The 71635-nt window shown below is 31.2% G+C and overlaps 9 protein-coding genes across 14 annotated transcripts in view; 5 read left to right on the top strand and 4 right to left on the bottom strand.

Annotated features, from left to right (window-relative positions):
- Window positions 1-159, top strand: part of LOC123197857 (exosome complex component RRP43) — a 4238-nt gene extending 4079 nt beyond the window's left edge. For 3 of the 5 annotated variants that reach the window (XM_044612318.1, XM_044612319.1, XM_044612320.1), the window contains exon 10: window positions 3-159. In XM_044612318.1, the coding sequence (XP_044468253.1) occupies window positions 3-112 (110 nt within the window). In that variant the 3' untranslated portion in view covers window positions 113-159. The other 2 variants (XM_044612322.1, XM_044612321.1) reach the window with 1 other exon arrangement.
- Window positions 160-828: 669 nt separating this feature from the next.
- LOC123197855 (magnesium-chelatase subunit ChlH, chloroplastic) lies at window positions 829-6595 on the top strand. Its single transcript, XM_044612316.1, has 5 exons — window positions 829-2433; window positions 2728-2810; window positions 3357-5159; window positions 5411-5887; window positions 5980-6595. Exons 1-5 carry the CDS (start codon window positions 1026-1028, stop codon window positions 6355-6357), a joined length of 4149 nt encoding a protein of 1382 aa, XP_044468251.1. The 5' UTR covers window positions 829-1025; the 3' UTR covers window positions 6358-6595.
- Window positions 6596-6689: 94 nt separating this feature from the next.
- On the bottom strand, window positions 6690-11571 carry LOC123197856 (probable glycosyltransferase STELLO1). The gene is made up of 3 exons (XM_044612317.1): window positions 9620-11571; window positions 7753-7879; window positions 6690-7462 (listed from the first exon to the last, which is right to left on the bottom strand). Exons 1-3 carry the CDS (start codon window positions 11290-11292, stop codon window positions 6995-6997), a joined length of 2268 nt encoding a protein of 755 aa, XP_044468252.1. The 5' UTR covers window positions 11293-11571; the 3' UTR covers window positions 6690-6994.
- Window positions 11572-23806: 12235 nt separating this feature from the next.
- LOC123197557 (cycloartenol-C-24-methyltransferase-like) lies at window positions 23807-27558 on the bottom strand. Its single transcript, XM_044611874.1, has 13 exons — window positions 27438-27558; window positions 27194-27260; window positions 26730-26803; window positions 26524-26608; window positions 26355-26410; window positions 25942-25996; window positions 25774-25821; window positions 25518-25601; window positions 25282-25398; window positions 25112-25195; window positions 24867-24992; window positions 24491-24588; window positions 23807-24300 (listed from the first exon to the last, which is right to left on the bottom strand). The coding sequence occupies exons 1-13, from the start codon at window positions 27518-27520 to the stop codon at window positions 24246-24248; spliced, it is 1032 nt and encodes a 343-aa protein (XP_044467809.1). The 5' UTR covers window positions 27521-27558; the 3' UTR covers window positions 23807-24245.
- Window positions 27559-32762: 5204 nt separating this feature from the next.
- On the top strand, window positions 32763-35295 carry LOC123197816. The gene is made up of 3 exons (XM_044612230.1): window positions 32763-34001; window positions 34094-34388; window positions 34488-35295. The coding sequence occupies exons 1-3, from the start codon at window positions 32880-32882 to the stop codon at window positions 34868-34870; spliced, it is 1800 nt and encodes a 599-aa protein (XP_044468165.1). The 5' UTR covers window positions 32763-32879; the 3' UTR covers window positions 34871-35295.
- LOC123197818 (transcription initiation factor TFIID subunit 7-like) lies at window positions 34962-36319 on the top strand. The gene is given in 5 exon segments (XM_044612234.1): window positions 34962-35010; window positions 35371-35504; window positions 35577-35696; window positions 36031-36076; window positions 36079-36319. Coding segments are annotated over 5 exon segments (381 nt in total). The 3' UTR covers window positions 36111-36319.
- Window positions 36320-41133: 4814 nt separating this feature from the next.
- LOC123197817 (transcription initiation factor TFIID subunit 7-like) lies at window positions 41134-45456 on the top strand. Of its 2 annotated transcripts, XM_044612233.1 has the most exons (7): window positions 41134-41326; window positions 42268-42297; window positions 42753-42898; window positions 43889-44022; window positions 44095-44214; window positions 44566-44635; window positions 45110-45456. In XM_044612233.1, the coding sequence occupies exons 3-7, from the start codon at window positions 42784-42786 to the stop codon at window positions 45274-45276; spliced, it is 606 nt and encodes a 201-aa protein (XP_044468168.1). In that variant the 5' UTR covers window positions 41134-41326; window positions 42268-42297; window positions 42753-42783; the 3' UTR covers window positions 45277-45456. The 2 variants fall into 2 exon arrangements, with proteins under 2 accessions (XP_044468168.1, XP_044468166.1); XM_044612231.1 differs by lacking the exon at window positions 42268-42297 and having other exon boundaries at window positions 41135-41326.
- Window positions 45457-62627: 17171 nt separating this feature from the next.
- LOC123198243 (agamous-like MADS-box protein AGL62) lies at window positions 62628-63395 on the bottom strand. Its single transcript, XM_044612913.1, has 2 exons — window positions 63020-63395; window positions 62628-62800 (listed from the first exon to the last, which is right to left on the bottom strand). The coding sequence occupies exons 1-2, from the start codon at window positions 63299-63301 to the stop codon at window positions 62633-62635; spliced, it is 450 nt and encodes a 149-aa protein (XP_044468848.1). The 5' UTR covers window positions 63302-63395; the 3' UTR covers window positions 62628-62632.
- A 7271-nt stretch (window positions 63396-70666) lies between these two features.
- Window positions 70667-71635, bottom strand: part of LOC123197140 — a 2354-nt gene continuing 1385 nt past the window's right edge. The window contains exons 3-4 of the mRNA XM_044611296.1: window positions 71054-71120; window positions 70667-70875 (exon numbers count right to left, since the gene is read on the bottom strand). Coding sequence (XP_044467231.1) covers window positions 70867-70875; window positions 71054-71120 — 76 coding nt within the window. The 3' untranslated portion in view covers window positions 70667-70866. The remainder of the gene's footprint in view (window positions 70876-71053; window positions 71121-71635) is intronic.

Below are 71635 nucleotides of genomic sequence, written 5' to 3'. Positions count from 1 at the left end.
AGATGCAAATTTGTATGTGAAAAAACAATGGATGAGCGCGAAGTGTCTCAAGTGGAGCTTCGAATTCAAGCACCGAGGCTTATTTCTGCTTTTTGTTTTTTTATACTATTAATATCTGCCTATAATGAATTATGCCTATAATGAATTATTTTTATGAAATGCCTTTGTTGGTAACCCTTACCAAATCTATCACACAAGCGTTGGCCACCCGGGAAAAAATTTGGTCTCCTAAATATAAGGAATTAATCCCCTTCAAAATTCCTTTTGGGCAGAGGCAGAGGCTGAGGCATAGAGGCATTCATCATATATCAAATGTTAAGCCCATAGATTAAATTAAAACTTGTTTTGTATTTGGTGTAGACATTCAGTGGGCGGCTTCTGTTTAATTTCATCTTCTTGTTCAATCGTAGCTTTTGTACCATTGCCGTCACAGAAAAAATATCAATTCCTTTTCACTGAGAGACAAACTCCGTAAAAAGTATCTATTACTCAGCTAAAAGGCGCCCGGGACCATGTCACCAGAAATCTTTCTTCTAGTCCCTCTCATCATCCAAATTCGATCTAATTTACCCTTATGGCACTCTAGGAAATCCAACTCAGCCAATGAGGATTTAGGAAATTCCATCATCAACATACCTTTGAGATTGATGAATACACTCAAATTTCTCTCTCTCTCTCCCTCAACTTCAGAAAAAGAAGTCCAATCATAATTTACAACTCTCTGACTACGCATTCGCCACGTGTACCTTCCCACCACCACTAACCATAACAACCAACTGTTTCACTTCTCAAAAATCCCCTTCCTTCAGAAAAACAATATAAAACCATAGCGGTTACCTTTGAGAAAAGAAGAGTAAGAGGCAGCTCTCAAGCACAAGCTGCAACTCATTCATAGAGAAGCTTTGATTTTTCTTATCAAAGAGTTTCTCTTTCTCTATTTTCTTTTCCTAAATCCTCTCTCTCTAATTTAGAAACAGAGAGGAACTGCGTACTCTGCTTTAAATTGTTGTAAGTTTTGTCCAACAATGGCTTACCTAGTATCTTCACCATTCACTTTACCGTCTTTAAAGCCAGGCCAACTTACTTCAATCTCGCAAAAGCACATTTTTCTCCACTCATTTCTTCCTAAGAAAGCAACAAACCAATCCAGTTCTAAGTATTCCATTAAAGTAAAACGTGCCTCTGTTGGCAATGGTCTCTTTACACAGACAACACCAGAGGTCCGGAGAATTGTACCTGAAAAGAGAGATAATCTTCCTACTGTAAAAATTGTCTATGTAGTTCTTGAAGCCCAGTACCAATCCTCTATCACTGCTGCTGTTCAAGCTTTGAATAAAAATTCCAACTTTGCTTCATTTGAAGTTGTTGGGTATTTGGTCGAGGAGCTTCGTGATGAAAATACTTATAAAACCTTCTGTAAAGATCTTGAAGATGCAAATATCTTTATAGGGTCTTTGATTTTCATTGAGGAGCTTGCATTGAAAGTTAAGGCTGCAGTGGAGAAAGAGAGGGACAGGCTTGATGCAGTTTTGGTCTTCCCTTCAATGCCGGAGGTAATGAGGCTTAATAAGTTGGGTTCTTTTAGTATGTCACAGTTGGGTCAGTCGAAAAGCCCATTTTTTCAGTTGTTTAAAAGAAAGAAACAAGGTGCAGGTTTTGCTGATAGTATGTTGAAGTTAGTGAGAACATTGCCTAAGGTTTTAAAGTATTTGCCTAGTGATAAGGCTCAAGATGCTAGGCTTTATATATTGAGTTTACAGTTTTGGCTTGGGGGATCACCTGATAACTTACAGAATTTCTTGAAAATGATTTCTGGTTCTTATGTACCTGCCTTGAAAGGGCAAAGGATTAAGTATTCAGACCCAGTTCTGTTCTTGGACAGTGGTATTTGGCATCCTTTGGCTCCTTGTATGTATGATGATGTGAAAGAGTATTTGAATTGGTATGGTACTAGAAGGGATGCTAGTGAGAAGCTTAAGGGGCCTGATGCACCAATCATAGGGCTGGTTTTGCAAAGGAGTCACATTGTCACTGGTGACGAGAGTCACTATGTGGCTGTGATTATGGAGTTAGAGGCAAGAGGAGCTAAAGTAATTCCAATTTTTGCTGGTGGGCTTGATTTTTCGGGACCAGTTGAGAAGTTCTTCATCGATTCAGTTACAAAGAAACCAATGGTAAATTCAGTTGTGTCGCTGACTGGTTTTGCTCTTGTTGGGGGTCCAGCAAGACAGGATCATCCCAGGGCTGTTGAGGCGCTGATGAAGCTTGATGTTCCTTACATTGTTGCATTGCCATTAGTGTTTCAAACAACGGAGGAATGGCTGAATAGTACTTTGGGGCTGCACCCTATTCAGGTAGCTTTGCAAGTTGCTCTCCCAGAGCTTGATGGAGGGATGGAGCCCATTGTTTTTGCTGGTCGGGATCCCAGAACTGGTAAGTGAAGCTTCTTTAATGTGTTTGACCTATGATTTTATTAAATCTGATTATTGTCATTATTTTATAAATTTTAGGATTCATTGAAGTATCAGTTAGAAATACCTTAGAGGAAGAGAATACTAATTTTACGGTATTAAAAAACTAAAAATAAATGCTATTTAAGTGAGTCTTTACCATTTCAAAGCTTTTGCACAGGGCCAGAAATTGTGTAGTTTCTGTTCATTGTCAGACTTAAACTGGTTTATATGCTGCCATTCCTTGAGGTTAATGAATACTCTGATGTGATTGCAGGGAAATCACATGCCCTTCACAAGAGGGTGGAGCAGCTCTGCACCAGGGCAATTAAATGGGCTGAGCTGAAAAGAAAATCAAAGGTGTTCGTTTATTTTGCAAGTGTACAAAACTATTGGCTTTCCTATTTTTCCCTAGTTGGTTTTTAACAAACCAAATTTATTTACAATTTTACTGTCAAACAATAGAGAGAAAAGTAGACACTAAAAGTTCCAGCTTACAAGGGCTTCCTTGCATAGTTAGGTTTAAGTAATCTGCTTACCCATAATGCTTGATAGACTAATGTTTGATTCACCTAATATTTTATTATTCAACAATCTAAATGAAAAAAAAAAGAGAGAGAGAGATTCAAGCAACCCAATTTTCCATACTTTGTAATTTCCAGCTTAATAAAATTTTTTTGGACATTTTGTTATTGTGATCTTATGGGTCTTCTCTTCTCTTTTATTTCACTCATATAGATTGCATCAGAGTTCATAGAGCAAATGAAATATACATATACTCCTTGAAATTTTAAGTTCTGATGTCTCAATTATTTTCATGCTATGTGATCGGCTGTAAGGAGAACTTGAATAGATTAACTTTTTAATTTCAGAATGCTAATGAGAAGAATGTGAATTTTAATGCAGGCAGAGAAGAAATTAGCAATCACAGTCTTCAGTTTCCCTCCAGACAAAGGAAATGTTGGATCAGCTGCTTACCTCAATGTCTTTTCCTCAATTTTTTCGGTCCTAAAAGAACTCAAAAGGGATGGTTACAATGTCGAGGGACTTCCGGAGACATCAGAAGCCTTGATTGAAGAAGTTATTCATGATAAAGAAGCTCAATTCAGCAGTCCAAATCTAAACATTGCTTACAAAATGGGTGTCCGAGAATATCAAAGCCTAACTCCCTATGCCACAGCATTAGAGGAGAACTGGGGAAAACCTCCTGGGAATTTGAATTCTGATGGGGAGAATCTCTTGGTATACGGAAAGCAGTATGGTAATGTATTCATTGGGGTCCAACCCACCTTTGGTTATGAGGGTGATCCAATGAGGCTGCTTTTCTCCAAATCTGCTAGTCCGCATCACGGATTTGCAGCTTACTACTCCTTTGTTGAGAAGATTTTCAAAGCTGATTCAGTTCTTCACTTTGGTACCCATGGTTCACTTGAATTCATGCCAGGAAAGCAGGTGGGAATGAGTGATGTGTGTTACCCAGATAGTCTAATTGGGAATATACCCAACGTGTATTACTATGCAGCTAATAACCCATCCGAAGCAACTATAGCCAAACGCCGTAGTTATGCCAATACCATAAGTTATTTGACACCACCGGCTGAAAATGCAGGGCTGTACAAGGGCCTTAAGCAGTTGAGTGAGCTTATTTCCTCATACCAGTCTCTTAAAGACACAGGCCGTGGGCCACAGATTGTGAGCTCCATTATCAGTACGGCTAGGCAATGCAATCTCGACAAAGATGTAGAACTTCCTGATGAGGGAGTAGAAATCTCAGCCAAGGAACGTGATCTTGTGATTGGAAAAGTATACTCCAAAATAATGGAGATCGAGTCTCGACTTCTGCCTTGTGGACTGCACATAATCGGTGAGCCTCCATCTGCCTTAGAAGCTGTTGCAACACTGGTAAACATTGCTGCTCTGGACCGTCCTGAGGATGAGATTACATCACTCCCTTCTATACTAGCTGAGACTGTTGGAAGAAATATAGAGGACATCTATAGAGGAAGTGACAAGGGCATATTAAAGGATGTAGAGCTTCTGCGGCAAATTACTGAGGCATCACGTGGGGCAATAGCTGCTTTTGTTGAAAGAACAACTAATAAGAAGGGTCAAGTTGTTGATGTGGCTGATAGGCTTAGCTCTATTATCGGATTTGGCATTAATGAACCATGGGTTCAGTATTTGTCAAACACAAAATTTTACAGGGCAGATAGAGATAAACTGAGGACATTGTTTCAATTCCTAGGAGAGTGTTTAAAGTTGGTTGTAGCTGATAATGAGTTGGGCAGCTTGAAACAAGCTTTGGAGGGAAAATATGTGGAGCCAGGTCCTGGTGGTGACCCTATCAGAAACCCAAAAGTGTTGCCAACAGGAAAGAATATTCATGCACTTGACCCACAGGCCATTCCCACAACAGCAGCACTGCAAAGTGCAAAAGTTGTTGTGGACAGGTTGGTGGAAAGACAGAAGGTTGATAATGGAGGCAAGTATCCTGAGACAGTTGCACTCGTGTTGTGGGGAACTGACAATATTAAAACTTATGGTGAATCACTAGCCCAGGTTTTGTGGATGATTGGGGTTAGGCCTGTGGCTGACACATTTGGCAGAGTCAACAGGGTTGAGCCAGTTAGTCTTGAAGAACTTGGAAGGCCCAGGATTGATGTTGTTGTTAATTGCTCTGGAGTTTTCAGAGATCTCTTCATCAATCAGGTTTCTATACATATGTTCCCTTTTTTCTTTTCTTTATTACATTATGCCAAGACATGAAATGTTGTTTCATTTCTGAGCTGACATGTGGTTAGTCAAGTTTTTGAAATGAGAACCACGGATTATTTAGTTGATTATTCGAAAAAGCTTTATGGTCACATGCTCTCTCATCTTCTATTTTACTTCTTTTAGTGCAATCAAGTTTTGGCTTTTCGTTTTTATGATTACTGTTTCTTTGAAAATTTTGTTCACAGATGAATCTCCTTGATCGGGCAGTGAAGATGGTTGCCGAACTAGATGAACCACCAGAACAGAATTATGTCAGGAAGCATGCACTAGAACAAGCGAAAGCCCTGGGTATTGAAGTTCGAGAAGCTGCAACTCGAATCTTCTCAAATGCTTCAGGCTCCTACTCCTCAAATATAAACCTTGCTGTCGAGAATTCCTCATGGAATGACGAGAAACAACTCCAAGACATGTACTTGAGCAGGAAGTCTTTTGCCTTTGACTGTGATGCTCCTGGTGCAGGCATGACTGAGAAAAGAAAAGTTTTTGAGATGGCTCTGACCACAGCAGATGCCACATTCCAAAATCTTGACTCCTCAGAAATCTCACTCACTGATGTCAGCCATTACTTCGATTCAGATCCAACAAATTTGGTCCAGAGCTTGAGGAACGATGGAAAGAAACCTAGTGCATACATTGCTGATACTACCACAGCTAATGCTCAGGTAAACGTTGTATATATTTATTTGCATACTAAAAAATGTATGCACATGACATTAGTCTTTCTGGTAATGAATGCCAAATTCTTACTGTACAGGTGCGTACTCTTGCTGAAACCATGCGGCTCGATGCACGAACCAAATTGTTGAACCCCAAGTGGTATGAGGGAATGATGTCAAGTGGGTATGAGGGTGTTCGAGAAATTGAGAAGCGCCTTACCAATACGGTTGGGTGGAGTGCAACTTCAGGCCAAGTTGACAACTGGGTTTATGAAGAGGCTAACGCTACCTTTATACAAGACGAGGAGATGCTGAAAAGGCTCATAAAAACGAATCCAAATTCGTTCAGGAAGTTGGTGCAGACATTCCTGGAGGCTAATGGTCGCGGGTACTGGGAAACTTCAGAGGAAAATATTGAGAAGTTGAGGCAGCTCTACTCAGAAGTTGAAGACAAGATTGAAGGAATCGATCGATGAACAATAAATGAAGTGTTAAAGTAGTTCCCAGATTGTAAACATCAATTGACACTGATGATTAATCCAAGCCCGCCGACCCCAACACCACCCCCCCTCTCTCTCCTGTAAGATGATTGAATGTAATGTCAAGGTTGGAATGTGAATTTGTTCATTACGGAATATCAGTTTGAAGGTACAGAATAAAGTCATGTTATTGATGTTCCCCCATAACCTCACGAATACATCATTATTTTTACCATGATCAATTCTCATATTTTACTGAAGTTAAAATAGTATTCAACGTGCTTCCTATCTTCAGTCATGGAAGAGAAACAAATACATATAAAAGTCCCTGAGCAAAGAATCTTAAAAATTCCAATAAAAAATGTGATTGCCAATACCAGTTTTTTTTATCTGCCACAAATTTATGAGCCAGGATAAACATAATTCCTCTTGGAGGGAATAGCCTATCAGAAAATGAATCATACAAGCTAATCTACAAATGAAGTTACAAAAAGAGAGAGAACCAAAAAGCACCCCCTAATGAAAAAAATTAAAAAAGAAAAAGAAAATAGAATTTGGCATTAAAGTTACAAAGTGGTTCATGTTTTTTCTCCCCTATTTGTGGTTCTTTTATGCATCAAAGTTGTTCTTACCATCAAACTAACTCCAACAGGAGAGGGTCACCTTCTGCCATTATTCTTATCAGTTTTATGAAATCCTGTTCACTTGAAATGTTCCATGGGTGAACCGCGGGTGCTTCAGCAGAATAGAAGGTTGAATTAGAAGAAGGTGGTTTCCTCTTATAGATCATTGTACTAAACACGGAGTCAAAATTTTGCGGTGAATCCATTGCTGTGAAGAACATGGGTATGGCAACCTTGTAATGCAAATCTAAATTGCCGACAAGATTAACTAGATCTTTGAAGTCAGAAGCAAGGTGCTGAGGGATGTAGAATATCTCAGAACTACATATAGTAAGGCCTTGGTCACTTTGCATAGCTTCCTTGTAGTTGACTTGGAAGTGAACTGGCATCGTTCTAACTACTTCTTTTACCATCTCTGCTTGTTTCAAAAACCACTCCGAGTTTCCACTGGTTGACACAGTCGTCCAAGATTTTGACAACTACAATTTCATTCAGTTTGTCAGACCAGTTAGATGATCATTAATTATCATGATTATCATAATATGATGTTATAATGATAATTCTAAATTTTGCTTAGACTAAAATAAAGTTTGGTACAAGAAATGAAAGGGATGCAAAACTTAACAAGGCCTTTACAACCATGAAATAGTGATAATCAACAAAAGAAAAACACCATGGAAAGAATAAACAAACAAAAACGAACTTTAAAATGATGATGCTATGTGTATATGAGAAAGAAAGCACCAAGAGGATATTTAGTGAATAATACCTTATCAGTGATCCAGAGCTTATTTTTGTCTGCTTGCAACAAATTCCAGTAATTAAGAATGGTATCATCCTGAAGGAATAAAAAGCCTTCTGCAGTGCTATACCGATCAAAGATCTTGGGCAAATACCTAAAACAATATTTTAAAAAATATAATTAGTCAATGCAAGATGTTGCTTATCTAACTCTACTTTGTAATAGATATTACACAGTGTTAGAATTGAGGACACTTATCCTTATTCTATAGGATAGATTTTATTATAAAAAGTGCAAATAGGTTTCAAAGAAGAGGAAGAGAAGAAAATTATTAGGGTTTTGTATTGTGGGCAGCCTCTTTTGGCTGATTGTGAGGGGTTTCCAGCACTTTGAACGGCCGGAAAATAGGAGGTCCCGGATTCCTCAAGCTGTCCAATTTATCGTTTTAACCCTTCCAATCAATGAAATCATTTTTATATTACTTTCTTTTGTGTTTTATTTTCTGTTTGGTTGAGTAAAGGACTGGAATCCTATCACATAGCCATGTAAGATATGTAACTGTTTTTTATGTCAGACTACCACCAGCAAATTGCCATCATATTGACAGCATAACAACTAAAGGTTGCTTCTAAGACAACCTTACTCAAAAGAATTTAAAAAGTTGTCAAAAACATTAACAAAGCAGACTTTTTAACCAAAAAAATAAAAAGAAAAGACAAACGAAATAAATAAAGAAACTGCAGGAAAAAAAACACTCTTCCATAAAAGAAACATAGAAAAACTAAATCACAATTCAATTGGCATGCCAAACACTTGATGAATCTGAAACATATTGGACACCCAAACTGGAAGTTAATGTTTATCTCTAAAAGAAAATGCATGAAATTATGCCGGTTACTATACTCTTTGGTCAGGAGATGTCCATACAACTATAATTTAGTAACTATTTCAAAATATCTGGTACTTCACAAGCAAAACTACATTCGCTCAGCGGAAATGACCATCTAATAGAATAAAATTTTAAAACACCAGCATACCTAACCTTTCTCCACATGGATATTTCTGAAAGTGTGTATGTCCAACATCCATCACAACACGATCCTATACTTCTCCATAGATTATAGATCAATATCCTCCACTAAACACTAATTATTTTTTCAAATATATGTGGAGCCTAAATACCTAAAATCTTATCATGACATACTTCATTGAAAAGCAAAAACAGAATCACCAACAAAATTTTTAGTTGGTTTCATATACAGATACAGCAGTAAAATTTTTGTAAGTCATTTACTCTTGGGCATGTATCTCCAAACACGACTCAAGTTCAACGACAATACACATCTAAGGCCATAGAGACAGCATATGGAAAAAGTGGTCACCTTCAACTCAGTAGTCAGTAAAGATTGGTATAAATCCACATAGCTCTAACAGATCATGCTTGGTGCAGACCAAGTTAACTCATCTCTCTCACGTCTGCTATACAAGATTTATTTCCTAACTGATACCTTGAGTTACAATGTTGATAAACAAGATTCTAAAGACAAAAAGGGCCAAATTTTGACAAAAGGTTAATCCACGTGACAAACTGATACCTATGAGACGATACAAACTAGCAGACTTGATGGCCAACCACCATTGAAGTTTATAACCTAAACAATAACTTTCACAGGCCTATGTGTAGCACTTGTAAACTGATTATCAGAAAAATCCATTATTAGGATGACAAAGTTAGTAAGTCATAGCTCTTCCTATCCTAAACCAAGTAGCTAACGGTAAAAATGATAGGGTCCTCAATAAAAAAAAAAAAATCTAAAAGGAACAATAAAAGGGATTTCCAAGCCAAATGCATAAATTGAAAACAAAAAGTAAAAATGAAGTAAACTGTACATACTTGTATACTTGGTCCAGGTGGCCTGCTTGAACAGCAAGATCTTCATTCTTCTGCTCTGACAAAATAATCACAGTTTTGAATATCCTTCCATAAAGCAGCCTCCACTCTAAAGCAGTACGCTCTACAGGCCCATTGCAGAACATAATGAGCACAACTTTCCCAAAATTCTTCCTCCACCGAATCAAATTACCAATCTCATAATCTACAGTCCCAGTTTCCTCAACTCCCAGATGGATGGAGGGCAACTTGCGAGGGACAAACTCCTTCCTATCTCCATGACCAATATTTGCCCGTGGCCGATCCAGTTCTAATGACATTAGCCTCGGCTGCTGGTATCCAACAGCAAGCAAGTCTTGAAGCCAAGCAGCAGTAAACCTCAAATCCTGCTCAGTCCAAAACCCTTCTTCTGCCATAGCATGACTCAGTTCTAAAATTTTCTCAAACAACCTATGCTTGTTTGACCTCCATGAAATCATGAACTTAATCATACGACCCACGTTCACATGAAGATCTTTCTCCTCTGAGAAAGGATAAGCCTCAATTTTATCATATCGATGAACTGTAGGTGGATAAACCACAACATAACCACCAATCTCCCACAATAGCCTTTGTCCCCAATAACCCCTCAGCACATCTGATGCCATTGTACTAACTGAAACGGGAAGCATCAATGCCCAAAATGCCGAAGAATGATAAATCGTATTAAATGAATTCACTGGCACCATCATCCCTTGCGGCAATGCAACTTTTGGGGCATGATCATCAAACCGTATATCAAAAGCTTCCAAACCAGATTTCCTAGTAAAATAAAAAACTGAATCAACATCCGGCAACCCATTTGAAATCCCTTGTTGTATATACTGTTTTCCACCAAAAACCTCTGTATAAAACTCTTCATGACCAATTTCACCCACATTTTCCAATGGCAATCCCCTAGGCCAAACGGACCGTTGCCCAAAATGCACGTATGGGTTAACAACAGTCCTATTAGGGTTGTCATGACTATATTGCAATAAAGTTTCTTGCCTAGCACCTTCACCAACTAACTCTACATCAAAATGTTTACCTAAATCATCCCCAATAACATCCCCTCTATCGTCAGCATCAAAGATCTTTTTAGCACCATGTTGTAAAGCAAACAAATACCCACAAGTTTTTCTAACATAAGAATCATAAGGCAAGAAATCCAAAACACGAAAACCCAAATTCGCTTGCATATCCAAAGACAAAAAAATAGCACCTTTCAAGATCCAATCTTTAGGAGTTCTCGAATTCCCTATTGCCAGAACCTGCCATCCCTTGATCTTCACCAACTTTCTCAACGAATCAGTCGGATACCTATCCACGGAAACAATAATCCACTTCTCTGATTGAAACTTACTGTACACAGACGATGTATCAGTGATGCGTTGGATTGAATTCCAATTGATTTCAGGTAACTTAATTGCATTTGGAGAGTGTTCTTTGGACGTAGTTTGAAGAAGATTAGCTCCATCACTGTAATTCCGAAGGTAAAAAAGTCCAACTATGGTGCTAATCAAAAGAATAATAACAACAATTTTGTACAAATTCTCAGATACCCATGTGGAGAAATCAAGAGATTTCGATTCACTAAAACGAGGAAGAGTCGATCTGATCTGGGATTTAGGGACAGAACGATCTTGGACCAACATTGAATCAGAACTCAGAAGAATCCAACTTTGCTCTCTGAGTTTGACTAGAAACTTAAACAAAACACAAACGCATTGACGGAAACACTAAAAGATTGACTCTATTTCACTACAAATGAAGCGAGTGTTGCAGTGTTGTGATTGAGTCTGAATGTAAATGAAAAATGAAATGGTGCATGCAATTTTGTGGTTGCCGACAGAAGAGATTGAGATTGAGATTGAGATTTCTTAAAGCTTCAATGTAATGTCATAACTGCTACTAGTTTGGTGGGGTGGAGGTCACTGGGTCGCTGTCTTTTTTGTTTTCTTTATTTTATTTTATAAATCTCAAAATCAATTTGTTTATTTATTTTATTATTGTTAGATCGATTGAGTAACAATGAATATTGTATGATCTGTCACGTTGTTAAGATGTCAAATTTATATATATTATAATATTAAATCCCGTTTTTTATTATTATTATTATTATTATAAAAATTATTTAATTAAATAATAATAATAATATATTATTATTATTGAGATTATAAAAATATGAAAATTTATATATTTTGAATAATTTATAATATGATGTGAGAAAATAACTTTATTTACTTGATATTATAATTGTTTGCACAAGCCATGGTACTAAAATAAAAGAAATATATAAAATATTGCATTTAATTATTTTGTTGAAAATATTTATGATTAATTGGCAATTGGAAGGTTGCTTGTTTTTTACCAGAGGATGGGGCGATGGAAACAGGTGATCTGTAAAGTGGGGACCACATTTTTTTAATTATAAAAAAAATATTGACCGTTGGATTGACGACCAAATTGGCATGGGGATGTGTGACATTTAAGACCAACTGAGAACCGACATGCCAAGCTGCTTGAAACCGAACTTGTTAAATTTGATGGGCTTTCAAGTTGCCAGTGGAACCAGCTTCAAGTACAAGTAAAAAAAAAAAAAAAGATTATTTTTTGTATACTTTTTAATCTTTTATATAATTTAATTTTGTAATATTTTTTTATTCAAAAATTATTTTATGCGAAAGTGTGTTTGCATACCTTATAATAAAAAAAAAAAGGTTGATGTTTTAAAATTGAATTGATAATTAAAATAGTTATCTTATTAGTTTATGTTTCGATTTGTTCAATCAGTTCTTAAATTATAATATGTTTATTAAATACTATTAAATATTTATCATATTTTTTAAATACAAATAATACATATTTAAACATAATGATCTAATGTCACTCATATAGTTTTTTCTTATTAAAAACACATATATAAATAATTAACTTATTTCAACTTACTAAAATCAATTCAATTCAATTATTCTTTCTAATTAATATTTGTTTATTTTTAATAACTCTTCTATTTCTAATTAATATTTATTTATTTTCAATGACAATTATATAACTTTCAACTAATTAGTCAATCATACTCTTTTAATATTATCTACTATCACTTTGATTTTTTTAAATATATATAAGACAAAAATCAGTCTTTTTCAGATGAACCAAACCAAATCAAACGAGGAACTGATTTACGGTCGAACTGGTTGAACCAGGTGGTCTTATCTGATTCAGTTTTAATAACACTGATCTCAATGTAGGGAAAGAGTAAATTACATTTTTCCATTTTTGATTTGGTGTACAAACTCTTTTCACCCTTAGAAAAAAATACATTTTCACCTAAAATCAAATTCTGTTTTAAAAAAAATTAATAGTATAAGCATAAAATAGTAATTTTACTATATATTAATTAAGAAATATTAAAACATAAATACTTTAAAATCAGACTCACATGTTTTAAACATGACAATTTAACATTTAAAAAGTTTGAGAACTCACAAATCAAACATTGAAATCTTTTAGAAACCTTAGCTTTTGATGTTGCTCATTTACCACCACCATGATCTCACTGCTATTAGCCCCCAACATAATCTCTTTCTACATGATAAGAAACTATTGTTGATGATATCTTTTAATCAATAAATCAATCGTTTCATCGATTAATTCAATTATAAAATTTATTGATTTTACAACGAATCTATCAAATTTATCATTGAATCAATTAATAATTAATTCATCAATAAAACAAAAAAATCAATAAATTGATCAAAAGAAAAAACAAGGAGCAAAGGAAGGTACAAAAAATAGAGCATAGTGAAATTGATGATGGTCTAGACTAGAAAGAGAGGGAGAAAAAGATGAGAACCTAAAAAAAAAAGAAAAAATAAATAAGTTTTTATGTAATTTAAATATATAAAAGAATTATTTTTAATTTTTATTAGTTTCAAATTATATTATAATTTTGAAATATAAAATAATATAAATAAAATAATAATTTTACCCTTTCATACTATTATTAATATAATTTGATTTTGGAAAGAAAAATGTCGCTTTGCCAAACCTTGGTGGGAATATATATTTTACCCCTTGACAAATTTCAATTTGTAATATCTGGTTTTATGAAATTGTTGAATGAATTCTCTCTCTCTCTCTCTCTCTCTCTCTCTCTCTCTCTCTATATATATTGATCACAACCTTATGGTTAAAAACCCTTCACACGTCCAATTTACTTAACTTGTAAGTTAAATTTTGCATAAAAGGAATGGCTTAAAAATTGAATTGGTAGTCAAATCGATTCCTTTATTGATTTATTATTTAATTAATTTTAATATTAATTATTATAATTAAATAATTAATCATAAATAGTTAAATTAATACTTTATAATAATATATAATTATTTAATTAATTAGTATTAAATACCATTTACGTTTCTAAATTTATCACTATAAAAAACTAATAAGACTTTGAATATATTTATTTATAATGATAATACAATCACAACATTAGAATACAAACAATTCACATAAACTATATCAGTTTAATCTTAAGTTCTTGATCTCAAATTCTAATAATATAAATTTTTTTGTATTTAGAAATTAGAACCAAGTATGTATAAAAATTCTTATAGATTGAAGTTTCTATATGAGTTTTGATTGAGTTTGACCAATTTTTTAATTAGCCAACAATTACATGAAAACTAAACCGAATTATATATTGGTTCCTCGATTTCTATACTTGTTTTGATTGAGTTTAACTAATTTTTTAATTAATCAACAATTCATGAAAACAGAATTAAATTACATATTGATTTTTTGATTAAACCAATCAAATCGATCGAATTTATAATAATTTTTAAAATACTACATAAAAGTACTGATTTGTCTTTTTTTCATTATTCTTGAAATTGCTTTAACTATTTCCAAATGTTGGAAACGCAACACTTCAAAAATTTCAATTCAAAACTGTAATAAAAACATTTATTAACATTTTTTTAAAATTATTATAAAAATAGAGAATTAAAAATATCATTCACACATATAATTTAATTTTGCTATGGTAGTAAACAAGCGATGAATCATGGTCAAAACTCGTTGGGAGGATTTTGTTTTTTTAATCATATTTAATGAGGGAGTAGGGTGATGGCAAAATAGAGTTTTATAAGAAGTTTAGCTTAAAATATAGAGGCCAAAAGTTTGGTTCCCACTCAAGGTATAGTAAAATCTTAAAGTCTCAGCCTCAAACTTTTAAAAATCTAAATATTCACTCACAAATCAAATTTTGTTAAAAATTTTTGTTAGAGCTAGACTTAAAATCGTTATTTATTAAAAAAATATTAATTTTATTATATTTTCCTCTTAGACGAAGTTTAAAAAATGAAAAATTTTCCTCTAAAGTATTTTTCTCTTCTCTTTGATGACGATTTGGTGTCTTCAATCATCAACCGTCCTTCCTCCTATCTTATCTCCCCCTTCTAGTCTCTCTCTCTTCCCTCTCTAGTCTTCTTCGGTCGAGATGAAGATGAAATCGTCTTTGTCTTAGACGAATATGAATGGTCTTCATCTGAGACAAAGAAGTTTTCGTCTTTGTTTAGGTCGAAGAAGGCAGAAGAGGGAAGGAAAAGAGACTAGAAGGAAGGACAGTCGATGGTTAACGACGATGAATCGTCACTAGAGAAAAGAGAAAAAAAACCTTAGAGAGAAATTATCATTTTTTAAGCTTTAGGTGGTGGTAGCAAGGATGGGAGATTGTGAGATTTTTAAACTTAGGGAGAAAAAATGATAAAACTTTAATTTTTTAAAATTTTTTAATAAATGATGGTTTTATTGCTAACTCTAATTGAGATTTTTAACAAAAATTAATTTATGAGTAGGTATTTGAGTTTTTAAAAATTGGAGGGTGAGACTTTAAGATTTCACTATACCTTTGGTGGGAACAAGTCTTTTGGCCTAATATAAAGCTATTGGATGGTTTTAGAGCTTAAAGGGCAAATTTTGACTATTTAATACAAAAGTACCACAAGTTTTATGCTTAGTATAAGGAGAAGGGTAGTTTTCGAAAATCTCCTCGAAGAAATTATCAATTATCTTTATTGTTTCATATCATCTTTATTTTAGGTAAATTAATTATTTTAACCTTATTTTAATTATATTGTACTTTTTTATCTCTCTCACTTTTTTTTTTTTAAATTATACAATTTTAACCAAGACCTAAATTTAATATCTATTTAACCCTCGTCACTAACATTAAGAATGCTTAGCCTCTTTAACTTGTTTTCATTTACAATTTCAACCAAAAAATAATTTCAAATCAAAGAAGAACTACTTTAAAATCATCTGTTTTATTGTATTGAATATTCAAAACTTAGATTGTAAGAATTTATTTTCATTATGTAGCGATAGAATCCTTGTATCTTAATTTGCAAATTGTTGTTATTTTTGTGCTTATTTTGAACTTGAAATAGTTATAGGAATGGTAGATTTACGTCAAACTTATGTTAGATTGAAAGTAGCCAAGTTTGTTGTGATCAGATTAATGGAAAACACGAGTTGTGATTTTTCTAGTAAAAGGTATATAGATAGGCATGGGGTAGACAAGAAAGGTTAAAAATTCAATTTTTAACTTTTTGGGTAATTAAAATATACAAGAATCTAGGAGGTTTTATGATATATTCAAAACATGAATTTCATCTTGTGGATGATAGTAGATATCCAAAGTTGTTTCATTACTTAGAAATATTGTTTTAACCAGATACGTTTCTGTAATCTCAAAAACTTTTTATTTCATTTTTGCAAATAGTTGAAACAATAGTTATGGTTTAAAGGGCAATGGATTTCTAGAGTTGATAACAATAGGAGATACGAAGTTTGGGTTCAAAGATTGTAAATAGTTGACAAAAAAATTAATATGAAGGATGGACTGAGGTTGTGAGCTCTTGTTTGAGAATTAACTGAAGGTGTACTCATGTCCACATAAAATGAGCACTAAAAGCTCAATTAATGGGTTGTCGTACAAGGTTCAAGATGATTGCAATGTTTGATATTTGATGGGGTATTTTGTAGAAAAAATAGACAATCGACACCTCTTTTTGTGACAGTGAGTCATAAAGAAAGAATAATCAATTATCAAAAGGAACATTCTAAGGAATAACATAGAAATGACCCGTCTACGACAGTGAACAAGAATTACTCTTTGAAGTCTATTATTTTTTAGGCACAACCACAACATGGCTTGAAAGAAAATGAAAGCGGTAATGTGAACATTACAGTTGTTGACGAAGATTTTGAAGTTGGTGTAAATTTGTATGCCACTACTAAGTGAAGATTTTGAAGATTTCAAAAAATGTATTTAATATAATTTTTGAAATGTTCAATATGAGTGAATGTTCACTTAGGGTTATTCCCATTCAAAAGGGTGATAAATTTAGTTTTATACAATGTCCAAAGAATGAACTATAATGAAAAGAAATGAAATCAATTCATAATGCCCTATTATTGGAAGCTTAATGTATATGTAGACTTGTACTAGATCGAATACAAGCTTTGTGGTCAAAATGTTAGGTAGTTATCAAAGTAATATGAGAATTGATCACTAAAAAGCTGCAAAAAAGTATTTTCAAGTACTTACAAGGACAAAAAAATTACATGCTTACATATAAATGATTTAATTAACAGGAGGTAGCTGAATACACAAATTCAAACTTTACTAGATGTTTTTATAGTAGGAAGTCCACTTTTGATTATCGTTTTCTGTTATGAGAAAGAGAAATTTTATTAGTAAGTGTTAAATAGTTTGTCATTGTTTCATCCATAATCAAAGCAAATTTTGTGGTTTGCTTTGAACCCACAACTCATAGATAATGGATGCGAAATTTCAGTTTTGGGCTTGGGTTATCAACATGATAATCAACCACTAAAATTTTATAATGGTAACTCCGTAGTAGAATTCTTATACAAGAATGAAAAATACTCTAAAGTTATCAATCATATGGAATTGAAATATTTTATTATTGAGGAAAAGGTTTAGAAATAGGACGTGTCCATTCAAAACATTAGTCTTGATCTCATGATTGTCGATCCATTAACGAATAGGTTACAATCCAAGTTATTTAAGGTACATGTTCTTAGGATAAGTATTGATTTTAATGATGTTTTCAAGGATACTATGAAATTAATAATATGTTTTAGACACTTCTATGTTTTCATATTCTATGATGTTATATATAAATTATTGTTTTTGATGTTAATAGAAAAAAAAAAAAAACCTATTAAGTAATTATTCCAAACCTTTACGAAATTACATGATATTATGTTGTCATTTACGAACCTAATACATGGTTTTCATACTTGGATTGGTTGTTGACCCCATCAAGGAATCGATTCAAGTCAACTAACAATTTTGTCTTTTTATGCTCTATCCCTTATTGACCTACCCTTGATATCTCATTTTATTGCCAATCTCATCATTTTCTAGTTTCTCCAATGTTGATCTTATTATCACCAACTCTATCCTACATCAATCTACTCTTTAGTAGTTCCTCCTCATGTTGATATCATTATTTCCAACGCTTATTGTGTCGATCTTATCACTTCTCGTGACTCATTATTCAAAAAAATCCAATGACATCAGCCAAAACCACTGCTACATTTGAGTCTTGGTTAGAGTGGTTGAATTGATCGTTTGAATTTGTTTTTAAAACCATTCCTTCTAATATAATAAATTATAAGTGTTGTAGTATATGAAAGAAAGTGTGTTTCGGTTCCAATTTTTGTAAAATTGACTGATTTTAGGTCTAGTTCTGGATCCAAAACCATATGATGGGTACTCAGTTAGATACTTAACTCAGTTTCCTTTTGTGTTTTTTTTCCTCAAAAGCTTTAGTTGCATCTAAAGATTGTGGCACTTTAACTGATCTCCAAACATGGCACAAATCACCACGTTAACTTATTTCACATCTTCAACAAGGATGTTGTAATCTAAAATAGTCTAGTTGTCCCTCCACTAATCTTGCTCCTGCCATTCTTTATCTTTTTTTTTTTTTTTTGGGTAAGTTCTCACCATTCTTTCTCCTTATTATTTTTCTTCTCCTTTGGTTGAGTAAGTTTCATAAGCAAAACTTGTACAGAATACTCAATGTTAATAAAACCAAGGATTGAAAAATCAAATTGGACCATGAACCAATACTATAAACAGGTGCTATAGCTTGCAGAACCGTTTTTAGAGTAAAATTCAGATTGGATTGCAAGGGAGTTGACAATTCGCACCTAGTCCGTGGTCTAACTCGATTTAGCGTTTTATATAAATATATTTTTTTTTCAATCCTTGCTGCTGAGAACTTTCTCCAGCTTCTATACAGATTCAAAATGTCATTGATAAATTGATCTTTTGCCGATGATGGTTTGAAAACATGTGATTTCGATCACAAGCTCAAACGACGACGGGTATTAATGGCTATATTTTTAGCTGTTGATGATGACAAATTCTCATTGCTACTGTGACTGACATTTCTTCTTCAACGACAGGCTGGTGGTTGTCTTGAAAGGTAGTTTTAAAATTTGAATTACGCATAAAGTGTTTTGCCTTTTGGTGCACAACAGATGTTAATTCTTATTCAGTTACTGTTTTGGCTTTTGGTGTTTAATAAGAAGCCAATTTTTTAAGTTAATATCCTTTTTAACTAAATATCCTTGTTAAGTTAATAACAAGATTATAACAAATGTTAAAGTTAATATATTTGTTATTGTTAATTTGTAATTAACTTATTGTTACCAATTTTGTAATTTTATGCTATGAATTTGTAATTTTATTATGGGCCAAAGGACTATTTCCCACCCAAGCTATGTTGTATTCTCAAGTTTTCTCCCTTTAACTTTGAAAATCTCAAATATCCACTTATGAGCAGACACGTCAATTAGGCCGGGCCAAATAGAGACCTGACCCGAAGCACAAAAAAAAACCTGAGCACGACAAAACCCGGCCTGACACTGTAGAGTGTCAGGTCAGACTTAAGACTTTAATATTAGACCCATGAGCTAGTCTGACTTAGTCCGGCTCTGTTTATAAAATAAAAATAAAAAATTTTATTTTTTTTCTTCTTGCTTCTGCCAAATGGCAGAAGCCGTTGCTTAATTTTTAAAAATTTTTTAATTAATTTATTTTTTCTGTATAAAAACCTATTCAATTTTTCATTTTCACTTTCAATTACAATTACAAATTTCTTAAACTCTCAAACTCTGAAACTGTCAACCTCAATTATTTTATTATATTTTTAATCTCATTTTATTTTAATTTTATCATTACAAAATATTACAAATGGATCCAATATCAAATAAATTCAATCCATTTGAATATTATCATGTTGGTACTGATGATATTATTGATGATGCACAAGGTGGAATAAGAGGGAAAACTGGATTAAATTTTAATTTATTTTTAAAGTTATATATAAAATGATGATTTTATCTTTTAAACCGTTATTTTTAATAGCCCATAAATGGGTAAATGAGATTTTCAAAGTTAACGGGGGGAAACTTAGGAATGCAGTATACCTTGGGTGGGAAATAGTCCCTTTGGCCTTTTATTATGTATCTATATTAGATGTCTGGATATACTCCATTCGTAATGTGATTGGTTTCCAAAAATTTGTAAGTTGAATATTGTACTTATATATATATATATATATATATATTTGATAGTGAGACAAAATTGTTTTCTAAATTTATAACATGTTAATGAAAATATTTATGAAGGAAACAAATTAGAATCAATTAATACTCTATGTAAGCTACGAGTATAAGAATTTGTAGTAAAAAGAGATATTTACCTTGAATAGGTTTTTATACTACACAAATTCTTACGATGGCTTTTTGGATGATCTTTTGTAAGTCTTGTCATAATAAACCAATATATGACAATCTTCCCGCAAACCAAGTTAGTGAACAAATTATGAATATTGTTGTTATTACGAATGTATGAAGTTATATATGTTGAATAATAAACTTGATTATGAGTTTTTGAGTCTTCCACTTTCACATTACGAATATTGTTATTAAATTTAAAAGTTAAACTTTAAAAAGCTAATTATATAATATGATAAAGATATACACATTTATTTACATAAGTGGTATTTATTATTTACTTTAATGCTCATATATAGAATTACAAAAGTTTTCTATTTCTAATGTTCAGTGTGTGTGTGTGTATATATATATATATATATATATATATATATATATATATATGGTTATTTGTTATTGTTTGCAATTGATAAATAAAGTGGAAATATGTTATCATTCGACGTTGGACTTCTTTGACACCATGTTAAGTGAAATGTGATATTGTTTAGGGGCATATGTTTGTGAGAATGGAAGGAAGATCTTGAATTATTATATTATGGTAAAATAACTAAAGGAGGTGATATATATAAAATGAAACAACATTTGGTCAGAAAAAAGGCGATGTTAGTTTATGCACTAAAGTTTCCCCTGATATTAGATATCAAATGATAAATGCATTAGATGAAATTGCTACAAAAAATAAAGAAAGACAAGATTTTCATAGATATGCAATTCCTTTTGGTGATAGTGAATATCCATTTGAGGCTGATATTGCACATAAAGAATTTGAAGGGTTATCTCCTCCAATGAATATGAATGAAGGTAATACTGGGTCTTCTATCAACAAATGATTCAAAAAGAAAAAAACCAATAGGGTTGGTGATTTTTTTGCTCTAAGCACTATTGGTGCATCTCAACCTTCAAAAATGAGTCTTTTGGTTGGAAAAGAAGCCAAATGGAGAGACAACATAACTGTTGTGAGATTTTTATATGATGTTTACATCCCTCTTAATGTATTAAATTGTATTTATTTCTAACCTATGTTAGATGTCATAATTACAATTAGGCATGGATATAAGCCACCGATATATTATGAAGCACAAGTGAATTTGTTAAATGATTCAAAGAAGAAAATTATGTTATTTGTTGATAGTTATAGAAAAAATTAGGAAGATATTGGTTGTACACTTATGGTTGATGGTTGGACGGACATTTCAAGCAGGTCATTGATAAATTTTCTAGTATATTGTCTAAAAGAGATTCGTTTTATTATATTAGTGTATACATCTAATGTTGTAAAGGGAGCAAACATATTATTTGGGTTGTTAGAGGAAATAGTTTTATGGGTTAGGCCTAAAAACATTGTCCATTTTGTGATTGATAATGAAGCTAATTATAAAGCAACTAGAAGATTGTTGTTTGAAAAATAATCAATATATTACTTGATCACCTTATGCAACATATTATATCAATTTGATTTTGAAAGATATTGGTGAAATGAATCACATTGTCAGAATTTTCAAATATGCATCTCTTGTGACAAAGTTTATTCATAATCATATATTATTAATAACTTGGTTGAAGAAAAAAGAAGGATGGAGAGAAATTACATGATCTGGTGCAACCGGTTTGCTACGACTTTCATCACATTACAAAACCTTTTTTAACATAAACATAACTTGCAAGTGATGGTCACTGACATGTTTTTAATTGATTTTAGATATGCAAAGAGTAATAAAGACGAAATGATTGTGGTCATAATTCTGAATAATGATTTTTGAAACGAAATTGGTATAATTATAAAAATTATGCGTTTTATAATGCATTTGCTTTGTATTGTGGACTCAGATGAGAGGCCTTCATTATGATATGTTTATGATGAAATGTATAAAGCTAGGATAGAGATAAAGAAGTTTTTCAAGAATAAAAAAAATTCTATAAGCCTTATACTCAAATAATTAAGTTGAGGTGAGATAGGACATTGAATCGAGGTATTCATGTAATTGCGTAATACTTGAATCCTGTCTTACAGTATGACCGTGAATCTTTCTGCATAAAACCAAACGTATTGTAAAGTTTCTTAGATGTTGTTGAGTGTAAAACATGTATATTTAATGTTAGTAAAATAAAGTTAGTAGAAAAGAATAGAATATTTTGTGATTGTGGGGGGATTTTCTCATGTCTACTTACTATTGAAATATGCAAAACCACACAACCTGGTATGAATTAAATTTACATATTTTTTATGTCTCAATTCTTTTTATAAGTTTTGAAATTCTATTGTATAATTATTTATGTGTTATTTTGTATCAGATGAATGGTGAAGAATATATAGGTATAGTACTTCCAATTTACAAAAGTTTGCAATTAAACTTCTTAGTCAAACTTCAAAATTTCAAGCTATAAGAGTAATTGGAGTATTTTTGAACGCATATATACTAAAAAGAGAAATAGATTAGAATATCAATGTGTAAATGCTCTTATTTTCATTTATTATAACTTACGGTTGTAAAATATGTAACACAATTGTCAATTATATATTATTAAATTTTTGAATATTTTTATTGAGACTATTTTATCATGTTTATAGATTGTTTACAACTTTACATATCATTTCACCCTCCTTTATGACTATTGGTATATTGCTCTTTAATCTTTCAATTTTTTATTTCTTATCATTTTGGCTATTTAGGGTATTTTATAAGATTAGAAATTTTAATTCAATTGATTATAAAAGCATCAATAAAACTAATTTTTGGATAGTGGACGACGAATAGGAATTCGGTAAACTTAATATAGATGACTTTGAACAAATGTTTTATGGAGAAAGATTTATTCTCATCAACAATAATTCAACTAATTATAATTTGTCACATAATTTTCTAGGTAAAAACATTTTTTTGACACTTATACAAATATTTGTACCCTTGCATAAATGATTAGTTTTTAGGCTGAAAGAAACTAAAATGCTCAACTATAAATTTTATAAATAAAACTATAGAAGAGGATGATGTAAAAGATGAACAAATGATGAAGGATGCAACAAGAGCAATAATAATGAAAAATGACCAATTACTCATTTATTAAACTTTATGTTAGACCAATTATATTTTATTGAATTTGATATATTTTGTTAAATGTTGAGTTAGATATTTTCTATTTAATAATGTTTATATTGGTTAGTGTTTAATACATCTATTAGATTTGTGTTTTATTCAAACTTCAATCTGTTCATGTCTTTTGTTTAATATAGTAGGTTTGATTTTTGTTTTGATTTGTGTTATAATGGTTATGTTACATAATTTATCTGTAAACTATTTCAACACATGTTTTGCAATGTTTAAATTGAAAAATAAGCATAACATCAAATTCAGTGTGTAAAACACATATAATAAGACATAATTTTTGTATATTTTTACACAAAATTGGAAATCCGGTTGGACTGGCTGATCAAAACGGTCGGATCGGAACCAGTACTCAAAATGGTTTTCATCCTAGATTGGTTATGAAAACCTTGAATAAAACTATATTCTCCCAAGTGTGCTTTCTTCACTTTCCTTTATTTTCTCCCATTTTATCAGCAAACGCCAAACTCTCAACTCAGTCCTTAAAAATCTAAATTGAAGATTTCCTAATGTTCAAGTTCTTCAATAACAAATATCCATTCCATATTCTTAGGGAAATGTTGTAGGAATCTCTTTCCAAACACCAATTTGATTTCTTATTATTCCAATAATTCTCTCTCAACATTTTAAGTCCTTGTTACAACATAGCCAATTTCTTACTAGAAATTTGGCTTTTTGGCTAAGAAGAAATACATTGGTGTGAATATACCCTTCCTGAAAAAACCAAATTCATAATGGTCAATAAATATAACTCCACCTACATATTCAGCAAGAGAAACTAAATATGTCAAAATCAAAATGGTATTAGAACTTTCTTTATCAAAGTCCACATCATCTTCATGGAAAAATTGCTATATATTTTTTTTCTTTGAAAATGGGTATGAAATGAAGAGAAACAACCTACCTTCCACCTTCAACAAGAGCTTCTGCTGCTTGCTCCAAGAAAGACTGAACTCTTTGGCTACCCTCAGGAGCAAGGCCCAAGAACTCCAAGGTTCTTACCTAAACCCAGAAAAAATATTAATTACTTGCCAAAATTGATCCAAGCAATGCCTCACTTTCTTCAGCCTCACCAACCTTCATTAATATCATTGATAGAATTTTAAGCCATTTTCTCTCCTACATGTTTCCCCAATCAACCTTTAGCTTACAGAAAAAGAAGATTCCGATATATATTTAATCTTTACACCTCCCTCTCTAGTGACAGTCATACATTATACCACACAAATTTCAGAATTACAAATGATCACCAGAACCAGGTCAGGTTTTGTAGATCTTACCATGTTTCTAGTAATAAAACGACCACATGCTGTCACCCGGAAATTACTTAGTGAGAAATGATTTTTATCCAAAGCCAAATACCAAGGAAGAGGTGAGTCAGCAGCGACATCCTTCTCCCATACAACCTTGTGTATGAAAAATAATGAAATGAATGTTAAAAATCGTGTTATTTGTTTTCATAGTGGAGAAGTTAGAGTTCAGAAATGGTGAAGTCATATTGCAAGAAGCAATTCCAGCTACTAACTTCAAAGCCTGCAAGCTTCAGAGCTTCAAGGCACTCTTTTATTGATCTGATGTCAGGAAGTCCATTGCCCAACTCAACTTCAGCCTGTGTTCATATGTCAGTTTGTTAGACAGGTTATAAATGGTTACTAATAGGACAATGAGAAACATCATCACAGCACATGGCATGACCTTAATCCTTTGATGTTCTTGGTTCATGGGATCAAAGTAATCAGTAATGCACCATTCATAAGCAGCAAAACAATGACCAGGCTTCAACACTCTGTATATTTCTGAGTAGCAATCACGCTTTTTCAACCAGAGAACAAGGATTAAATATGTCAAACATTTTGATAGAAGATGCAAATACATTGCTAACTAGAACACTGAACACTATATGTCCATTGAGATTGATAGTCATGACATACCACATTTGGCGAATGGCAGGTTGCTTCTATTGCAAATATTGCATCAAATGTACTGTCCGAAAAAGGCATTTTCATGAAGTCAGCCTACATCATCATAATCAAAGCCATTATGGAACCAACATAATTAGTTGCAATGTGTATTCCATATAAGAAAGGAACACACTTTAAATAGTAGGAAAAATATTGGAAAAAACATTAAGCATAGAAGTAGTATGGTGGAAGTGAATTGCATCTACACTAGATAAGTTTAGCTGACCTTCACAAAGTTGCATCTCTGGTCCACTCCAGCATTATGATTTAGTTCCTAAGCAAGCAACACTTCCAAGCACAGTGAACAAAACGACTTGAATCATAGCAACAGACACTAACACTACCAGTAGAAAAGGTATCAATATCGCATTCATCAAACAGCAGAGTCACTCACCTCTCCCCTTGCTATTTGATACTCATTGTTGTTTACCCCTGTAATCCATGCATCACTACAAAATGCAGTTAGTATCAGTATTGCTGATGAACACCATTTTTCCATTATCCAAACCAAAAATTTATACAAAGAATTCATAGCCTAAAACTGGTAAGAATTTTTAAAGTCAGAAAATGTAAACAGAAAAGAAAAGAAAATAAAAGACAATCAATCAATCCAAAATTCTTGATCTACTTTTCAACAAATATAACTAATAAAATTTTTTCTTAATAATATGTGATACTGATGATTACATATATTTTCCTATTCCCTCCAAATATGTTCAATTTAAAATAAAACAACTCAATTTTGTGTAATTTTATTTAAAAAAAATTGCATTAATCATGTAACACAATATAGGGATCATCAACTACCTGAATCTAGCAATTTCTCTCATTGGCCCACCAATTCCACAACCCACATCTAATACCTGTCAGTAATGGAAAAATAGTTGCATCGATGGCTTGCAGCAAAAAAAGACAAGTTGCATTTTGTTGGATTAAATTCCATTTAATATTAGAGCTTCAAATGAACAGTAAATACCTTCATTCCTTTTTTCAAACATAGCTGTAGAGCAAGAAAATGCTCATGTCGCTTGATGCTTTCTCGAAGTGACTCCCCTTTCCATCTACAAAAGTGAAAGTTACACAATTCGATTCTCAATTAGCCAACTGCAGCAAAAAGTTGTGCACACATGCCTAAAAGAAGACCAAACAATTGATTGGGCATCACAAAAAGCCACTACTTACCTAGGAGCAAAATGGAAAGATTCACCCCATCCATATTCATAAAAGCTTGTCACCAGATCATAATATTTGTTGACCTGAAGTATGCAAGCCATTTATCACTCATTAATAATTATAACCCATCATTTTGATGCTTCATTTAAATACATAACATCTTAGAGAAACTCAATCAGTAACATACTAAAACAAGTACAAACCCTTATGGAAAATGGGAATCAACAAATACTTCATAAGCATAGAAATATGGTTTACTGAAAAATCATTAATCTCGAGGGACAAAATGTAAGAGTGTCAGAGCATGAATCAGCAGTAATCTAATAATCCAATTTTAAATCAATGCCGTGTTTCATCACCACTTACTCCTTTAGATAACTAGCACAATCTATTAATTGAGTAAGCAAGTTAAGGTAGATTAAATATTAAAATGAATCTAAGCTTGGAGGCAGAAAAAAAGAAAATGCGGTTACCATATCAGTGTAGTTGGCCTTCCTCTCCTCCTCATCCCCTCCATAACAAACATGATACTTCTCATACCTGCTTAAAGTTTGACACCAAAATGTATGATTACTAACGAATTTTATAGAACTTTAAGCTGCTTTTTGAAAGAAAGCTTAAAATAAAATTGAATTTTCGAACACTTTCAAAAAGCAGGAACATGGAAAACCAAAATGCAACCTTTTGAACAGAAAAAGAAGAAACAGTTGAGCTTACTTTTGCACTGCTGAAAATACTTGCTTCTTCTCAATCTTCCCTCCAACACCAGAGGCAAGATCCAATGCTCCAGATTTTGACATCTTCAAGAATCTTATTGCACTAATTTCAAGGGTTAAGCGACTATATAAATAGTCTTTCTTAAAATGGGAAATAATGCCTCTAAACGCACCGTTTTGAACATCTTTTCCTATTTTACTATTATAAATTCCTGATGTAAATGTACAGTACCTCCTTTTGATAAGAGGAGTGTGGATGGCAATGGATCCGAACTGTGATAATAAAATAACATTTAATTATGTAATAATATATAAATATATATCTAATTATATATTTAAAGTAGATACATATAATATTACTCTTTTATTATTTATATTCATATTAGAGTAATGTGTAATACTATATATATTGAATATATAAATGGCTATATACTTATGTGTATTATTATATAATTAAATGTTATTTTATCTTTAATTCAAAATTATTTAACCGTATAATGATATACGTAAATATATATTTATCTATGTATTAAAAACAAGAACTTATAATTTTATTGTAGAGCAATTTATTCTACAACCATAAAAAAAAAAAAGCTAAAAATAAACTAATAAAGGGAGATATTCAAATTCAAGATATTAATTAAAATCAGTAAAATTTTTTTTGCACAAACCTTTTTAGGTAAACATACAACGATTTTACTTTAATAAGCAAATTTACTTTTAATTCTAAAAATACCCTCCTCGACTTATTACATGATTTTCAACAATTTATTTGTGTGTATCATAGTGTATGGGTGCGTACAGGGTGCGTGGATCCGTGCAGGGTGAGTACAGGATATGTGTAGGGTGCGTAGAGTGAATACAAAGTGTGTGGATGCATATAGGGTACGTAGAGTGAGTACAAAATACGTGAATGCGTACAAGATGCGGGGTGCATAAAAGGTGCAAAGTGTAGGGTGTATAAAAAATATAAAGGGTGCGTAAATGTGTGCGTGTATATATATATATATATATTAAATATTATAATATTTAATATAATATATAAAAATAATAATAATAATAATAATAATTTTTAAATATATATTATATTATTTATATATGTATTTATTATATATATTTTTAAATATTATATTATTTATATATATATATATATAACGGAGTGCAAGAGTGCGAGGGTGCGTACGCACCCTCTTCGCACCCCCCATATTACTTTACGCACCCACGCATCTTATACGTACGCATCCACATACCCTATACTCATCTTACGTCCTTGTACTCACCCAATGTACCATGCACGCACCCACACACCCATATACTGTGATACGCATATGTAAGTTGTTAAAAGTCACGTAATAAGTCAAGGAAGATATTTTTTGAATTAAAAATAAATTTACTTATAAAAATAAAATCGTTGTACGTTTGTCTAAAAAGGTTTACGCAAAATTTTTTTTACCGATTTTAATTAATATCCCTTCAAATTCAAAACACGTTGCCACCTAATTAATAGGTCACTTTTGGTATTCGAAAATAATATAAGATGTGACATGGTTATTGGAATAGTTGTATGCAATTATTAATGTAGTATCGCAAGATTATCTTTATATTTGTATAATTATCATTCTATTTATTTAACTTCCTAGAGACAGTAACGATTATATGAAATATTATAGGGAACTATTATATATTATTGTACTCCTACCTAAAATTCACAACAATATTAACAATAAATTTATACTTACTTATATTAGGAGCAAATCACTCCTACCTCAAGAATTTTTTAAATTTCAAACTTAATTTAAAAAAAAAAAAAGCAACTTAATGGAATGTTTTATTGGATTAAGAAGAATTTGTAATTAGATTTGATTGATTTTTAACTAAATTTTATATGGTATTATAGATGAATAAGCCATGGCTAGGTTCCTTTAAGGTTAAAAGACACAGGATAAAATTGTATTATTTGGATATCCTGTAACCTCTAGAATATTAGTTAATAGCTATAAACTCCCTATAATTAGGTTATTTAATTAATTTTCATTAATTTCTTTAATATAAATGGGTATTAGTGATATGCTTTTTAAACTTTCAAGGGTAATAAGAAAAAAAGTGAAGAAGTTGTCTAATATTATAGTATGTATGGTTTAGTTTAAATTACAAAATTAAATTGAATCATGCGAAACTTAGCTTTTGTTTTGATTTAATTTTATAAAATTGTTTGATTTGGATTAAAAAGTTTTGAAAAAAGATTTTTGATTTAGGTTACAAATTTTAAATTAAACCAAATTGTATAGAAATTAATTAAAATAAGCAAAATTTTAAGGGTTTATACGTTTTGAGGCCACCCTAGAAAAGTTTTACTAAAATAAGCAAACCGTATTTTTTTTACCCTTTTTACCTTTATATTGAAAAACCAAGTAAAAATATTTTTTCTGAGAATGTGTGTCGGTTTATGGTGGTTACGATGGTGGCTAGGGATTTTACACTGAAACCCTAAATATGCCGAATTATGTATATGGATGTTTTTGAATGTTTCAAACGTTTAAAATGATGTAGTTTCGATGTTAATGAATGTCTGGAAGTGTAGCCGTTGAAAGACAAAAGTGCGCAAATTTATAGTGTCGCGTAAACTGCGCAAATTTACAGTGTCGCACAAATTACGCAAACACTGTTCACATCACAAACACTGTTCACATTGCGCAAAAGTAGATATCATAATCTGTGAACAAGATTTTTGCGCGATTTTGCAAGCGGTTTGTGCAGTTGAACAGTGTTTGCGCGATGCGAACAGTGTTTGTGTAATGTGAACAGTGTTTGCGTGGTGTGAACAGTATTTGCGCGATTTGCGCAACACTATAAATTTGCGCGACACTATAAATTTGCGTACTTTTGTCTCTCAATGACTACACTTCCAGATATCCATTAATATCGAAACTACATTATTTTAAGCGTTCGAAACATTCAAAAACATTCATATACATAATTCGACATATTTAGGGTTTCACTGTAAAATCCCTAGCCACCATCGTAATCACTATAAACCGAAACACATTCTCAGAAAAAATATTTTTACTTGGTTTTTCAACATAAGGGTAAAAAGGGTAAAAAAAATATGGTTTGCTTATTTTGATAAAACTTTTTTAGAGTGGCCTAAAAACGTATAGACGCTTAAAATTTTGCTTATTTTAATTAATTACCCCAAATTGTAACTTTTATTTATTTATTGATACAGTATAACACTTAGAGCCCTACTTTAGAAAAATGAGAATCCATTTGCAGATCCGATATCATCTCTACCCATCTCTCTCTCAACACTCCAGTCCTCCATTTTAGAGTTCCATCTTCTTTCCGTTCGCTTCGAACTCTCCATCCCGTCAAATCTGAATGTTGTGTCTTCGTCTTAGAGGTTAATCAACTTATCGGTAAGTGATTCTTCTTCCTCTTCTTTCCGATTTGTTTTTTTGTTTGGGTTTGTATTTGAATGGAAAAACTATGCATTTCAATTACATCACATTAACGAGTTTCTCTCTGTTTCTACTGTTATAAGCTACAGGGTTAGGGCTTGATGATGAATCGTTTGGGTTGTGTTTTGTATTTCTCCCCAATTTGTTTTTGTGCTGATTTGATATCGGCCGCATCCAATTGTAGAAAAATAATTGTTGGAATTGAATTATTACTTTTCAGAGCAAACTTGGTGTCTTAGTGGCGACGTTAAACTTATAGTGGAAATATTATGGCTGGATGAGGGTTGTGTTCACTGCTTTTTGTATTAGTGGACACAGTAAGGTTAAAATTGACAAGATTTTTGTGTTGCTTGATATCAAAGGACAATAACTAAGAGTTGAGATTTGTGATTTTTCCAATTGCATGCAAGAATGTGTTTACTAATAGCCCTTCTGTGTGAGAGACAGAGATAATGTTCTATGTATGTGTCTGAACAGATTTTCTAGTCTTAAAAGGCCTCATGAATGGTCTATGTATGTGTCTGAACATTAGTGCTTTGTTTGATTAATAGTGGCTTTGTGGACACGATGAGAACCATAAATAAGACTAGTTCCATTTATTAGTTAAAATCAACAAGTTTGTGTCTTTGTTTTGCTGCTGCTGTAACACCCCCAAATAATCCATTGTAATATAATTAAGCTGCATAGATTAATTCACTGTAATATGTACACAGATAATTGACTCCGACATAGCACCTTGAGCACATCGGAATCTGATCATAATACTGAATATGTAGCTTTAATTTCTGCATTAGCTTACTAATTTGTTTATCAGTAATGCTATAATTACAATCATTAACAAACGCAACCCATACCTAGTTTATTCATTTAATCCTTGTTTGATTTTCTATCTTTATGGAGATGTTCTTTTACTGTTGATGGTGGATTTATGTAAGATTTGAAAATTTTAGTAATTGAAGGTTTTGCAACTTCAAGCAATGTGTATATAATTTGGATATATTGATTTGTCTTTTTGACAATTCTTGGAATTATAGAGAAAAATGACAAAATTTATTTTTTAACTTGTTTATTTATCTATCTTTTGCTTAGCTATCTCTGCTCTGAATAGTACTTTATTATATTATTTTTCTTCATGACTTTTAATATATTTGACCCGTAAATCAAATCGGACGAAATCGTATTTTTTCAGTTTAGTTTGGTTTGGTTTAAAATCTAGAATGGTTTGGTTTGGTTTCTTTTGAAATTCTTTTCAAACGTTTTTTCAGTTTAATTTGAAAATTGTATTAAATTGTATCAAACCTGACTGTACACACCCTAGTTGCAAATATTAGAAAAATATGAGAAGTATTTTGATATTAATCATTGTAAGACTGTTTTAAATGGTTATTGTGGACTCTTTCTTATAAATGATTAATTTTTTTCAAAAAATTGTCATTGTAGGATTGCTAATTAAAATGGCTGGTTATGCATTGATTCGTTACCAAGGAGAATGGATTCAGGGTGATGACAACACAATGAAATATGTTGGAGGATCTAAAAAATTGATTAAAATTCCTTCTGAAACAAAATTTGAGGGATTTATTCAGCTTTTGAAGGAGTTTTGCGGTCTTGATCCAATGAAATACTATCTTCAACTATCTATGAAGCCAAGAAAAATTGAGTTCGACTGTCCTATACAGATCCAAAATGATGAAGATGTCCAGGGTCTTATTGATATGTCTCAATACTTACAGGAATGTATTCCTGTTTTTGTTACATGTACCCCAATTGAAGGACAAGAAGAAGAAGAAGAAGAAAAAAAAGAAGAAGAAAAAGAAGAAGTAGAAGAAGAAGAAGTAGAAGAAGAAGAAATTAGTGGAGTGAAAAAAAAATATAATTTGGAAAACTTGATTGATTTCAATAATGACGCATTGTATATTGCAAACTCATGGACTCATGGAGAGAAAGATAAGGTTCCCGACTGGGGTGACTTTGATGGAAATGACATGACTGATATTTCTTTTGAAGAGGCAAAGTCTGAGCATAAACCACCTATTACCGAGGGTATGAACAGTTTGCAGCTTGAAGATCTTATTTTGGGTGGTGAAAGTTATTCTAGGTCGTTTTTAGATAATGTCCCCACTGATCCGTTTAGGTGGCTTTCTGATTTTTCTCCACACCCATCAACATCATCAAGTGGTACCAGATCAATCCGAGAAGAGAATGCTATAAAACTTGGTGATATTTTTCATAATAAAGAACAATTGAAAGATGTTATGAAGCAATTTGCCCTTCAGAAAGGATTTCAATACACGATAAACAAATCTGACACAAAGCGATGGAATATTAGGTGCAAAGCTAAAAACTGTCAGTGGTATATATCTGCATCCAAATCCAAGGTCGGTGAAGTATTTCAAATCATTAAAATGAATTCAACCCACACATGTTCAGTTGATCAAAAAGTGTCACATCAACGACAAGTTGGGACCGGAGTTTTAGGTCAATTAATAAGGTCAAAGTATGTGTTGATTGATCGAATTTATCGACCTAAAGAAATAATTGTGGACATCGCCGACCGGTATAAAATTGACATTTCATATTCACAGGCTTGGCGGGCAAGAAATTGGGCTTTAAATTCACTGAAGGGCTCACCGGAAGAGTCATTTATGCTATTACCAGATTATTGTTATAATTTACAGCGTAGTAATCCGGGAACCGTTACTGCTATTGAAACGGACGATGCCCATCGATTTAAATATTTTTTTATGGCATTAGGATGTTCTATTTGTGCATTTAGAAAATATCTTCGACCTGTTATTTGCATTGACGCTGCTTTCCTTAAAAGTCAATATCTAGGTCATTTATTTTTTGCGGTGGGCCGTGATGGTAATAATCAGATATATCCTATTGGTTTTGGTGTTGGTAAAAAGGAAGATCACGATACATGGTGTTGGTTTCTCAGAAAGATTAAAGAATGCATCCATGAGATCCCCGAGTTGGTGATAATCTCGGATCGACATCATGCTATATACTCTGCAATGGTTGAAGTCTTTCCAAATGTCCATCATGAATATTGTTGTCATCACCTTTTGTGTAACATGCGGGCAAAGTACAAACAAAACTCAAAGGTAACGTGTTTAAACATGTATATAATTTTTATCCTGTTTAATATTTTATAAATTTTGATAATAAAGTTCTCATATTATTTATTACCTTGCAGGTTGTTGGTGCATATTGGAAAGCTGCGAAATCATATACAGAAACAAATTTTAAGGCTATGATGCAATCTCTTGATACGATGAACCCTCAAGCTGGGGCTTATCTACGTGAGGTCGGATTTGAACGATGGAGCAGAGCACATTTTTCGGAGCATCGGTACAATATAATGACAACTAATATTGCAGAGTCATTTAATGACTTTGTCAAACATGCACGGGGTCTGCCTATCACGATGCTCGCCGAGTTCATTCGCGGCACCTTGCAACGATGGTTTTATGAGAGGAGAAACCATGCAAGTATGTACCCAGTTGTTAATAATTATGCATTTGAACATGTATTTTTTCCCTTGTGTTTGTTATTAGTAGATATGTTGTTAATATTTTTTCAAATTACAGATAAATGCCCCAATTTTGTCACCCCTTGGATGGAGGAGAAGATAAGTCGTCGTTTGTCAAAGTCTGCGCGCTTGAAAGTTCGGTCAATTACACCTCATCGGTATCAGGTTATTGCTTTTGGTGGATACATGGGTATTGTGGACTCCGATGAAATGTCTTGTACGTGCAAAAAATTTCAACTTTCACATATTCCGTGCGAGCATGTTGTTGCTGTTACCAGATACATGAGTTTCACAAATGTCAATACATGGGTTCATCCATTCTTCCAAACTGAGTTTTACCGTGCAATATATGAGAAATCTGTCAATCCTCTTGGAAATCAATTAGAATGGTTATATGCACCAGAAGAAAGAGTTATCTTACCCCCGGTTTTTGATAGTTGACGATTGGGTCACCCTTTTAATAGAAATCGATGTTCTTCATAAGGGGAAAATGTTATACCGAGGATTCGTAATCGTTGTAAGGAACTAGGGCATGTCTAAGCCCAATACAAAAGCCAGCACCAAAGTCATACCCAAAAGAGGTATTTTTGTGTAATCCTAACTGTTTTGGATAATTTTACTTAAACCCTCTTAATTTAAGGTATTGAATATTATTCCCCTTTTAAGTTACAAATTTCAAATTAAACCAAATTGTAACTCATATTTATTTATTTCTAAGTGAGCTTTCATTTAGTACTTGATATTTTATTTCTAAGTTCAAATTTATTATTATTATTTTTTGTACCATATAATTGTAATATTGTATTAAAGCTGTAAAATCTGTCTAGTGATAAATAAATGGTGTGAACAATTAGCAATACTTTGTATGCTTAGTACGTTGAACACTATTATTGTTTCACATAATGTCTCTGCATTTTTGTGAACTTGACATATATTCACAGAGAATGGGAGGAGTGGAACTTTTGTTATAGGCAATGATCATTTCCCAGTATCTCTATTAGATCTTCCTTCTGTTGTGGAATCATACAAAACCTATGATGACAGTGCTCTGGTTAAAGCTGCAGACATTGGTCAGGTAGTGTTCGTGGTTTGTAAACATGAGTCTATCTGTTTTAATGCAATTATTTGAAGTATTTCTGTTGTGCAGATGATTATGGTTAGAGAACCAGGTGATTCTGCCCCAGATGTGGTGGAGCACAGACATGGTATCACCCCTCCTATGAGGGATGCTCGAAAACGTAGATTCCGGAGGGAGCCAAACCTAAATGTACGAATTGCCTCAATACTTCTCAAATTATGATCTTTTTTCTGTTAGGAACCAGAAGAGAAAAAAAAAAATTTTTGTCTCATGCATGAGAACTTTAATTTGACTTCCAAATGTTGTCTTATTAGAAATGTCTGTGGCCTGAATGAAGACGTTCAGAAAGATAGTGATTGCAAGCAATAAAAGTAGTGGTCATGCATTATATAGTTTCTGATTACCAACATAAAGTGACAGATAATCAAGTTGCTTGAGCTTGAATATTGTTTAAGTGCTTTTCTCTCTTGGTTCTATTCTAACCAATTATTTTAGCTCATATCACTGTTGTTTCCTGTTGCAGCCTGAGCTTGTACAGCGTGTTGAGAAAGATTTGTTAAACATCATGAGCGCGGAACAATCGAAAATGCAGATATCCTTTAATATTATAAATGAAATATCAGAATTGTCTTTTAGCCCAGAAAAAGAAAAAAACAAACTCATTTTATTCGAGTCATTTTAGATTTCTGAAAGTCAGTGTCACTATGAACACTGTTGGCTTCTGTTGATTCCATGTAACTTTAAATCTTATTACAATTCAATATGTTCATTATATGGACAACAAATGAATTTATAGCAGATTCTGTTGGGTAGCTCCTGCCTGTTTCTTGTATCAGTTGTACTAATGACACCATGTGACTTTTGAGGAAGAATGTATATATTTATTTTTAAATATAGGCATCTTATAATTTCCTGAAATCATACTTGATGAAGTTGTTGATCTATGCCTTTAATTGCAAAGACAGGTGAATGTTTTCCTTAGCTTTATCCTCTTGGTGTGATTTGAAGAGGTGTCAAGTGAGTCAAGTTGTTCAATAACCCATTGTTGAGTACAGCCTAGATTTGTCCCCTGTTGCATTATAATTGATTTAGTTTTCGATGGCTGGGAAAGTTTTGTTCTCAATATCTTTTTTGGTTACTAATTTTTTAGAACAGTCTTATTGTTGTAGGAATGTAAAGCAGATAACTGGAAATGGAGGTCAATATATCTTACCCATTTGCTGGGTACAGTTATGTCGAGACTGGCTTAGAATCAGTCATAGTTAAATCTGACATGTGAATACAATTATATATTTGAAACAATGATTAAAATACATCAATTATATATCATTTAAACAACAATTATGAATCATATAATTAATAAAACTAAATAAAAGTTTATTAAGATCTTAATCTTTTACCTTTTTTGGATGAACCTTGTGGGGCAAGAGTTTACGACTAGTGTTGGGTTGTTACATTGGGTTCAAACATGCGTTGGTTCCTTATAACGACTGTAAATCTTAGGTGTAACATTTTTCATCTTTAAGGAAAACAACGTCAATGCAAATAACAAGTCAAAGATATTTTCTAAATGTACGAACAAAATACACTAATGATATGAAAAAAATACTTAAATCGATGGCATCATTCATTTTAATAGTGGTAACGGTTCTCGGATTAGTACGCTGTAAATTATAGCAATACTCTGGTAAGAGCATAAATGATTCTTTCGGTAAACTCATCAATAAATTTAAAGCCCAATTTGTTGCTTGTCAAACTTGTGAATATGAAATGTCAATTTTATATCGATCAGCGATGTCCACAATTATTTCTTTAGGCCGATAAATTCAATCAATCAACACAATCTTTAACCTCATTAACTGACATAAAGCTCGGGTCTTAGCTTATCTGTGATGTGACATTATTTGATCAACTGAATATATGTGGGTTGAATTCATTTGACTGATTTGAAACACTTCACTGACTTTGGATTTGGTTACATGCATATACCATTGATAGTTTTCAGCCTTGCACTATCAAAGTTTTTGACCTTGTATTGAAATCCTTTCAGTAGGGTAAATTACTTCATAACATCTTTTAACTACTATTTATTATGAAAAATATCATCAAGTTTTACAACATTCTCTTTTCGGATCGATCTTGTACCACCTGATGATGTTAACGACTATGGAGAAAAATCAGGAACCATCTGAATGGATCAGTGGGGATATTGTCATAAACTAGAATAATTTCCACTACCCACAACAGGATCTTGAAGCTGCGAACTGTTAATACCCTTAGTAATAGGTGGCTTATGCTCGGACTCTGCCTCTTTAAAAAAAAAATCAATCATGTCATTTTCATCAAAATCATTCCAATCGGAAACCTTATTTTTCTTTCTATGGGCCCATGAGTTTGTAATATACAATGTGTTATTTCTAAAATCAATCAAGTTTTTCAAATCATATTTTTTTTCACTTCACTAATTTCTTCTTCTTCTTCCTATCTTTTAATTGGGGTACATATAACAAAAGCAAGAATACATTCCTATAAGTATTGAGACATATCAATAAAACTCTGAACATCTTCATCATTTTGGATCTGTATGGGACAATCGAACTCAATTTTTTTTGGCTTCATTGATAGTTGAAGGTAGTATTTCATTTGATCAAAACCACAAGAGTCCTTCAAAAGCTGAATAAATCTTTAAAATGTTGTTCCAGAAAGAATTTTAATCAATAGTTTAGCTCCTTCAATATATTTCATTGTGTTGTCATCACCTTGAATCTATTCTCTTTGGTAACAAACCGATACATAACCAGCCGTTTTAATTATCAATCTTACAATGACAAATTTTTGGAAAAAAATTAATCATTTCTAATAAAAAGACCACAATAACTATTTAAAACAATCTTACAATGATTAATATCAAATTTTTTTTAATATTTCATTTAATCCCTTATGAGTATCTAATATTTCATTTAACACACTTGTATGTTGTATTGTATCAAAATATATCTATCTATTTTTAATGTTTTATTTAAAATATTCTTACAATGTTTAATATCAAAATACTTTCATATCTTTTTATTGGATCTAATCTACCCATGATAGGTTGACTCAATCTATTAGAGTTAAAAAACAAAATTAACCCTCTTATATATGAGAATTACCCTTTTACCCTTGATAGTTATTGAAACTAACTATCACTCTCCATTTTAATATAAATACGCGTAACTTTTATTTGGGATACAACTTTTTACGTAAAAATTATAAAACTCCTTTTTCTCTCCAATACTCTGTTATCTGGAAGAAATTTTACAGAAAACAAGTAAGTAAATCCAACATAGTGTATTGTGGATTTCATCATAAGTGCATTGTAGCACCAATCATCACCAAAACAAGTAATTAAATGTTTTTCCTATGATCCTAGATTTGTGTAATTTCCGCTTACACTTTTAAACATTTTATTTACCCCCATAATTATCTAATCTTTAATTGTACACCCTTGTATGTTGTCTTGTATGAAAATATATCTATCTATTTTTAACATATATTATAAAACCGTCTTACAATGTTTAATATTAAAATACCCTCATATTTTTCTAACATTTCATTTTCTCCTTATAATTATTTAACATTTTATTTAACACTCTTCTCTATTGTCTTGTATCAAAATGCGTTTATCTATTTTTAACATGTTATTTAAATCTTTCATATATTATGTAATTTCAATATAACTCCATATTTTTGTATCATTTCATTTAGCCCCCTATATTTATCTAACATTTCATTTAACACCTTTGTATATTGTCTTGTATCAAAATATATGTATCTATTCTTAACACGTTATTTAAATTCGTCATATATTGTGTAATATCAAAATATCTCATATATTTTTCTTAATTTTATTTTATCCCTATAATTATCTAACATTTCATTTAACATCCTTGAATGTTGTATTATATCAAAATGCATCTATCTATTCCTAACATTTTATTTAAAATGTTCTTACAATGTTTAATATCAAATACTTCTCATATTTTTTAACAATTCATTTAGCCCTCCATAATTATCTAACACTTCATTTAACACCCTTTTATATTGTCTTCTATCAGAATATATCTATCTATTCTTAATATGTTATTTAAATTCTTTATATATTGTATAATATCAAAATGTCCCTATATTTTTTTAATATTTTATTTAACCCCTAAATTATTATCTTATATTCGAATACCCTATTTACATGAGATGCAAACTAAATTTAACAAATAAAATTAAATTTTGAGTTAAAATTCGTATAAATACTTTTTTGTATAAACTTATTTTTTTCGATTCGAATTAAAAAATATAAACTTTTTTCTTCTGAATGAATCCGTAGTAATTGATTTTGAGTAAAAATGAGAATAAAAGTGAGTGTTTGAGTTAGACCTGGCCACGATTCATGAACCAGCTGTTTTGGTTCGAAATCGCCTATTCACGGTTCGAAAAATTAAAGACCCTAAACCAAAACCGTAATAGGATGGTTCGTTCACGGTTCGGAATCGACGGTTCTGGTTCATGACCCCGGTTCATGAACCGATGGTTTCGATTCGGAACCGATGGTTTCGGTTCGAAACCGACATTGAACCGTCAATTCTAATACATGATCTTGATTTAATTTTTAAATTATTAATTACAATAATTGAAAATTAAAAGAAAAGCTTGGATTTAATTTTTCAATTAAGCTTCTTACGTATCTTCTTGAGGTTTAGAAGAATTAAAGCATATGTAGTTCTTTTACCTTTGCATAATAAAAAATAAATTATATGATTAATTATGAAAGATAATAAAATAAATAAATAAAATTAATTATAGGAATAAATTTTATAATTAATTATGAATTGTATAATAAAAATATAAATTGAAATGAATAAAAAATAAAGAAAGAATTTGATTGAAAGATTGAGAGAGTATTAAAAATTGAAAGAATGAGAATGAGAGAGTTTGAAAGATTTAGTGTGGAAGAGTTGAGAGATTGAATGGATATATATAGGAAAAAATTTTATAAAAAATTTTAAAAAAAGATGGGGTGAAACAAAATTTATAAAAAATTTAAATCTTTTGTAACGGACCAACCCCCTGCAAAAGATTTTGAAATATGCAGGGGCTCCCCTGCATATTTGTAGGGAACCGTTGGTTCCTTTGTTTTTTTAATTAAAAAAATAAAAAAATTCAAAAAAAATAAAATTACCGATTTAGAAACCCTAAACCGTCGGTTCATAAATCGGGTGTGAACCAGCTGTTTATGGTTTCAAATTATATAAACCGGAACTGAACCGTCAAAATACGATTCCTGTTCCTGTTTAGTCTGGTTTTGGTTCTTTCGGTTCTGGTTCCGGTTTTATTTGAATCGGTTTCGGTCCTGTTCACAGACCAAACCGGCCCGTGGCTAGATCTAGTTTGAATGATATGAAAAGTATATTTAATAAGAGTGAGAGAAAGAGTTTATATAGATGTGATGAAAGATAATTTTGGTATTTTAAAAAAAATTTAGAGTATTTTTATTTGAAAATAGGAAAAATACGTATTTTTACTTAATAATAGGAAAAATTGAGTGTTTTTGTTTAATAAACGGGTAAAACAGGAATTTAATATAATTTCCCTTAAAAAAAAAAAGAGAATCCATTTGCATGTCCGATATCATCTCTACCCGTCTCTCTCTCAACATCCGCAGCCTCCCGACCTTGCCGTCCAGTCCTCCATTTCAGAGTTCTATCTTCTTTCCGTCCACTTCGAACTCCATCCCGTCAAATCTGAATGTTGTGTCTTCGTCTTAGAGGCTTAGCAACTTATCGGTCAGTGATTCTTCTTCCTCTTCTTTCCGATTTGTTTTTTTGTTTGGGTTTGTATTTGAATGGAAAAACTATGCATTGCCATTACATCAGATTAAAGAGTTTCGCTCCGTTTCTACTGTTATGAGCTACAGGGTTAGGGCATGATAATGAATCGTTTGGGTTGTGTTTTGTATTTCTCCCTAATTTGTTTTTGTGCTGATTTGATTTCGACCACATCCAATTCTAGAAAAATAATTGTTGGAATTGAATTATTATTTTTCAGAGCAAACTTGGTGTCTTAGTGACGACGTTAAACTTATAGCGGAAATATTATGGCTGGATGAGTGTTGTGTTTACTGGTTTTTGTATTAGTGGACACAGTAAGGTTAAAGTTGACAAGATTTTTGTGTTGCTTGATATCAAAGGACAATAACTAAGAGTTGAGACTTGTGATTTTTCCAATTGCATGCAAGAATGTGTTTACTAATAGCCCTTCTGTGTGAGAGACAAAGATAATGTTCTATGTATGTGTCTGAACAGATTTTCTAGTCTTAAAGGCCTCATGAATGGTCTGTATATGTGTCTGAACATGAGTGCTTTGTTTGATTAATAGTGGCTTTGTGGACCCTATGAGAGCCATAAATTAGACTAGTTCCATTAATTAATTAAAATTGACAAGTTTGTGTCTTTGTTTTGCTGCTGCTGTAACACCCCCAAATAATATATTATAATATAATTAAGCCGCATAGATTAATTCACTGTAATATGTACATAGATAATTGACTCCGACATAGCACCTTGAGCACATCGGAATCTGATCATAATACTGACTATGTAGCTTTAATTTCTGCATTAGCTTACTAATGTGTTTATCAATAATGCTATAATTACAATCATTAACAAACGCAACCCATACCTAGTTTATTCATTTAATCATTGTTTGATTTTGTATCTTTATGCAGATGTTCTTTTACTATTGATGGTGGATTTATGTAAGATTTGAAAATTTTAGCAATTGAAGGTTTTGCAACTTCAAGCAATGTGTATATAATTTGGATATATTGATTTGTCTTTTTGACAATTCTTGGAATTATAGAGAAAAATGACAAAATTTATTTTTTAACTTGTTTATTTATCTATCTTTTGCTTAGCTATCTCTGCTCTGAATAGTACTTTATTATATTATTTTTCTTCATGGCTTTTAATATGTTTGAGGTTCAAACCATAAACCAAACTGGATTTTTTTAGCTTAGTTTGAAAAATGTCTTAAACTGCACCAGACCGGACCATGCGCACCCCTAATTGCAATACCTTTTTTTTTTTTTTTCCAGACTTCTAGTATTTTATAACCCATAATTGATCTTTGGCCCTTGTTTTTGTTTTTCACTCTTTCATTGATTGAAGATCTTGAATTGGGTTTTTTTTTGTGGATTTTTGTATTTATTAGAGGTGTAAACATTTATGGGTATTGAATATCAATGGAGGAGCAATTCATTCTCAGAGTTCCCCCTTCTGTTGCTGAGAGAATTGAACGTCTTTTGAATGAAGACCCTTCTTCTGGGGAAGACAAGTCTTTAGATTTGTCTTTTTCTGGTGAGAACTTGCTTTGTTTTTTTGAAATTTCTTGAGTTTTATTGTTAATTTGGCCTTTCAATTTCTGATTTTATTAATAGTATTTATAAGGTTATACCTGCACATGCTTCACTTTCAAGTTCAGAATTTTGAACATTAAAGTTTATAAATCTTGAAGGAATATGTTTATTTATTGGTTAATTTTTATCAGTATGAGGTTTGATATTTGGTGTTGAAATTGGACATCTGATCATGTGATTTTCGTCAGTCATTCTATGATTTTGTTGCAGTATAATGCTTAGATAAGTATAAAATGGTTTTTATGTTTTTCCATTTCAATAAGCCCTAATTGTTCATCCACTTCCAGTGGTCTAAAACTGTCTGATTTTCTACCATATTGTTTCGTTTTTCTTTCACTAAATTGCTATCTGATTTTCAGTAGTGTTTTTATGTGAGAGCATCCAAAATTCTCTGTTAATATCAATGGAAAGCATGTATTATGTCAATTTATATTTTGCCTTCTCATTCCTTTGGATGATCAAAAGTGAGGGATATTTTCACTGGCATCAATGCTGTTAATCCTTCTTAAATTTCACACAACCGTCTTGTTTTCTGAAAAGATAATGTGGTTTTAATAGAACCTTGTATACAATTCTTGTATAGGATTTTCTTATCTTTGCAGGTAGAAAAGAAATTTGTAATATGGCTTTGAAGTTAGGGGACCTGAGGCAGTTGCTCTCTTGCTATTGCTCTTCATCTCCCCTGTCTGTTTTTGTGTTTTTGTTTTTGTTTTGTGTCTATGTGAGCTTTCATTTAGTACTTGATATTTTATTTCTAAGTTCAAATTTATTATTATTATTTTTGTAATATTGTATTAAAGCTGTAAAATCTGTCTAGCGATAAATAAATGGTGTGAACAATTAGCAATACTCTGTATGCTTAGTACGTTGAACACTGTTATTGTTTCACATAATGTCTTTGCATTTTTGTGAACTTGACAAATATGCACAGAAAATGGGAGGAGTGGAACTTTTGTTATAGGCAATGATCATTTCCCAGTATCTCTATTAGATCTTCCTTCTGTTGTGGAATCATACAAAACCTATGATGACAGTGCTCTGGTTAAAACTGCAGACATTGGTCAGGTAGTGTTCGTGGTTCGTAAACATAAGTCCATCGGTTTTAATGCAATTATTTGAAATGTTTCTGTTGTGCAGATGATTATGGTTAGAGAAGCAGGTGATTCTGCTCCAGATGTGGTGGAGTACAGACATGGTATCACCCCTCCAATGAGGGATGCTCGAAAACGTAGATTCCGGAGGGAGCCAGACCTAAATGTACAAATTGCCTCAATACTTCTCAAACATTTGTTCATTTATGATCTTTTTTCTGTTAGGAACCAGAAGTTAAAAAAAAAAAATATTTTGTCTCATGCAAGAGAACTTTAATTTGACTACTAAATGTTCTCTTATTAGAAATGTCTGTGGCCTGAATGAAGCCGTTCAAAAAGAAAGTGATTGCAAGCAATAAGAATAGTGTTCATGCATTATATAGTTTCTGATTACCAACATAAAGTGACAGATAATCAAGTTGCTTGAGCTTGAGTATTGTTTAAGTGCTTTTCTTTCTCTTTTGGTTCTATTCAATCCAATTATTTTAGCTCATATCACTGTTGTTTCCTTTTGCAGCCTGAGCTTGTACAGCGTGTTGAGAAAGATTTGTTGAACATCATGAGCGGTGGAACAATCGAAAATGCAGATATCCTTTAATATTATAAATGAAATATCAGAATTGTCTTCTAGCCCAGAAAAAGAAGAAAACAAACTCATTTTATTCTAGTAATTTGTAGATTTCTGAAAGTCAGTGTCACTATGAACACAGAAACATGCCTAGATATTAGGTGGAACTCTGAATTTAACATGTTCAACTGGACCTAAAATTTATTTCTTCTGTATTTTGTTGGATTAGAGGAAGCAGCTTTATTCTTTGGTAGATCCAATTGATAGGCAGTACATTATTTTGCTGAAATTTGAAATTTTCACTGGATGAACTGTTTTTGAATGATTTAAGCATGCATCATTGCATGAATGTGTCACACTCAAACAGGTAATAGAAAGAATATGGAGGTTTTGAGGAATTCTGCTTATGTTTATAGCTTTTGAGTATCTTTTTGAATTGAATGTTGAGATTGTATGATTGATGACTTGGATATTCCTTGACAAAATGGTTTACATCCTGAAGTGAATGACCAAGAGGAAGATGCTGACGGAAATGCATGTAATGCAAACAAGAAAGTTGCACCTATTCCTGCACCAAAGGAGGTTGATGTTGCTGAGGCTGAAGCTAACACTGGGGTGCCGGAAAGAAGTGATTCTGAGGAGTCTGATGATTCCATGTAACTTTAAATCTTATTACAATTCAATATGTTCATCATATGCACAACAAATAAATTTAAAGCAGATTCTGTTGTGCAGTTCCTGCCTGTTTCTTGTATCAGTTGTACTAATGACACCAGGTAACTTTTGAGGAAGAATGTATATATTTATCTTTAATTATAGGCATCTTATAATTTCCTGAAATCATACTTGATGAAGTTGTTGATCTATGCCTTTAATTGCAAAGACAGGTGAATGTTTTCCTTAGCTTTATCCTCTTGGTGTAATTTGAAGAGGTGTTAAGTGAGTCAGGTTTTTCAATAACCCATTGTTGAGTACAGCCTAGATTTGTCCCCTGTTGCATTATAATTGATTTAGTTTTTGATGGATGGGAAAGTTTTGTTCTCAATATTTTTTTTGTTACTAATTTTTGAGAATGGTCTTATTGTTGTAAGAATGTAAACCAGATAAGTGGAAATGGGGGTCAATATGTCTTGCCTATTTGCTGAGTACAGTTATGTTGAAACTGGCTTAGAATCAGTCATAGTTAAATCCATCAGTTTTGGAGATGAGGAAGTAAGAACTCTGGTTCGGTCCATTAGTTTCAAGAGTGAGATATGTAACCAACAATATTGAAATCTTTGGGTGCCGGAAAGATGATAAAGGAAGGATCTGTTAGCTTTAAAGAAAGTGAATAGGAGGTGATGATCTCCTGTACATCTTCTTTGACTGACAAAAAGAATGATGAATCTAGGTGTAACTATTCTCCAATATGGGATAATTCTGTGGAAACAGTCCAGCAGTAGCCAGTTTTGGATCCCTGCAATTCCAAACATCAAGCTGCAATAAAATTACAGAAGGTGTACAAAAATTTGAGAACCAGAAGGAAGCTTGCAGATTGTGCTGGGCTTGTTGAGCAAAGCTGGTGCGTTCCCGTGCTCTGGATCTCCACTTATGTGTCTGTTTTCATGTTTTTGTTTTGTATGTATGTGAGCTATCATTTAGTACTTGATATTTTATTTCTAAGTTCATGTGAGCTATCATCAGTAGGTTTTCACATAATGTCTTTGCATTTTTTTTGTGAAGTTGACATATATTTACGGAGAATGGGAGGAGTGGAACTTTTGTTATAGGCAATGATCATTTCCCAGATCTTCCTTCTGTTGTGGAATCATACAATACCTATGATGACAGTGCTCTGGTTAAAATTGCCGACATTGGTCAGGTAGTGTTCCTTGTGAAAATCTGTGAGTCCATCAGTTGCAATTATATGAACTGGTTCTGTTGTGCAGATGATTAAGGTGATTCTACCCCAGATGTGGAGTATAGACATGGTATCAACCCCCTCCTATGACCAATCGAGTGAGTTGGTAGAAATTAATAATAAATGTTTTTCCAAGAAAATAGAAGTAAATAAATAAGTTTCATCTCCTCCTTGCTTGTAAATCTCAATAAACTTCTATTAAAATTTATTACCTACATCTCAAAAATAGAGTCAAAGTCTCTCTCTTAATTAAGAAGATTAATCACTTTAATTAAAATAATTGGGGACGTTAAAACTCAAAATTTTTTCTACAATAACTAGCTTCTGCCAAGGGAATTGGGCGTCGTATGTTTGTATTTCTTCAAATATAACATGGAGATTTGATATTAATTCAGTGGCAGGGCAGTCTACTCCTATGAGTGAGCAGATCGGATGTCCAGTGATTAGAACAGTTAATTATTTAAAAATAATATTTAAAATAATTTTATTAATATTAAAATAAGTCTAATTTAATGATATTTATATTTAAATATGATAAATAAAATTTTAAGTTCAAATTTTTACAATAAATTTTTTAAAAAAATTAACTTTTTATATCCGATTGAATTAAATCTAATTGTATGCTTGGTCCAATTAAATGGTTCAAACGATTTAATTATAAAAGTAGTTTTTAGATGAATCAAAACTAATTTGGTTAACGATTAACAATTCAAATAATTGGACCGACTAATTCGAACCTACGGTTAAAATCATTCTCCCAAATAAATTATTATTCAATTAGTGACTGCTCAATAATCAATATTACAATTAGTCTATTTCCCATCCAACTAAGATAAATTCCCACTCTTAAAATTAAAATTAAGAGGTGATAAATTTTCTTTTTCATCTAATTTATTTCATCAAAATTTTAATTCTAAGAAGGCGTTTGACTAAGCGTATTTAAAGATTTCTTTAATAATATGTATTTTATTATTAATATTATTTTGTTTAATTTATTAAATAATAAAAAATTTTAGAAATTTTTTATTATTAATGTGATATGACAATTAATGCAAAAGAAAATTTGATTACCATATCCAATAATTGTATTAAAAAAATTATTAAAATAATTTTAATTTTGTTATAATTGTTTTCTTATTAAGTTTTTAAGATAAAAATACTCCAATTTCCTATAACAGTTAATATAAAAAATATTTAATAATAATTATGCGTAAAGATATTTAACTAAAATAATATTTTGGTATTTTTTGTTATGTTCAATCAAATATACTAATTATTTATATCTATTAAATTTGATTAAATATAGTAATAAATTATACTCAATAATTTTTTAAATAATTAATCTATACGATAATTTTTCATTTTTAACAAAACATTATTCAAATCAAACACACCCTAAAAGAATGTTATAATAATTTCATCTATCTAATTTTAAATTTTAGTTGTAACTCCCCCGTTGAAAAGTATTTACCTCTAGAGGGAAGTATTATTATTGAATATAAGAATGTGTTTGGTTTGAATAATTTTTTATTACCAAAATTGAAATATTATCATAAAGATAAATTATCTAGAATATTAATGTGTATAAATTATTAATATATATTTGATAAATATTAAAAAATATAAATAATTATTGTGTTTGTTTAAAAGTAATAAAAGAGTATTAAGATATTATTTTACTGATCGCTGCTACCGTGGTGGTGGTCTTTGTGGTGTATAGATGGCGGATGGTAATACAAGCGCGCAGTGTGAGGGCAGTGAGAATGAAATCTTGTGGCGGCTCTCACCCCAACATCTAACAACTCCATGTACTTCACCATCTGAATCTTTAACTTTCTTTGAACTAGAAAAGAATAACGACAAGAAAAGAAGAGAAAAAGATTGAGGATTCAGAAAGACGACCCAGGTGAAGGAAGAGTGCCAGATTGTAGAAAGAAGAGAGAGAATGGTGGCTAATGCAATGGCTTTATATAAGGCGTCTCCTGCGTTTGAGTTTCTTCTGTCTGCCCTCTCCCCTTTTCTTTAGTTTTTTTATAAATTTTATTTTGTCCCCTTCTTTAATTTTATTTGAATTGGACCCGTTCGGAGTCGCTGGGAATGAGTTTTTTAATTGTTTTATTTGTATTTTCCGTTATTTCTTGATAAATTTTTATGATTTTATATTCATATCAACACAATTACCAAATTTTGGAAGAAAAACTTGACACATAATATAAAAGATAATCTAATTATTATCTTTACTCTAAGTATTACAAAATTATTAAATAATCTTGATTTTATTATAATTTTTATTATTTATTAATTTTTTAGGACAAAAATAACCTTATTTTTAATTAGTATATTAAGTAATATGAAATATATTTTATCATAATTATATTTAAAAATATTTAAGTAAAATAATATCTTAATATTATTTTATTATATCTAATTAAACATAATAATTATTTATATTTAATGAATTTTATCAAAGTTATTTAAATATAATAATCATTTATATCTAATAATTTTTTAAATAATTTATTTTAAAAATATTTTTTAATTTTAATAATAAAATATTACTTAAATTAAATGACTCCTAAAACTCATCTCACTTTACCTTAAAACAACGTTAATAATCATATTTTGATGAAATGTCTTTCTTTTTTATTAATTAAATAGTATATTTTAACTCTCATCTCTTAAAATAAAAATAAAAAAAATCTAAATACCTACCTTTAAATAGAAACATGCTCTTGGCCGAGTTGTCTAAAGGTATAAAAGTGCTAGGATTCCTACTCTCAACAAATTAAATATTTTACTTAATATAATATTGGTATTTAGATATAATTATTAATTTAAAGATTATATTTTTTTAAGTGTTTTTCTTTTTCATTTCTTACCATGTAATATTATATATTATAATCAAATAATGACAAATCATTTTACTTTGAATGTTCAATAAGTAATAATCTGATTTGATGTTTCTCAAATATGGTAAAGTTTCCTAGAAGATAGCATAAGCGATAAAAAATATAATTTTATGTATAGTAAAAGAGAAATATTATATGTATCAATTTTAGATATATAATTATATATATACTTATTTGTATCATTATATGATTATATATTATTTTATTATAATTTAAAATACCTAATCATATAATAACATATATAAGTATATATATATTTATGTACTTAAAATGAATATACATAATTTTATTAATAATAAAATATAAATTTAAATATCTTTTTAAGATATATTAAGATTAAACTCTTATATAATTTAATTTAGTAATTAATTATGAGATTGATCACTAACTTGAAGTTACCTTATTTGGTGTGGTTTAAAAGGGTATTTAAGAAATATGTGAGAGAAACCAACATCAAAGTACAAAAGGAAAAGGGGTATTTAAGGAGTATGACGAAGTAACGGGGTGACTCTGGTTAACTGCCTTTTCTTTAGTCTAAAGAGAAGAATGCTTCAGCTTTTTATTGTTACACGTTCAACGTTTGCCGCGTCACTCTTAATTAATTGTATTCAAACAAACCTACTCCACAACAAATTATTTTGAGCTACATATTTTTGGTATTAATAAAATTATATACATAAATTTTTATATAAATAATAATATATTATCGTATAATTATGTAGTTTTAAATTCGTAATAAAATAACATATAATCATTAATAGTATGTTATTATTTGTACATAATTTTAAGTATATTATTTATATAGATAATATTACTTTTTAGTATATAGTTTTGGTATATAAATAATATATTATCATATAATTATAGTTTATTTTAATTTTAATTTAAAATTATCTAATCATATAATAATATATTATTTATATATTTAAATTATAAACTAAAAATATATATGTATAATTTTATTAAATTATTTTTCAATTAAAGACTCTTACAAATGCATAATTAATTAATTAATTAATCACATTTAATTCAAACCTACTCCAGACCAAATTATTTTTAAATTACTGGTCGCTCAAATCTTAATGTTACAATTATTATAATTGTAGGAAAGAATAAGTATTTCCAATTCAATTACCTTAAAATGAAAATTCTCACTAAGCAATGAATTTTTTTCTTTCATCTAATTTTTAGGTTAAGAGAATAATATTCTAATAATTTCATTTATCACATTAGTTTAATTATATTATTTTAAAATTTTCCTTTATTTTTTAAATCTTACACACCTTTTTCATACCATTATTGCTAAACTCTTTCACTAGCAAGGACCGTTAAATGGTAGGTTTCATATCCATCCTACCATCAACACCGTTAGCATCCCTTACACACACACACTACAACCGTCATCACTAACCATTACCATCGGCCTTACTTTTCCACCACTACACTCACCATCATGAACCACAAAACAATCCATCTATCCCTAAACGCAATCAATCTTTTTGGTGAAATATCAGAAATTTGGAGAAAAAGTAAATTAATCTCTTACTTTTTCTCGTTGTTGAATTAGCTTCAAAATTTTTTTATGAAGAATTCGGATGATCTCCACCACTTTCTTGGCATTGAGTTCATTCATCAATATAGTGGTATTATTTTAAGTCAACTTAACTATGCTATTGATTTATTAACGTGTGATATAATGGTCGAAAGCAAGTCTATCTTGACATCTTGTGTTGTTGGTCATCATTGGGAGCACTTAGGTGAATCATTAGTTGATTTCACTGTTTTCACTCCCCAGTTGGTGCATTATAATATCTCACTGTCATTTGACTATATTTATCTTGTAGTGTGAATTTCATATGTCAATTTACGCATGTATCAACGACTGACCATTATCATGCTTCAAAACATATCTTGCAATATATCGCAGGCACTTTCCATTTTGACCTTTAGTTGTCCGATCAAAATTTTGCACAAATTCGTGCCTTTTCTAATGTAGAATAGGTTAATTGTCTACACATTTTTCAACCAATTACTAGTTAGTGTATACTTTTAGGGGGTCATTTGGTATCATGATATTTAAACAAACAATCCACTTTGTCTTGTTTTAGTGTTGATATCAAATATTGAGCTCTCGCTATTTCTGATGTTGAAGTCCAATAGTTTTCTCAACTCCTTCGTTATTTATATGTCCAAGTTTCGAAAGATTTTTTGTGACAACAAGTCTAATAGTTTTATGGCCTTCAATTTAGTCATGAAGCCGCAATCGAAACATATTGCCATTGACTATCATTTTGTTTGTGAATTGGTGGCTCAAGGTTCTTTACGACTAAGTTTGTTTCTTACAATCGTCAGTTTGTTGATGCACTGACCAAAACAATATCCAAGTCTAATTTCTCTTTATTTTAAAGTAGGTTACATGTTTTATAGTGTCCCACACATTCACTTGAGAGGGGATGATAAGGTTATCAGAATAATTGTATATATGTGTGTATGTGTATGTGTATATATATGCACACAAATTTTTGTTTAAGATGCATAAACTACAATTACTCCATGTATACACCTTTTAGGGCAATATTTGTTTAGAGACCTTTCTCTTCTCAAATTGTCTGAGCTAGGTACAAAGCTAAACTGATCTTTAGTTTGTTTGTATATAATAAATATTTTAAAATCAATATTTTGCCTTTGCTTTATTTTTTAAGCAATATAATTATTAAAATATGAAACTTAAAAAACACATTTTATGAATTAAAAGATATATACACTTGTTATAATATTATAATAAAAATAAAAGAAGGCCAAAAAAATATAATGTAAAAGAGCATTGATCAAATTTTAATTATATAAATTTGGTGGAGATATAATTGAAAAAAGAAAATTATTATTATAAAATTTATAATTATAAAAAGATTCTTATGTTTATAACATTTTTGCAGTTCATCACATTTCTGTTTTTGTGTTTCCATTTATGTGCTACTTAGAGTAACAGGTTTGCATGTCAATTTTTTGTGGACAAAGTAATGATAACCATAACAACAATTAGAATACGTTTGGTTAAAATAATGTTTTATTACTAAAAATAAAAAATTATCACAAAAATATATTAGCTAAGATTACTGGATTTACAGTATTGCTATATTTGATAAAAATTTATAAGTATATATAATTATTGTGTTTGGTTAGATGTAATAAAATATTATTAAAATGTTATTTTATTTGAATGTCAATTATTCTAAAATACTTTTTATATTATTTATTATATAAAAAAATAAAAAATTAAGCCCATGAGCTGGTCTAGTTTGGCCCATTATAATTTAAAAAAATAAGAATTAAAAAATTAGACAGCAAAAGGGCACAAAGGCAGAAGCTTTTAAATTTTTTTATTTATTTATTTTTCCCCATATAAATCAATCCAACTTTTTATCAATTTCAAGTTTTCTCAATCTTAATTCTTTCATTATATTCTTAATCTTATTTTCTCTCATAAACTCATTTTCGAAAATTATCTGAATTCACAAATAATAATTCTTTGTGTTTATAATTTTATTTTTATTTTTATTTTATTATTATAAAATATTACAAATGAATCCAATATTAAAAGAATTCAGAGATTTGAATGTTAAAAATGAGTAAATAAATAATATAGTATATATATTTTATTTATGTTTACAATTTATACAGTATATAAATAAATTTATTTGTACTACATTATAAACTTATAATATTTTTCATTATGTAACTGCAATATTCCTTTGCCACAAATAGAAAATTATAAATAAAATATTTGAAGTATTGTTTTTTATTTTAATAATTGAAAAATAATTTGTATTTATAAATTTTAATTAAACTTTTAAAAAAAATTATTTAAATAAGCCGATCTATTTAACGCCTAGCTCATTTATAACAGGGTCGAGCTTTGGGCCTTCAAAAATATATGGGTTGGTCCGGTCTGAAGGTTTATTATTATATAGGCCTTGGGCCTAACCCAATCTGATCTATTGTTATCTCTATCCCAAATCATTCTTAAGTGAAGTCTGAAATTTAAGAAATTTACAAACAGTATCTGGAAAAAGAAATTGTAGGCAAGATTGATCCTTGGCAAGAGAAATGTTTGATAAGATGAATGCGGTATTCTCTATAATGAAAACAGTTGTGAAAAGAGTGCTCACAATTAAGCAAATTATAATTCAAAAATTGTTGATGAAGTAGTTAAGAAAGGTAGGGAAATTGTTACCCCACAACCGGAAAAGGCAAAAGAAGAGTCAAAGAAAACTCTTGTTTCTTCTTATACCTCTGAACTAGAAATATGTGTGAATAAACAAAAATTATAGTTCATGTTTGACGATCAAAGAGGAACAAATGACTTTGTCAAACTTTCTCACAAAGAAGGGGAGTAGCTCAAGGTAGAGCTTGCTTGTTCAAAGGGACTTTGATATGTATTTTGATGACAATGAATTTTTTTAGTTGCTAAATATTTTATTTCAGCTCAACTATTTTAACCCTTACTTTTTTTTTTACTTTTTGTGTTCATGTGATGAACTAGATAAGATGAACTATTTCACAAGTATAGGCAATAAAGGAACTGGTTCATTATATAAACAATTTTCCTTTTGCATATTTAAGCAATTTAAATTAATGTTTTTAAAACCAGACTGGTGATCGAATCGATTGTCTTATTAGTTCATGATTCAACCGATTTGATTGGTTTAATCGGAGAATCAACTGGCTCAATTTATTATCAAATTAAAATTTAAAAAAATTAAAAAAATTTAGTCAAATATGGTCAAACTCAATTTTTGACTGATTCATCTAGTTAAACCCAGTTTTTAATCAAATTTAACCAAGTCAATAACAAAATTAGTTTTTTATATTAATCAGACCAAACTTGGAGCTGGTTAACTGGTCTAATCCAGTTTTAAAATCATTGACTTAAATATTGTTTTCATTATTTAAATATTTTGGGTTCTTTATTGTTATGATAATATCTTTAAGTTCTTTTGACATAACTCACATCGAATTCTATAAATTACTTAGAGTAAGATATAAATTTGATTTAATGATTGTAGATTTGATCACTTGACTAATCATTATACCTCTGATAAGAACGTACTTCACGGCTGTAAAAAACGAAAAAAACATCTTTCATCTAAAAAAATAATTAAATTCATTCTCTTTCTCCCATCATTTTATAACTCTTAACATCAACAATCACATGCTCCAAATCATAATTAATGGTCACAAATATTAAATAATCTTAAAACTAGTGGGAATCGGGAAAAAAAAAGATAAAAATTAAAACAAAAAAAATGTAAATCCAATGAATGAAGAAACAATTGAATTGCTTCATTAACCAATGAGATCCAATGAATGGTCAAAATTGAAGTTGCCAATAGTTCCGTTGTCTGAATATTCCTTATCTTTTTTTCTTGAATTCGAAACTTCTCATTCATTCATACAGCGGAAAAAAAATAAGGTGATCAGAAGTATCAAACGCCTTGGCCCTAATCTCCATCGGGTTTGGATCTTGATCGGCCGCGTGAGCCCCAACGTGGTGATTCTGATGGTGTTGTTGGTGGTCATCGTGGTGTTTAGACGGCGGATGATAATACAAACGAGCAGTTTGTGGGCAGTGAGAATGAAATCTTGCGGCGATTCTCACCCCAGCATCTAATAACTCCATGTACTTCCCCATCTGAATCTTTAACTTTTTTGAACTAGAAAAGAATCACAACAAGAAAAGACGAGAAAAAGATTGAGGAATCCGAAGAAGACCCAGATGAAGGAAGAGTGCCAGAATGAAGAAAACAGAGAGACTTGGTTTGTTTGGGTGGGGAATGGAAGCTAATGCAATTGTTTTATATATGGCCTCTCCCAGCTTCCTGCGTTTCACCTTCTCCTCACTTTCCTCTCCCCTTCTCTTTATTATTTTTTTTTTGGCAAATTGAAATTTTTACCCTTTTTAAACTATGTATATATATATATGTCACACACCTCAAAACCTAAACAAAAATATTACAATAATATTTTATTTTTTCAAAATACTTTCATTGATGTAACTTATGCATGTAACAAGAGAGAATATCATTTCTTTCTTTTTTTTCAACCTTCCAATAAAGAAGGAATTTCTGCTGTATAAGAAAAACACTTATTCAGCAGGGAAGACATGTGATTGAGCAAAAAACTTGCGAGAAAGCATTATAAAATATTCAAATGATAAAACCTGTGAAAAATCTATTATCGAAAGTTACTATTTATGAATGGTTACTGTTTACATTAACTAGTAATTGATAACAAATATCTGAAAAATATATTAATTTGTTACAACTAGAGTATTCACCTAGAGTAACAAATCATTTCAGCTAGAGTATTCCATAAATGAATTATCTGATTTGATTTTTTTCAAATCCTTGGATATGTTAAGGAAAAGAAATTTTAGTGGCTGAGGGATGAATACTGAAGTACAAAAGGAAAAGGGGTATTTAAGAAATATGCCAAAGTAACGGGGTGACTCTGTCATTGCCTTCTTTTTTGTCATTCCTAGTTGGAGTCTAACGGGCAGAACAACGCTTCATCGTTACTGTTACGCGTTCGACATTCGCCGCGTTACTCTTAATTCATTGTATTTAAACAAACCTACTCTGGACCAAATTATTCAATCAGTGATTGCATAGTCAACAATAGAAATAGTCAACAATAATAATATTTTCCTCGAAAGGCTAGTATTTTTGGGGGAGGAGTTACAATTAGAATTTAATATTAGATAGATAAAATTATTAGAAAGGAAAAATGATTATTTCTCATCCAAGTTTTATTCAATCTTAAAAATATATTCGCAATTGTGTACAAATCTAAACACCCATCCATACAATAACTTCTGTTAAAATTTTTAGTTATAAATAAAGATAAAATTATCATTTTATCTTTCATATTAAAAAATATATTTTTATATCATTTTTTCCCTCAAGATTTTGAAAAGTCACATTTCAACCTACTCTCTTAACTTTAAAAAAGTGATATTTAACCCTCACAAGGCCTTAGGTTTTCTTCTCTCCAACAATAACAATGGCAACAATGACGATAACGACCACCATTTTCCTCCCTTCTCTCTTTGCCACTATTGATAACTTTCCATGATGAATGAAGAAACACAAGCACGACGAATCGAAGACGAAGAAGCTATCGTTGTGTTTTCCTCCCTTCTCCCTCAGATCCATCATGTTTTCCATTGAATGTGATTCATCTTTATCTGAAGTTGAATCGACTAAAAGCAAAGCTAATGCTGCTTCGTCACACCAGTCGTGGGATTATTTCGTCTTCGATTCGTCAAGATGATGCTTCTTCATCAGTCGTGGGATGTTGTCAATGGTGGCAAAGAGAGAAAGAAGGAGAATGGTGGTTGTTATCGTCGTTGTCGCCAGAGAGAAGAAGACCTAAGGGTTTGTGGGGGGTGAAATGTCACTTTTTCAAAGTTGAGAGGCTGGGTTGAAATGTCACTTTTCAAAATCTTGGGGGAAATGATATATTTTTAATATGAAAGATAAAATGACAATTTTGCTCTTCTTATAACTGAAAATTTTAACGAAAATTAGTCCATGAATAGGTGTTTGAGTTTTTGAACTACTGCAGGTATACTTTCAAGATTGGGTAGAACTTGGGTGGGAAATAGTCCTTTGCCCTTATTAGAATATTCTTTTAGGGTATGTTTGATTTGAGTAATATTTTATTACAAAATCCAAAAGACATATTTCCACCCAAGGTTTATTACAAACCTAAACTAGTACCTGCTAAGTATTGAAAACTCAAACTTTCACCAATGAGATGTTAAATTAACCAAAATAGTTATTTTTAAGGGTAAAATCTCTTTGTTTTCGTCGACGATGATGAAAATGTTAGAGATGAAGACTCCAAAGCAGGAGGAGAAGGGAGAGACGATCGTCGAAAGGAGAGAGGGTTGGAGAAGCTCGTTGGAAAATGCAAAACCTAACAGAGAAAAATGTGATTTTTCAAAGTTTATTTTTTAGCGGGGGGAATTGTTAGTTTTCTAAACCTAGGGGAAAATAACAATGTTTTATTATTTTTAATATATTATTGGTTAAATAACAATTTTACCTCTAAAACTAATTGTTTCTATACATTTTAACTCCCCATGGGTAGAAGTTTGAATTTTCTATATTTAGCGGGCACCAATGGATTTATAGTAAACCTTGGATGGGAATATGTCTTTTGGCCTATTACAAAAAATAAAAAATTATCATAAAGATATATATTACCTAGAAAATTACTAAAATATAATTTATTATTATATTTTATAAAATTTGATAGATATAAATAATTACTATGTTTGATTGCATATAATAAAAAAATAATAAGATATTATTTTAGTTAAACATCTTTAGGTATAATTATTATAAAATATTTTTCTTATTATTTTTTATAAAAAATAAGAGTATTTTGGTCTTAAAAAATTAATAAGTATAAAAAATAAGATTATTTTAATAATATTTTAATATCTATAATGAATGTGGTAATTAAATTATCTTTTATATTAATTGTTATATACACATTAATAATAAAAAATTATTAAAATTTTTTATTTCTTAACAAAATCAATCAAAGTAATAGTAATAATAAAATATAAAGTATATAAGAAATCTTTAAATACCCTCGATCAAACACTTCCTTAGAATTAAATTTTGATATAAAAAAATTAAATGAAAGAAGAAAATTTATCCCCTTTTAATTTTAATTTTAAGAGTGAGAATTTATCTTTGTTGGATGGGCATGGGAAATAGTCATTCTCCGCTTTAAATTAGAATAATTGTAATATTGATTATTGAGCTGTCACTAATTGAACAATAATTTAGTTAGGACTAGGTTTGTTTATTGGGAAAAGGACTATTTTCCACCCAAGTTTTAGTCTTATCTCAAAAGTATATCCATTCCTGATGAAAAACTCAAATACTCATTTAAAGTTTAATCTGTTTGGACCCACCTAGATATTTCCTGTTAGGGTTAAGGGGCAAATTTGTTACTTTATCAATAATATTAAATAATTAAAATTTTATCTCATTTTATCTTATTTTTTCTCTTTAGTTTAAAAAACTAACATTTGTCCCCTGAATTAAGTTTTAAAAAATTCACTTTTTTTCCCTAAAATGTAGCCACTTTCTCTGACGATAGCGAAGAAGTTTTCGTCCAGAGGTCGACCACCTCTGGACAACGAACCGTCATCCAGTCTGGATGATGAGGTGTCATCCAATCTGGACAACGAAGAGTCGTCTATTTTGGACGATATTTTGTCGTTCATTCTAGACGACAGGCATCCTCTAAAGAATGGACGACACTTCGTCGTCCAGTGAAGGCCAACGAGCGTCGTCCAGATCTAGACAATGCTCGTCACTCTCCCTCAAGCCATGTCGTTATCGGTGGCCGGAGGGAAAGTGAAAAAAAAAATTTAGGGATTTGAGGGGAGGGAGTGAAAGTCACTTTTCAAAGTTCAAGGATGGGGGTAAAAGTTAATTTTTAAAATCGGGGGGGAAAAATATGATAAAATTATATAACTTGAATGTAAACAGTAAAATGACCATTTTACCCCTATATTTAACGAAAAACTTAATGACAGTTTAGAGATGTGTGGATGTTTGAGTTTTTCATCAAGCGTGGGAAATAGTTCTTTTCCCTTGTTTATTATGATAACTATAAAAGGAAATTTGTTTCAAGTATTTAAAAATTATTTTAGTAACTTATTTTTTATTATTTATATTATTTTATTTTGTTTATCAAGTAATAAAATATTTTGATTATTTTTTATTATCAATAATAATGTGATAAGTAATATAAGAAATAATTTTATTACTATCTCCACATTAAATATTAAAATATTTTCAAAGTAATCTTGATTTTATTATAATTATTTTTTTAGTTATTAATTTTTAGGACAAAAATAACTTTATTTTCAATTAATATAATAAATAATATAAAAAAATATTTTAAAATAATTATACCTAAAGACATTTAAGTAAAATAATATCTTAGTATTCTTTTATTGCTTCTAACTAAATATAATAATTATTTATATCTATATAATTTTATTAAAAATAGTAAAAATTAATATATAAAAATCTTCTAAATAATCTATTTTCAAGATATTCTTTTATTTTTTATAACAAAAACATTACTTAAACCAAACGTACACTAAGAGTTACTAATTGAATAATATGACATTTCATAACTACTACAATTATACTATAAGTCATTGACTACGTTTCAATGCCATACAAATTATTTTTATTAGTCATATTCAAAAAATATTTTATTAACAGTTAATTTATACTAATGTCTTAATAACATAACCATCATCATTATTTATACTAATATTATCTCATAATATTCAACGGACGCCTTGAGTATGTCTATACGTGATATTATTGCCCAACTAATATCATGTCTGTAGGGAACAATTTGATAATTCTATTTTACTTATTAAGTAAATTATTCAAACAGTTCACATACATATTTTATAATAAAACAAAAAGAAAATAATTTACATATATGAACAAAATAACGTTTTCTTTTATTAATAAATTATGATTACAAGTATACAAGATGAAATACTCTGAAATCAATAATGTGAATGGTTCTTAGGGCATACACTAACGTTGCATCTCATAATTCATTTGCTGCATGAATGGTTTCTACAATTTATGTTGGAATTTGATTTTTGCATGTATGGCTTCTGCAATTTGATTGATTTCCAGATTTACTGGAATCCTGAGATTTCATGGTGGCATTCGTTTGATTAACAGACCTGATTTTGTCCAGGTCTTACTTTCACTTTTGCTGTAAAGTTTTTCATGAATTAGGAAGATACATTTCCATGCAATTCCAGGTTCAACTCTACATGCATTTTGCACAATGGTTCTGCCTGGAATCCAAACTAAAACTGTATAAAATATTTGATTCAATGTGCATGCAATCCATCAAACTGTATGATATGCTCTGAAACAGCAAAATTAGCAAATTCATCATATAAAGCAGATCCATCAAAACTGGAATTCATGAACATTAGCAAATTTATAAAGCCTAAAAATCAAATCAATTCAATTCAGATGAACAAATCACATTAAAGTCTTACAAAATCAGGAGCATATGGGCTAACATTAATTATATTTTGGTTTAATAAAACTGGGTAATTAAATAATTCAATGTCAGTTTACAGATGAATTTAAGTGATCAATAAAGATAAGCTTAATATACTTAAAAGTTATGCTCTAAGTGGATAACATAAGTGTAAGTCTTGAGGTTTATTGAATCTTAATGAGGGGTTAATTAACTTACTATAAATTGGTTGGGTCTCTACTCCAAAACCTAATGTAGTATGACTGCAGTATAGTTTACCCATTCAAAGCTGTTATTCAGGGGGGTTTATGGAATAGAAGACCAAGTCACATTGAGAGGTGATCTCGACAGATAATTTCAGATGTTTTATGGTTTCGAATTGCATGGAGATTTAAGTATACCTAAAATCCTAAAGTTTAATTCTATATTTTATAATCTGTACATAGATCTTGGGATTATAGTTGGATGATTTATTTTATTCAATTTATGCAAAATAAATCTTACGCAAATCACATTAAAGTCTTACAAAATAAGGAGCAGTTATTTGGTCATTACATACTAAATAGCAAATTGATAATTTACATTAAATTACATATGTAATGAACAATTTAAATTCATATTGAAGGGTATTTTTGTTATTTTACTTAATAAAAAAGGTAAAATTACGATTTCAATATTTCACTGGGACAAAAGTCATTAACAGAGTTAGATGATGGGTGGGACTTTAGGTTTTTGAAACTTTAGGTTGAGAGTTTAAATACATCAAACTATAGGTGGGAATAAGTGTTTTTGCCTAAAGCTGAAGCATTCTTCTCCTCTTTAGACTGCAAGGGTGCAAACCGTTACTTTGGCATATTCCTTAACCAATAAAACTATGTGTACCCATTTTACATACACAAATATATACATATTTATATGTGTCATCATGCGATTGGATGATTTTGAATTAAGAATAAAACAATAACCAATCATATGATGACATATATGAGTGTATATACATTTGGATACCCAAAGTGAGTACACATAGTATTGCTCTTCCTTAAATGCCCATATTACTTTTGTACTTACTAGCTTCAACCACTAAACATCAAATCAGATAATTCATTTGCGGAGCATTCAAGGTAACATGTATTGTTGGTATTATCAAGTAAAATATATAATTTGTTCAGAGGGAGAATACATTATATTAATTATTTTATTCAAATTTTTTTCTTTCTAACCACTTTTTTTTTTTTTTCATTCCAAAATATCCTTTGAAATTTAAACTCACCCAGCCAAGCCTTTTTACTCACCCAATCAATACCCTTTGAAATTTTCATTTTCTGTTGCAGGCAAGTTTTGCAGATTTACTGGCCCATCAAAAGACTATCAAGTTTTTTCTGAAGAAATTCCTAGCGAGATAGAACAGATTGCAACAATAGAAGATGGGCAATGAACCTTATACTTTGATGAATCATCCAAAGCCTAGGTTGAAGGTGGTCTAGGAATAGTTTTGAAATCACCAAAATGGGAGTTAACGTCTTTATCTTTTAAATTGACAAGTAGACAACCCAACAAATTTGAAAAGGTAATATGGAGGGGTTGACCGGCCAACGATGGCCAGCGGCTAAGGTTGCATATCTCTGATTCATCTCTTTTTTTAATTCATATATGACTTTTTTAGTTTTTTTTTAAAAGAAAATAAATCTACAGTTGATATTTTTCATTAATGGCTTCGCCGGCTAAGCTCTTTTCCCTTTAAAAAGAAACTCAAATCAAAATACGACTAAATACGTATAATAAAAAAAACATGTGACTAGATATGTATAAAAGAGAAAAAATGTAGTTAAAAAAATTAATATTTCAGAAATACATGCCCTTTCAAACCTAGAGACCAGGGATGGCAATGGGGAGGGGCGGGGAGGGGATATCAATCCCCGTCCCCGTCCCCGTAGGGGATATCAATCCCCGTCCCTGCCCCGTCCCCGTTACGGGGATAAAAAAGAATCCCCGTCCCCTCCCCGCGAAGGAAAATCCCCTCCCCATCCCCGCCCCGTCCCCGCGGGAAAAAATGCCCTCCCCATACCCGTAAATATAAATTTTAATTCTTTTATGTCACTTTCTTCTTCAGGTCCTCCAGCGCCGCCTTCAACTGCTGAAGCTGCGGCATACTTAGCTCATTCACCGGATTCGCCCACCAGCACTGCACCTGAGTCGCCTTCCGTATCTGATTCAGCTCTTCACCACGCTTCTTCTCCGCCTCCAACTCGCTCATCACCTGAAATAGTCATGTTTAACATTTATTATATCATCAAGACTCCTCCATGGCAAAATAATAATAACAATAAAAACTGTTTAGCACAGGTGTTAGGGTTTATCTCGGATTTTATTTTGCCCCTTGTTAATTGCACAACTCTACTCTGGAACACAGTGATTGGATCAAGGGATTCCATTTTCGAATCTGGGTATATATATACATATATTTATATATATAAACTTGGGTGAGTTGCATGTTGAGCTCGCGAACGGTGGCGTTGCGGTGAGCCTCAATGAGTTGATGGGTGCCGGAGACCGGAGGGGTGGATTGGGTGAGATAACGGTCGATGACCGTCTCAACACAAGGGTGGCCAAAAGAGAAGACCTTTTTGCCGGGGGAGAAGACCACCAGGGCGACTTCAGCACCGCAGAGAGTGCAAAGTTCGCTGGCCTTTTTGAAGAGGCCAGAGCGGCGTTTCGAGAAGGTTACCTGGAGATTGCTTTCATTATTCATTTTCACCATCTCCACCTTTTGGCGACCCTTGCGCGTTCTTCTTCAGGGGATGGGCTGGGCCGGGCCGGGGCGAAGCGGGGAGGGGAGGGGAGGGGAGGGGAGGGGAGGGGCGGGGCGGGGACATATGTATCCCCGTCCCCGACCCGTCCTCGACTACGAGGATTTTTTTCATCCCCATCCCCGCCCCTTTCCCCGTTTTTATAGGGGAATCCCCTCCCCGTTAGGGTCGGGGAGGGTCGGGGCCCCTAAAATCGGGTTCAAATTGCCATCTCTAAGACCAACTCCACCATCTCAACATTTCATTTTTTGTCTTCTATTTTGACTAACAAATATGAATAATATGATTTTTAGCCTCCTTTTGAAGGAAAGTGACATGAATTTTGATAATTATAATTGTCCATCCCAACCAAGTTTTTCTCCCAAAATTTGGTAATTGTGCGGCGCAATCATCAAAGTTTTATGTTTTTTGGGACTCTAACAACCAAATAACATAAGACACATATCGCCGAGATAAATAAAACAATTACAAGGTCTATTCCCACCGACTCCAGATGGGGTCCAATTTTAATTAAAAGTAAAGAAAGGGACCATCATCAAGCCCTACCAACTGTGGGTCATGGCAGTAGCAGCAGGTCGAACCTCATTAACCAGATGAAATGGCAGTGCATAGTTTTCCTATTCAAATACACAACTCAAACAATTCACATATCAAAAACAAATTGGAAGGAAGAGGAAGATGAACGAGTTACCGGCGAGTTTTTGAGGGAAGAGACAACAACAACGTTCACATTCGATGGAAGGAAGAGTTCAGAGCAGATGGGAAGAAGATGGAACTAAAAAATGGAGGACGTAAGATCATAGTCGAGCAGCTGATGGGATTCTTACTGAGAACTGCCTTAAGATTTCACTCTCATTGCCCACAAACTACGCGTTTGTATTACTATCGACCGTCTAAGCACCACGATGACCACCACCAACACCATCAAAACCACCACAGTAGCGATCACACAATGGTTCAAGATCCAAACAGGATGGAGACTGCGGTCAAGGCGATTGATACTTCTGATCACCTTATTTTTAATTCCGTTGTGTGAGTGAAAGAGAAGTTTCAAATTCGAGAAAAGTAGAAAAAGAAAATTCAGACATCAAAAGCATTCACAAATTCAATTTTGACCAACCCTTCTATCTCATTGGTTATCGAAGCAAAACTACTGTTTTTTCGTTTTCGTTTTCGTTTATGGGATTTACAAATTTCTTTGTTTTATTTTTTATCTTTTTCTTTTGGTTATGTGCTCTGAGATTGTTGTTATTATTTATGCACCATGCGTGATATTTTCGGATTTCAGACACTGATTATTGCATATATTGGCTTGTTTGACTTGTCAGATTCTTGAGGCTATATTCTATACTATAGGTCGATTGTCAGACTAACGGAGTTTTCAAGGTTCATGTCAAGTAATTTATCGAATTACAGAATACATATCTGTTCATATATGGCCACTTATGCTCGATGAACAGACATCCATGTTCTAGTGAACGGGCATTCATCACCTTTTGATGGATGAACATTCATTTTTATCGTGGTCGTTATATATCCTAAGGGTATTCTAGTCATTCTACTCTATGCATAATCACTTGTCAATGATAAATGGTCATTCGTGACATCCTTTTCTACGTTGATGAACAACAAGCATTCATAACATAGACAAATTTTATTCCAGGCATGGAGTGATCATTTACTACTAGCAAATCATCGTTTATGACATCTAAAATGACTAACATTTACTGTTTTTTGGGTCTAATAGTTATCAAATATTCTACTTAGAGATGATAACGGGGAGGGGATCTCAATTTTCATCTCTGTCTCTCCCGAAGATATTAACCTCTATCCCTATTATAGTGATAACAAGAATTCTCTACAAAGAAAAATTTTTTCCCTATTCTCACGGGAAAAAATCTCTTCCTCATATCTGCAAGAAAAAATCTCTTTCCTATATCTTTTAAATACAACATAAATATATTAAATTATAAAATTAAGTAAAATTAAAACAAATTACTATTTCATATATCACAAATATTATATATTAGTCATTTTAATATACACAACAAAAACATAAATAAATTTAAATATAATATAAATAATCAAAAATTATAAAAATATGTTAATATAAAAAGACGGAATAGGGATGAAGATGGGAGCAAGGTGGGGACAGGGTGGAAAGGGACACAGATATCCCCGTCTCCTATTACAGAACTTTTTTATCCCTTTTCCAGTAACTATATAAAAATTTTTTTTCGTTAAAGTCAAAAGGATCAAAACACTTAAATTCGAATCAAAATTGTCAATCTCTACATTCTACAATGTTTTCTGTACCTAATCTAACAATAATTCCATGCAATAATACCATACCAAGACATGTCAAAACACATTTTATGACAACACATCATATTCTGAATCGCAAGGAGATATATTCCAAACCCTAAGATTGCTTCTAAGACTACAATCAATGTCCAATCAAATCATGCTCATCATTATATCCATTTAACAACATCAAATCATCATCAAATAAACGTACCCATGAGATACAATACAGTGAATGGTCAAATTTGAATTTGCCAATAGTTTTGTTGTCTAAATTTTCTTTTTAAGTTTTTCTCCAATTTGAAACTTCTCTTTCATTCATACAACGGAACGGAATAAAAAATAAGGTGGTCAGAAGAAGTATCAAACGCCTTGGCCGAAATCTCCATCCGGTTTGGATCTTGAACCGCCACGTTATCGCCACCGTGGTGGTTCTGATGGTGTTTGTGGTGGTCTTCGTGGTGTGCAGACGGCGGATGATAATACAAACGCGCAGTTTGCGGGCAGTGAGAATGGAATCTTGCGGCGATTCTCACCCCAGCATCTAACAACTCCATGTATTTCCCCATCCGAATCTTTAACTTTCTTTGAACAAGAAAAGAAAAGAAAAAGATTGAGGATTTAGAAGACGACCCAGACGAAGGAAGAGTGCCGTAATGAAGAAAAAAGAGAGAGAGACTCTGTTTGTTTGGGTGGAGAACGGAGGCTAATGCAACTGCTTTATATATGGCGTCTCCCAGCTTCTTGCGTTTGACTTTCTTCTCTCTTTCCTCTCCCTTTCTCTTAATTGAAGGCCTTAAATTAAGGTTCTAGTGTGAAAAGACGTGGATTCCCAGTCTCAACAAATTAAATATTCTACTAAATAAAAAAAATTCAGGAATTAATTTATTAAGTATTTTTTTAATAACATATATATATTAGAATCAAAATGAATTGATGTTTTTCAAATATGGTAATAAGGTTAAGAAATTTTAGTGGTTGAGGGAGGAATATCAAAGTACAAAAGTAATAAGGGTATTTAAGGAATATGCGAAAGTAATGGGGTGGGTGGTGAGTCTGTCTGTGTCATTCATTGCCCTTTCTTTAGTCAATCCTCCTAGTTGCAGTCTAAAGAAAGAGGAGAAGAATGCTTCAGCTCAGCTTCAGCTTTATTGTTACGCGTTCAACAACATTCGCCGCCTGACTCACTCTTAATTAATTAATTGTATTCAAACTAACCTACTCCCCACAAATTTTTTTCCAATTAGGGGCCCTTACAACTGTCATATAATTAATTAATTAATTAATTAATAAATTTAATGAAACAACCCTAGTACTCCCCACAAATTATTTTCTAATTAGTGACAGCTCAATATTAAAATTATTCTAATTACAGGGAAGAATGAGAATTTCCCATCCATCTTTTATAATAATTTCATCTATCAAATTTTAAATTTTAATTTATATAATATATATTTTTTGTTTTCTTTATTTTAAAATATTTCACACTTCCTTGCTCTCATTAATATTGAACTCTCTCTTATACCATCACGGACCACAAACAAACAATCCACCCACCTCCAAAACATAACCAATTTTTTTGGTAAAATAAAAGAGTTGTTGTTGATCAGCAAAAATTGTTCCACCTTCTTCAACTCTTCTTTATACCTTCACTAGGGCTAGTGTTGGTGACTGTATGTTAATGATGTTCGTGGAGTAGAAGAGGATTAGAGATAAAAGAAAGAAGGAATAGTAAATGAGTTGCAAAAATAAAGAACTTTTTCCTCTAGCATGGCAATTTTCGTCTTTCCACAGTTTTTCCTTAAAATATAACAAAATTTACAAATAAAATATGACAGAATGTAAAAATTTGTTGTCTTTCAAACTACAAATTTTGAGAATTTATCGATTTGAAAATAATTTAAATTAGAAAAAGTGGTTGTCCCTTTACAATACCCATCACATTCATAATTCATGAATATATGTATATATATATTAAGATTCTTTGGGAATAAATTGTTATTGGCAAACGTTTTCTTCAATTTTGTTTTATACAACATACAAATAATATATGCATTCATTTTTAAATATTAAAAGTCTAACTCATTTAAGATTTATAACATAACCCCTCTTAGATCATCCACTTTACCTTAAAAATTCATAAAATTGAGAAGAAATGCCAAACAAATTAATACATGGTAAAAACGAATGGATTTGTAAAGTATGAAAATGGATGGCATAACAATGTTATAATATTATATTTTTATTTAAGGTTCTGTTAAATTTAATTACCCATGAGTGAGTAGTTGAGATTTTCGAAGTTAAAGAGGGATACTTGAGAAAATATCAATCTTTGGGTGGGAAATAGTCCTTTGGCCTTTTATTTAAGTATTATTACTAGAAGATTCAATTAATTGTCCACTTTTGACTGATCTCTTGGTGTTGGATTAGATCAACAATTGAATGCCAACGCTGGCGAATGGTCAATTGCATAGTTAAGATCCGCAATTCCCTGGGGTATTTCACGAATACAAGCGAAGCATCATGTGAAGGTGCAGAAAACGACAATTTTCCACTAAAAGAAAATTATGCTTTTTTGACATTTTCCACTCACATGATTTAGAAACTGGTTTTTTTCTTCCTTTTTTTTTTTGGATTTTGAAATTTTTATCTTAATTTGAGTGCGCATTTATATTTATATTATATTTTTTACACTTTAAATATTTTTATCACTTTATGTGTTAAAATATTTAAATTATTTTTATCTTTAACATTGAGAAATTAGATAAAGACAATATTATAATTTCTTTATTTTTATATATTGTAAAAAGAGAATATGTACAGATATTTAGTATCAATATTTGAAATAAGATTTATATATGTGTTAAATAAGATCAAATGAATTTAAATTTTTTTAAGTTTAATTTTTTTAGATTAAATATAAAAAAAATTTAAACTCATTTAATCTTATCTTCCTAAATTTTGTTTAACGTTTATTTTATATTGAAGTAACACATGGAAAGATGATACAATAAGTCACCCATGAAAAGAGCATGCATGGAAAGCCTTGGCGTTAAATAAACAAAGAATTTAGTGTATTGCAAAGAATATTTGTGCATAAAATTCAGGCCATTATGGAGAATACTGCAAAGAATACTTAACTGTTATATATCATATAATATAATATAATATCCCAATAAGCAAAACATATTTGCATTGTAGAGAATATTTGTGTAAAGAATATTACAGAGAAACATAGAATATTGCAGGAAATACTTCCAAATAATGCTTGTTTGCTTCATTCATGTGAATGTATAGCCTTTTGCAATTATTTTTTGAAATAGTCTTTGTTTGCTTTCCCGTGAAGATTATATTATATATAGTTAACATATATAGCGTATAAGAGTTAACATATATAATATAAATTATCACATTGTTTTCCCGTACACGAAGAAAATTCAATGAGCAATTGTCTAACAATGAAATTTGTTGGATTAGTAGTGGTGACGTAATGACAAGATGATATGTGAGGTTTTTTATAAAACGGAAGCATAATTGTATAGTACCAAATTTAATTCAATCTGAATTTAATTAAGTAACTCAATGTAAATTATAAATACCAATTAAATTTAATTCGATCTGAATTCAATTAAGTAATTCAATGTAAATTATCAGTTAAGTAAATGTAAATTTCGATTCGATCTTGAAATATTGTTAATTATCTAATTGAAAGACGAAATGTTGCAATAGGGAACAGGTTGGCGGGAACCGGTGTATTTTTGAAATTAGACTAAAACTTGGATGGAAAATAGTGCTTTGGCCTTTATTTTTTAAGGATAATATTACACCTTTAATATACAAACAAGTTTTAAGAATTAGTCAATTAAATCTATATCTACAATTACAAAATCAAAACCTTAAAAAAAAAAAAAAAAAAAAGAAAACTAGATGCCTCGATATTGTTGGTTAAATACAATCTAAGCTACATTGCACTCAAGTTGGCTTGGTTAGACTAAATTTGGTTTTAATTACATTGTCTTTTTAAAGTGCAATTTCAGTTGAATCACATTATAAAATACAGTTAAACTACACCTATAAATATACGATTTTGACAAATCACACTTAACGTGGTACAATTTAACCGAAATTACAATAGTCTAGGTGCAATTCAGGCCAAATCGCAACATGCCAGATTTGATCTAATGAATCTCACCATCACATATATGATCTAGTTAGGTTTGCTCTTATCTAGTTTATTAGAGAAAATGATGCTAATGACTATTTTATAATTTATAATTGTATTACTTTAAAAATTTTGTAACCCTCTCATTAATAGTGAGAATATATTCTATAAAATTTTAAAGACACATTGTTCATCAATAATGGTATTTTCTCATTAACTGAAAGATATCTGTCAATAGAAAATTCACAATGAGTGAAAACTGATTTCTCCTAAGCCTTGTAGGTGAAAAAGTGTCAAATAGGCAAACCTTTTGTAAGAAATTGTCGTTTTCTCTATATAAATATTTACTAAAGCTGAGCAAGAGATAATTGATGAACATTTGGGTTGCTTGCTCCAACGCCAACCCTCCAATTAATTAGGGTTTTGCTCCTTTCGTTTGAATACTAAGCAATTTACCACATAGTGAACTTTGTAAATGGCCATTCACCATAAGAAATGACCACCGGTTCAGCCCATTAGACTTGGCACGGGCCTAATAAGAAATGTTATTCTTTGTAATAATATTATAACGAAAATTATGATTTGATTAAAATCTAGAAACAAAACAACTATCAATGAAATTTGCCATAAATCCTTTTGAAATATTCAATTATCATAAAAATTAACTAATATCTTCACAGCTTATAATTACGTCGTTCAATGTCTTATCTAAATTGTTTACTTATCCCTGATACCAAAATAAATTTTTTGTATATAAATGAAATATAAAATAATTGATAATTCTAGAGAGACACTCCCACTGAAAATTACTTCAATAAAACTATTGGTTATGGAGATCCTTTTCATTTACAGTTTGCAAGTAATGCTTGTAAAAGATAGCCAAGTAACAAAAAGACTGTATGATTCTATACTTTATTACCAGGCTAATGAACTCTAATTACTGCTATAATCTCACTTTTAGCTATCCGTTGTGTCAATGTTTTCCCTGTTTCTGGGATGCCAAATCTCTATGTATTTACCTAGCTCTTTCTGGGTCTGGTCTCTAATAACTCATACTATCTGCAAAAAGTAATATAATTTGAATCACACCGAAACAGATTTTTCCCAAGGCTTATACTAAAAATTTTAAGAAGCCAGATTTTTATTTTATGTTTTACTCGTTTGATGAAGCATCAAATATCAAATTTTATGAAGTCTAATTTTGAAGCTAACAGAAAATTATAAGAAGCATAATTACCGTGTAAATGTAAGGGTCCTGACGCCCTCCTGCGCCTGATCTCTTGACTTCATCCAGCTTCAACAACCTGCAGACATGAAAATACATCAAATTACATTCTGTCCCGCAACAAATCACCATCTCCACTTTCGGTCATGACCACTCTTCAACCACTAATCAATTACCACAGCTGGACCTCATTTTATCCTTTTTCATAAAAGTTAAAAACGGCAACTAGTTGTAAAAATCCCTTAGTCACCTATAAACAATTATTTGATTAAATATACATAATATATAAAATAATATAATTTTATTAATCAGACATGTAAGGAAGCCAATCCATAAGTTTTCATTCAAATAAATAAAATAAACTGGTTAGACTTTCCCTTCAAACGGTTTCAAGGTTATTTTTCAAAATTGAGCAGACCATGTGACTTGTCAACATTATCTTTGGATTCCAACTGAAATTAGCAAAACTAATAAAGTTGCGGTGGATTTTGTAAAATGGTAATCGGACCCATAAAATAAAGTCTTCAACGGAGAGGGGATTCCCCATCATTCTTGTTTAGGGGATGGAGTGAGAACGGGAATACAAAAAGAAGA

This window comes from Mangifera indica, chromosome 15 (genome assembly GCF_011075055.1).
Source record: "Mangifera indica cultivar Alphonso chromosome 15, CATAS_Mindica_2.1, whole genome shotgun sequence".
Lineage (NCBI taxonomy): Eukaryota > Viridiplantae > Streptophyta > Magnoliopsida > Sapindales > Anacardiaceae > Mangifera > Mangifera indica.
Note: the sequence above shows the minus strand (reverse complement) of the source record. Positions and strands in the feature narration are given on the sequence as shown.

Bases quoted from the DNA above. Each gene is read 5' to 3' on its own strand.
- LOC123197855 (XM_044612316.1), top strand. From the start codon at position 1,026: ATGGCTTACCTAGTATCTTCACCATTCACTTTACCGTCTTTAAAGCCA. The intron at 2,811-3,356 runs GTGTTCGTTTAT...ATTTTAATGCAG, and splicing joins AGCTGAAAAGAAAATCAAAG to GCAGAGAAGAAATTAGCAAT. The intron at 5,888-5,979 runs GTAAACGTTGTA...CTTACTGTACAG, and splicing joins CTACCACAGCTAATGCTCAG to GTGCGTACTCTTGCTGAAAC.
- LOC123197856 (XM_044612317.1), bottom strand. From the start codon at position 11,292: ATGTTGGTCCAAGATCGTTCTGTCCCTAAATCCCAGATCAGATCGACT. The intron at 7,880-9,619 runs GTATGTACAGTT...ATATTGTTTTAG, and splicing joins CACCTGGACCAAGTATACAA to GTATTTGCCCAAGATCTTTG. The intron at 7,463-7,752 runs GTATTATTCACT...ATGAAATTGTAG, and splicing joins AGCTCTGGATCACTGATAAG to TTGTCAAAATCTTGGACGAC.
- LOC123197557 (XM_044611874.1), bottom strand. From the start codon at position 27,520: ATGTCAAAATCTGGAGCATTGGATCTTGCCTCTGGTGTTGGAGGGAAG. The intron at 25,399-25,517 runs GTATGTCATGAC...TGGTTGAAAAAG, and splicing joins CCTGCCATTCGCCAAATGTG to CGTGATTGCTACTCAGAAAT. The intron at 24,993-25,111 runs GTTAGTAGCTGG...TTCATACACAAG, and splicing joins TGAAGCTTGCAGGCTTTGAA to GTTGTATGGGAGAAGGATGT.
- LOC123197817 (XM_044612233.1), top strand. From the start codon at position 42,784: ATGGAGGAGCAATTCATTCTCAGAGTTCCCCCTTCTGTTGCTGAGAGA. The intron at 44,215-44,565 runs GTACAAATTGCC...TTCCTTTTGCAG, and splicing joins GGAGGGAGCCAGACCTAAAT to CCTGAGCTTGTACAGCGTGT. The intron at 44,636-45,109 runs ATATCCTTTAAT...AAAATGGTTTAC, and splicing joins TGGAACAATCGAAAATGCAG to ATCCTGAAGTGAATGACCAA.
- LOC123198243 (XM_044612913.1), bottom strand. From the start codon at position 63,301: ATGGTGAAAATGAATAATGAAAGCAATCTCCAGGTAACCTTCTCGAAA. The intron at 62,801-63,019 runs GTTTATATATAT...TGACTATTTCAG, and splicing joins TCAACATGCAACTCACCCAA to GTGATGAGCGAGTTGGAGGC.
- LOC123197816 (XM_044612230.1), top strand. From the start codon at position 32,880: ATGACTGATATTTCTTTTGAAGAGGCAAAGTCTGAGCATAAACCACCT. The intron at 34,002-34,093 runs GTAACGTGTTTA...ATTACCTTGCAG, and splicing joins AGTACAAACAAAACTCAAAG to GTTGTTGGTGCATATTGGAA. The intron at 34,389-34,487 runs GTATGTACCCAG...TTCAAATTACAG, and splicing joins TGAGAGGAGAAACCATGCAA to ATAAATGCCCCAATTTTGTC.